At 39.6% G+C, this 72,089-nt stretch overlaps 2 protein-coding genes across 4 annotated transcripts; both read left to right on the top strand.

The window, feature by feature from the left end:
• Positions 1-40,656: 40,656 nt before the first annotated feature.
• LOC107798723 (uncharacterized) lies at positions 40,657-43,579 on the top strand. 2 transcript variants are annotated; one of them, XM_075242238.1, is made up of 7 exons: positions 40,657-41,195; positions 41,269-41,371; positions 41,469-41,534; positions 41,686-41,841; positions 41,932-42,028; positions 42,408-42,533; positions 43,205-43,579. In XM_075242238.1, exons 1-6 carry the CDS (start codon positions 40,697-40,699, stop codon positions 42,525-42,527), a joined length of 1,041 nt encoding a protein of 346 aa, XP_075098339.1. In that variant the 5' UTR covers positions 40,657-40,696; the 3' UTR covers positions 42,528-42,533; positions 43,205-43,579. The 2 variants fall into 2 exon arrangements, with proteins under 2 accessions (XP_075098339.1, XP_075098338.1); XM_075242237.1 differs by having other exon boundaries at positions 43,190-43,579.
• A 12,245-nt stretch (positions 43,580-55,824) lies between these two features.
• LOC107813226 (importin subunit beta-1) lies at positions 55,825-62,728 on the top strand. 2 transcript variants are annotated; one of them, XM_016638460.2, is made up of 4 exons: positions 55,825-56,145; positions 56,566-56,678; positions 59,326-61,746; positions 61,852-62,728. In XM_016638460.2, the coding sequence occupies exons 3-4, from the start codon at positions 59,333-59,335 to the stop codon at positions 62,048-62,050; spliced, it is 2,613 nt and encodes an 870-aa protein (XP_016493946.2). In that variant the 5' UTR covers positions 55,825-56,145; positions 56,566-56,678; positions 59,326-59,332; the 3' UTR covers positions 62,051-62,728. The 2 variants fall into 2 exon arrangements, with proteins under 2 accessions (XP_016493946.2, XP_016493947.2); XM_016638461.2 differs by lacking the exon at positions 56,566-56,678 and having other exon boundaries at positions 55,845-56,145.
• The last annotated feature ends 9,361 nt before the right edge of the window (positions 62,729-72,089 follow it).

Below are 72,089 nucleotides of genomic sequence, written 5' to 3'. Positions count from 1 at the left end.
TTCGGGATCAGTGCCACTGTATTCTATGCACTACAGTTGAGGTGAGCGGGGTTGATCTTACTACTTTCCAACTGACAGGGTTAGCATATAGATGGTGGCAGGTTTATGAGAAAAGTAGGACAGTTGGCGCAACACCACTTACTTGGGCTCAGTTTCTGATCTGTTTTTAGGGAGTTTGTTCCACAGACCCTAAGGGATGTGTGGTGCATAGAGTTTGAGCAATTGTACCAGGGGACTATGATTGTGTCTGAGTACGCTATGAGGTTCAGTGAGTTGTCTCGTCATGCACCTGCTTTGGTTTCCACTACTAGAGAGAGAGTACGCATATTAATCAAGGGGCTCAGTTACAATCTTAGATTTGGGATGGCACGGGAGCTGGAGACTGATACTCTATTCCAGCAGGTTGTGGAGATTGCTAGGAGGTTAGAGCGTATTCGTGGTCAGGAGAGAGAGGATAGGGAGGCCAAGAGTCCTCGTGGTTCTGGAGGATTTGGGGGCTCCTACTCTGGGGGCAAGATCCGTCATGGTAGAGGTTTTATTAGTTGACCAGATCAGTCTGCACTTCATGCCACTCGCGGTGCCCCAGCTATTCAGAGACCTCAGAGTACTCATTTTGCACAGCCATCTTCCAGTGTACCTCCCATACGGGGTGCTTACAACGGTTATTCTAACTGAAGGGGTCAGACTTAGTAGCAATAGCCACTCTTGCAGTGAGGTTGTTTTGAGTGTGGCGATACTAGGAACATTATGAGGGATTGTCTCAGACTTAGGAGGGGTAGACCTCCGCTGGGTACATAGGCTATGGTTGATGCTCCAGTTACTACTCCACCTGCACAACCAGGTAGCGGTTGAGGTCAGGCGGTTAGAGGTCATCCTAGAAAGGGAGGCTAGTGATGACGTCCAAATCCACTACTAAAAAGTAAATGGACACGGTCGCATGAAATATAATTTACCCAACTATGATTCGGGGTCGAATCTCACAGAGAACAATATATAGGTGATTAGGCGTGTAAGAGAATTATCACTTATTATGCTAAGCCAAACACTTAAAAGGGTTTTGAGAAAATTTTTATGTCTAAATGCAAAAATGTAAACTAACCAAGAAAGCGAGTAAAATGATCAATGGCTACAAGTATAGATACAATGGGAATTACACTCAAGTAACGATCCAATGTATTTCACGATTTTACAAATATGAGCGAGTTTATGTTAATTAGCCTCGGGTAATAATTCTATATTAGCTTCTTCCGAAGATTAACAAGACTTCCTAATTGAATTATCCCTAAAACAATTAAGAGATTAAGCATACCCGAATATGGCTACAAGTAGTTCAATCCTATCCTTAGGTAGAATCTATAAAGTGAGGGTTAACTCCTCAAGTTCTTGTTAATTAATCTTTCCCAACCCCAAATTATCTTTTCCAAAATCAATTCGAAGTTAATAGGCGAGCTCGCAGAAGCGAGCTATGTTTCAAGAAGTGACTCAAAAGCACTAGTCTACTACATATGCTCATTTACTCAATTCAGAATATATCAATGTCACCAATCCATCATAATCCATGTTCCCTCACAAGAAAGAAAGTCCCAAAATCACCATATTTACAATAACAACACAAGGGACAAATACACTAAGACACTCACTCTCAACAAAGAATTTCAAGTGTTATAAAATATCATATCATAAGTGTAATGACCTGACCGGTTGTTTTGAGCCCTAGCACGTCACTCAATAGTTTGGGCTATGAGTACCTTCACTTCAGGTATTAGGACTTGTACGCATGGTCGGAATTTAATTTTGGGAAGTTCGGAGTTGATTTGGAAAAAAAATTCTAATTTTGGAAGCTTTAAGTTGGAAAAATTGACTAAAGTGTGATTTTTGAGTAGGCGACCTCAGAATCGGGATTTGAAGGTTTTCATCAGGTTCATATGATGATTTTGGACTTAGGCATATGTCCGGATCGGGTTTTGGATGATACGGGAACGTTTCAGTGCCTATTGTGGAAGGTTGGCATTTTAGAAGAATTTCATAAATTTGAGTTGAAGTGCATTTCAATGATATCGACGTCCGTTTGGGATTCTGAGTCTAGTAATAGCTCCATGTGGTGATTCTGGTATTAGGAGCGCGTCTGGATGTGGATTTGGAGGTCCGTAGGTCATTTTGGGGTCATTTGGTGAAAGTTAGAAATTTGAAGGCTTTTGAGAAGTTTGACCGGGAGTGGACTTTTTAATATCGGGGTCAGATTCTGATTCCAAAAGTTGGAATAGGTCTTTAATTTCGAATGTGACTTGTGTGCAAGATTTGAGGTCAATCGGACGTGATTTGATGGGTTTTGGCATCGAATGTAGAAGTTTGAAGTTCTAAGGTTCATTAAGCTTGGATTGGGTTGCGATTCATGATTTTGATATTGTTTGATGTGATTTGAGGTCTCGAGAAGGTCCATGTTATGTTGTGGGACTAGTTTGTGTGATTGGACGGGGTCCCGGGGGCTTCGGGTGTGTTTCAGGATGGTTTCAGATCATTTCGGGCTATTTAGGACTGTTGTTGCTGGTATCTGGTTTCCTTTATCGCTAACGTGAAGGGTGTCCCGCGTTCGCGAAGAGGAATTTGAGGCAGCTGGGTTTTGGCCTTCGTGAATGCGAGGTAGAGGTCACGAACACGGAGGGTTACCTAAGGAAGCTTACGCGAACGCGACACAGGGGTCGCGAACGCGAAGAAGAAAAGCGGAGTGGGGGCGGAGTAGTTTGGCATTCGCGAACGCGGAGCTCCAGCCGCGAACGCGAAGCAGTGGTATCTGCAGCCTTCGTGAACGCGAGGCTTTGATCGTGAACGCGAAGAAGGCCCTGGCCTGGGCAGATTGTTTTAAAGACGGGATTTAGCCATTTTCCCTCCATTTTTCATTTGGTTGGGAGATTTATGGAGCTCTTGGGAGGGATAATTTCGTCATCTATGTCAAGGTAAGTGATTCCCACCTATTGCAAGTTAAATACTTGTATTATATACGGATTTAGACATAAAAATTTGTAGAAATTTGAGAGTTTGAAGAAAAATCTAGGAATTGGTATTCTTGGACTTTAATCACGAATTTGGGCATGAAATTGAGAATAAATTATATATTTGAGTTCGAGGCTATGGGTAATGGTTATCTTCGAATTTTTTTGGAATTCGGGCATGTGGGCCCTAGGGTGCTTTTATCGACTTTTCGAGCGGAGTTGAAAATTGTTGTAAATTGATTAATTATGAGTATTAGAGCATATTTTGATTGGGTTGCATCTTATTTGACTAGTTTTGGAGCGACGGGCATCGGTTGGAGTTGTTGGAGCGGCTTTGGAGCCGGTTATGGAATTGCGAAGCGAGGTAAGTCTCATTTCTAACCTTGTAAGAGGGAATTAACCCCATAGGTGAATTGATTAAATATGTGCTTCTACTTGCGGGGGATAAATACGCACGAAGTGACGAGAGTCCATACGTAGTTACTAGCTATGCCTATGTCCGGGTAGTTTTAGGTTTACATCATGCCTTGTTGATATTGTTATTTGATTTGTGGTTACTGTTTGCCTTGAAAGGAAGCAAGATTGAGTTTTGCGTATTAATTGTCTTGAGAAGAATTTAAATTGAGGAAATTAAGTTTTCAAAAAGTTTTTCATTTGGACTTCGGATTTTCAAAAAGCAATTTAGGAATATTATAATAACTTAATAAATTTATATTTGACCGCGTCTAATATATGATCCGCGAGCGGGGTAATAGATGCATCTATGGTTCGTGCCATTCGACCCTCGGTAGTGCACATTTTATATTTATATGTTGGATCGGGCTGTACGACCTCGGCATGACTTGCGCATGATTGTATTAATTGCTTTGGAAATTATAATAATTGATACTGCTTCATTGGCCTGAGATATAAATCGTTAAATGATGAAAATAAATTTGGAGAAATTTCTTATTAACAAAAGAATTGTTTACTTATTTCATGATATTGGGCTTATAGTCGTTTTGTGTGATCCATGCTCAATTATATCATTGGTATATTAATTATAGCCCATAGTAAGTGTCCGAGTCGACCCTTGTTTAGCAATAACATAATAAACTATTCTAAAAAAGAAAATTTCAAAAACGACTAAAATTTTGAAAATGATGGGTGTGTGCTTGGCCAATGTGCAATCATATTTTCGTTCACATAACCATTATGCGGTCTATAGAATTGGCATTCCACCGCATTTTTAAGCGACCTTAGCTTACGAACTTCTGACTCATTCCACGATCAATATGCAGTCCGCATAACCAATATGCGATCGCATTATTTTTGACGCAGAAAATCAAGTTTAGCCACTTTTTATCACTTTCCCTACACTGTAACACACATACATCAAAATGTTCAACAAAAATAACTAACCTAAAAAAATAAAAATCTAACTAAAATATTTGAAAATGATGGGTTGCCTTCTACCAAGCGCAGCATTTATCGTTGTGGCACGACGCGAACCAACTTTACCACTTTTTCCTCCACTTGAAAGATATGAATTGGGCATCTAACTTGGAATCAAGCTTGTGACCACGAGCAATGGGGGTGGTAATGTAATGACCCGACCGGTTGTTTTGGGCATTTACACTCCTTTCTACTATTTGAAGTCTTGAATAGCTTCATACGATGTATTATGACTTGTGTGAAATGTCGGTTTTGGTTTTCAAGTATTTCGGAGTTAGTTTGGAAGAATAAAATTCAAGGTTTAAAGCTTAAGTTGAAAAGGTTGACCGGATGTTGACTTACGTGTAAATGATGCCGGAATAGAGTTTTGATAATTTCAATAGCTCCGTATGGTGATTTTGGACATAAGAGTGTGTCCGTAAAACTATTTGGAAGTCTGTAGTTAAATTGGGCTCGAAATGGCTAAAATAGAAATTTAAGTTTGGAAGTTTGACCGGAGAGTTGATTTTTTGATATCAGGATCAAAATCCAATTCTGGAAATTGGAACAGCTTTGTTATGTCATTTATGACTTGTGTGCAAAATTTGAGGTCAATCGGACATGATTTGATATGTTTCGGCATTGAATGTAGAAGTTGGAAATTTTTAGTTTTCATTAGGCTTGAATTGGAGTGCGATTTGTGTTTTTGATGGTATTTGATGTGATTTGAGGGCTCGACTAAGTTTGTGTTGTGTTTTAGGACTTGTTGGTACATTCGGACGGGGTCCCGAGTGGCTCGGGTGTTTTTCGGGGTGAGTTTTGAGCGAGTCTGGGCATTTCGGCACTCTAATGTTGTTCTAGAACTTTTGAAGTGCGGGGGGGCACATTTTGGAGTACTGAGGCAAAGTAAAAGTGCAGACCGCCAAGGAAAAGTGCGGACCGCAGAATTCCTCTCGCTGCCGCAGAAAGGAGATTCAGCAGGTTCGATGGTCTAACTTCGAAAGCTTATAACTTTTAATCTATAAGGAATTTGGAGATGATTCAAAAATAATAGCTGTAGCCCTTTGAGTCTAGTTTCCATAAAGATATATCTTTAATCATTTGGACATTTTTAGAGAAAGTTATGGTCAATTTACCAAAACCTGGTAGTGCAAAGCTGCTGAAGTGCGGCCGCACAATTTGGATTGCGGCCGCAGAACCTGAGATGTGCGGCCGCACAAAAAAATGTGCGGTCAGTACAATGGGAGGTCAAATTATTGTACTTTATAAATGAGGGTTAGAGTATTATTTCATATTTGGACTCTGGGAGCTCGGTTTGTGGCGATTTTTCGTAGAATTTTCAAGAAATTCATTTGGGTAAGTGATTCTAACTCGGATTTGGTTAATATACATGAATATATATATCATTGTTTTCATCATTTAATCAGTAATTTGAGATGGAAATTTGGGGAAATTGTAGAAATTTTATAAAAATGAATTTTTGGGATTTGAATACCGATTCGGAGTCAGATTTGAGTGAAATTAGTATGGTTGAACTCGTAAATGAATGGGTTGTCGGATTTTGTGAGTTTCGTTAGATTCCGATACATGGGCCCCACTGTCGATTTTTCGAGCGGAGTTGGGAATTTTCATAAATTGTTAATTTGTAAGCATTGGAGTAAATTATGATTTATTTGCACGTTATTTGAATAGATACGGATCGTTTGGCTTGAATTGGGGAGACAGGAAGGCGTATGGAGGTTGATACACGCGGAATAGAATTTCTGGAGTATTGTTTATCTTGCTCGGCATTGGATTCGGCTTGTTCGAGGTAAGTAACTCTTCTAAACTTGAATCTGAGGGTATGAACGCTGATTATACATGTTATGTGAATCGTTTAGAGGTGACGCACATGCTAGGTGATGGGCATGTGGGGGTGCACCGTAGAAATTGAGACTCAGTTGATTTAGTATAGCTCTATAGTCAATTAACTTGTATTTTTCCATGTATTTTTAAGTGTTAGAGAAGCTGAGCTGCGACTCATATTAGAAATCATGCTTATGCAAATGTTGATATTATTGGGACCCACTGAGGTCAGTTCTGCTGTCGAAGTATATGTTTAAATTGTAATTTCATACTCAGTCATATACATTCATTGCATATCATATCTTAGTATTTGTTGTTATTTATTGATACATCATATCATCATTTTGGGCTAGTTTCATGACATTCTGAGCCCGAGAGACTAGAGAGATTGATGACTGAGTGAGGCCGAGGGCATGATTGTGAGGATAACTGTGGGATCGGGCTGCACGCCGCAGCATGCCATATTGGCTTTATATACTTTATTATTATGTGGATCGGGGATGTCCGCCCGGATCCAGATATTGATCCTATAGCACGTGAGTTGTCCGTGCGGATCAAGATATTGATACTATAGCACGTGAGTTGTCTATGCAACACGTGAGTTGTCCGTGCGGATCCAGATGTTTATACTATAGCACGTTAGTTGTCCATGCAGCACGTGAGTTATCAGTGCGATTTATAGCGCTTGGGCTGAAGGAGCCCCTCCGGAGTCTGTACACACCCCCAGTGAGAGCATATACCTACTGTGTGCGAGTGCTGATTGCGAGTGCCGAGTGACTGGGAGGACTGAGTGACTGAGAGGACTGAGTGAATTGATACTCTGAGAGTATGCACATGGTTTTATCACTGAGTTGTATCGCATTGACATGCACACTTGACATGCAGGCATAGAGATGCATTTTCCTCATGATGTACAATATGGCGTCATTCATGACTCCACATACTCATTGACATGTAGGCATAGAGATTTGAAAATGAAACATCCTATCTGTTGTTGAAAAGCTTTTGCGAAAATCACAATTTTTACAAAAAGTACTCATATTTTGGTAATTTCGGTAAAAGATTTGGGTTTTTCACTGATATACTTGAAAAGCAGGCCTATTTTTCTATAACTGTGAACGAGCTGAGCATTTTATCTCTGAGCTACTTCTTTTATTAATTCCATTATGTTGTTATTAACTGTTGTTGGTTATTGGTGTTGGACCCCGACCTGTGTTCCAGCTCGTCACTACTTTCAACCTAAGTTTAGGTTTGTTACTTATTGAGTACATGGGGTCGGTTGAACTCATACTACACTTTTGTACCTTGCGTACAGATTTTGGATGTTGATGTTGTTGTACATGGTAGGAGCTGGACCTGAAGATGTACCTGCGTTCCAGTCATTGCTGCCTTCTGTTCATGGTAGCTTTAGAATTTTAATCTATTCATGTATATTTTAAACAGATGTTGTATTTCATTTTATACCAGCTTTGTAAACACTAAATCTTAGAAGCTCATAATTTGTACTACCAGTCCTTGGGAAATATATTAGATTCAGTTAAATATTATTTTAATCGAATATTTGTAAATTGTCTTACCTAACGGGTTGGGTTAGGTGCCATCATGGCTAGTTGGATTTTGGATCGTGACAAGTTGGCATCAAAGCTCTAGCTTCATAGGTTCTACAAGTCATGAGCAAGTGTCTAGTAGAGTCTTGCAGATCGGTATGATGACGTCCATACTTATCTTCGAGAGGCTACAGGGCATTTAGGACAATTTCCCATCTTTCTTTCTTTATCGTGCGGAATTGATTCAGTTTGAAACATAACTCTTTAAATTCCTTCCACGCATTCGTGTGCGCATGTGAGCCTCGGTATCAGATGTGCATCGCCAGCTTGTGATTCCATGAATGAGGTTCAAGATGTGTATTCTGTGTTTTGGTGATTGGCCAGTCTGGAAGACTTGAGGCCAGGTTTAGACTGCAGCTTAGGCTCGGTAGCTTCAGTTGTGTGAACTTGTACGTTTGGATTCATATGTCCGATAGTGTCCCTATCTGTGGAATTTGTGGCTCGATGAGCGGTTGAATAGCTATATGATGAGCATGACGTGACTGCAGAATGTGTTCAGATGGTTTGAGTGTGACGAGAATAGTTTGCTTGAGATGTAAAAAAAAAGAGGGCCATTGGGTGCTTGGTGTCTGTCTTGATTTGACATATAGTCTCGAGTATGAATGTGTTGAAGAATCTTTTATGTTGTTTAATTGTGTAGCGAAGTAGATTTTCATGTCTTGATGATGAGTTCAGACTTAGGGAGATTAAGTGATCACGTAGTGATTGTGGTTGCGAAAGGGTATATCTAGATGCCAATTTTAGGCAAAACATGTGGGTTATCTCATGCTGATAATCTACGGAGGTGTACCCCTTGTAATGTTGAGCGGAGAGATTCTTTTCTACCAACGGGGTGTATGTGTTGAGATTTGAATTTGAATTTGGTTGAGAAAGTTGACTTGATTGTCAAGAGAAATAAATGTGAGCTTAGCGGGTGATTTAGGTATTTTATGGTTGGTGTTGCATGCGCTTGTGAAGAATTTAGTTGAATCTCACTATAGTATCATGGCAGTAATACAGTATGAGTATTGTCAGTAATTGAATTTCATGATCTATGGCTTTGAGCCAAGTGGGAGAGCATGTTGTTGACGGTTTAATTTCATGGTTGTATGTTAAATTTTAGTTTTGATTTGAGACATACTTGTGGATCAGATATGACTGCAGAGGTTGGGATCGGGGAAGACTAGAGTAATGAAATTCCTGAATACGGGTTATATTGCGCTTATGAAAACCATGGGATGAGTGAGTTGTAATTTGTGAAGGAAGTAGTGCGCACGGAGTATGAATTGATTGGTGGTGTTAAGGTAGGGCTACTTCTTTGGGTGTTATTGTGCTAATTGAGCATAGGCAGTTCGGCCCGTTTGGGCGGTGCAATTGATATTTGAGCAGAGTAGATTACTCTCGAGAAAGTTCTAACGGATTCAAGATTAATATGTAGCAATTGAGAATTTTTGGCGGATTTGTATATGGCTAGAATCTGAGATTTAAGTTGGATGGTGTCGAGACTTGTGGCATTTTTTTTTTATCATTATGGATTTTATATTTCAGTATCAGGAAGGTGAATGAAACGGCCTTAGACTCAAATAAGGTAATTTCAGAGTGGGTGTTTCGGTTGTTGTATTTATAGGAGCAATTATGATGTGGTGAGTCTTTACAGATACTTTGGTGGCAATATTCTTGGATTTGGTGACCTGCATGGCTCGGTAGAGTTAGGGAGATTCAACTCTAATAGCTTGGTTATGTGCAAATAGATTTTAAAGTGTTCTTGATGGTTTTGACCATGGTTATAATCGGATATTTTCTACCGGTGTAGAAAACGTATTATGTATTGTGATTTCCTCCTAGAAAAAAGCAAGAGAAAGGTTTCTAACAAATTGGGTATGTAATTTGCTAGTGACTCAGAGTTCATAATGAGATTCTTGTACTTGTCACATGATGGCATGATAGATGTGGTGTGTTGTGTGGGATTAAGATCTACATGTACAAGGTGGTAGTTCAGTCTTGAAGGGAAGATCACGAATTTTGGACAACATGGTCAATTTTAGATATTTAGATGAATGTTATAGCTGCTCGGTAATTCCTAAGAAGGGTGCGCATTTTAGAAGGCGTATTGTGTTTTGACTTACAAATATTTCATTGGTATTGTGGTACTCACCTGGTTGATAGACTGCTGATATTCAAATTATTTCTATGTGGCACGGAAGAATTATGGAAGTATTCCAAGTGGGATGATCGTGCATGAAGGATATGTTAGTCATTCAAATGCTAGAGTTGGGATCAGTTATGATGATTCATGTGTCCTATGAATTTGGAGACTGGGAGTTCTCAAAAGCATATTGTTTTAGGGTTGCAACCTGTTTGAGATGAGTATTTTATTTAAACTCAGTGGATGCACTAGTTGCATTAATTATTTGTGATAGCTACGCGCTATGAGTGTGCATATATGTGAGGTTTGAGCCCATGTGCGGGCATCGGGGCAAGTATTCATACTCGGAAGAATGCTTAGGCTATGATATGCCTAGAGTTGATTGTTAAGCGTAAAGTTATAATGTTCTCATATTTATACCTTTGTTGAGAACTATCTTAGTCATACTCAAGGTTACAAAGAGGCTAATTCCCTGAATGAACTGGAAAGTTACTATTTCTGCGTTAATTTGCCGATTTGAATTATGATAGCAGACTTTGCACATGCCTACACTATGACGTGTTATTTATACCAGTCCAGGAGCATGAGAATCTTATTTCATTATCATACACATGTGTACTTGTTTAATTGCTCATGTATGATATGCTGGGACTGGAGGCCTGTGACCATGCCGGGCGATTTATATTATTGGCACGTGAGTTATCCATGCGGATCTACATATTGGTATTATTGACACGTGAGTTGTCCGTGTTGCACGTGAGTTGTCCGTGCAGTGTGTGGGAATTTTATTTCTTTGATAATTTATCTGATTTGATTGCTTTCCTTCCTCTACGATAAAAATAAAAAAAAATAAAGAAACAAATTACTGGAGCAGCATATTTGAGGAATTGTGCATATCCGCCTATGATTATCCTCTTCACGAAATTTGAGGAGTTGGTTGTAAATATTAGGTTGTGGTGGTGCTAGCTGAACTTGCGAAACGGTTCTTTTCTTTGAGATATTTTTCTATTTTTGGGTGCACGGATTGCACAATTTTTGGCTTGAGATATATTGGTGTGGCATGTATGTGAAATAGTTGTGTTTGATAATATAAGACCATCGGACCTAGAATGTTTACTATCCAATTTTATTACGGTATATTTGAGAGAATAATAGCGAAAGTCGGCTCAAAAAGTGATTATGGTTCTAGTTGGGAGAGAGAGGTCCATGTCTAGTTGATCTGATGAGCAGTTATGAGTTTTTGAATGTTTCTTTCATTATCAACGGTGTACGAAGGTTTCGGAATAAGGTTCTATTGAATGTGGGGTTTTATACTAGTACTTGGCTAGTTTTGAGTAGTTACTGTGATCGAAAATGGCGTTGCGAGTATGCTAGTTGTGTAGTATGTTATGTGATTAGATTTGGGGTTATGGTTATTGCTTGATACAAATTGTTTAGACTTATACAGTATGTAGATGTGAGATTCGGGTCTTGTAAGAAATTTTGAATGTTGGGAATTTAAATTCCAAGGTTTTTGAGCTAAGGTGAAATTAATGATCTTCATTTATGTTGTGTCGTCAGGCCTATATGAAATAGGGTGGCATGGGATCACCCCCGGGTATGTGCGTGGTAAGGTGGAATAGTGATTTGATGGCTTGGAAACAACTCTTGGCACATTCGAGGATGAATGTATGTTTAAGTGGGGGAGAATGTAATGACCCGACCGGTCGTTTTGGGCATTTACGCTCCTTTCTACTATTTGAAGTCTTGAATAGCTTCATAAGATGTATTATGACTTGTGTGAATTGTCGGTTTTGGTTTTCAGATATTTCGGAGTTAGTTTGGAAGAATGAAATTCAAGGTTCAAAGCTTAAGTTAAAAAGGTTGACCGGATGTTGACTTACGTGTAAACGATGCCGGAATAGAGTTTTGATGATTTCAATAGCTCTGTATGGTGATTTTGGACTTAAGAGTGTGTCCGTAAAATTATTTGGAAGTCCGTAGTTAAATTGGGCTCGAAATGGCTAAAATAGAAATTTAAGTTTGGAAGTATGACCTGGGAGTTGACTTTTTGATATCGGGATCAGAATCCAATTCTGGAAATTGAAAAAGCTTCGTTATGTCATTTATGACTTGTGTGCAAAATCTGAGGTCAATCGGACGTGATTTGATAGGCTTCGGCATTGAATGTAGAAGTTTGAAATTTTTAGTTTTCATTAGGCTTGAATTGTAGTGTGATTTGTGTTTTTGATGTTATTTGATGTGATTTAAGGGCTCGACTAAGTTCGTATCATGTTTTAGGACTTGTTGGTACATACAGACGGGGTCCCGAGTGGCTCGAGTGTTTTTCGGGGTGAGTTTTGAGCCAGTCTAGGCATTCGGCACTCTGATGTTGTTCTGGAACTTTTGAAGTGCGGGGGGCACATTTTGGAGTACTGAGGCAAAGTAAAAGTGCGGACCGTAGAGGAAAAGTGCGGACCGCAAAAGAAATGTGCGGAACGCAGAATTCCTCTCACGGCCGCAGAAAGGAGATTCTGCATGTTCGATGGTCCAACTTCGGAAGCTTATATCTTTTAATATACAAGGAATTTGGAGATGATTCAAAACTGAAAATTGTAGCTCTTTGAGTCTAGTTTCCAGAATGGCATACCATTGATCATTTGGACATTTTTAGATAAAGTTATGGTCAATTTACCGAGCCTTGGTAGTGCAGAGCAGCTGAAGTGCGGCCGCACAATTTGGATTGCGGCCGCAGAACCTGAGATGTGCGGCCGCACAAAAAAATGTGCGGTCAGCACAATGGGAGGTCAGATTGTTGTACTTTATAAATGAGGGTTAGATTATTATTTCATATTTGGACTTTGGGAGCTCAGTTTGTGGCGATTATTCATGGGATTTTCAAGAAATGCATTGGGGTAAGTGATTCTAACTCGAATTTGGTTAATATACATAAATATATATCATTTTTTTTTATCATTTAATCAGTATTTGGATATGGAAATTTGGTGGAAATTGTAAAAATTTCATAAAAATGAATTTTTTGGATTTGAATACCGATTCGGAGTTGGATTTGAGTGAAATTAGTATGGTTGAACTCGTAATTCAATGGGTTGTCGGATTTTGTAAGTTTTGTCGGATTCCGAGATGTGGGCCCCACTGTCAATTTTTCGAGCGGAGTTGGAAATTTTCATAAATTGTTAATTTGTAAGCATTGGAGTAAATTGTGATTTATTTGCACGTTAATTGAATAGATACGAATCGTTTGGCTTGAATTAAGGAGACAGGAAGACGTATGGAGGTTGATACGCATGGAATGGATTTTTCGGAGTATTGTTTATCTTGCTCGGCATTGGATTCGGCTTGTTCGAGGTAAGTAACTCTTCTAAACTTGGAGCTGAGGGTATGAACCCTGATTATACGTGTTATGTGAATCATTTGGAGGTGACATACATGCTAGGTGATGGGCGTGTGAGCGTGCACCGTAGAAATTGAGACTCAGTTGATTCAGTATAGCTGTATAGTCAATTAACTTGTATTTTTCCATGTATTTTTATGTGTTAGAGAAACTAAGCTGTAACTCATATTAGAAATCATGCTTATGCAAATGTTGATATTATTGGGACCCACTGAGGTCAGTTCTGCTGTCGAAGTATATGTTTAAATTGTAATTTCATACTCAGTCATATACATTCATTGCATATCATATCTCAGTCTCTATTGTTATTTATTTATACATCATATCATCATTTTGGGCTAGTTTCATGACATTTTGAGCCCGAGAGACTGGAGAGATTGATGACCGAGTTAGAACGTGAGTTATCTGTGCAGCACGTGAGTTATCCTGCAGCACGTGAGTTATCCATGCAGCACGTGAGTTGTCCGTGCGGATACAGATATTGATACTATAGAACGTGAGTTATCCGTGCAGATTATAGCGCTTGGGCTCCAAATATTGATACTATAGCACGTAAGTTGTCCGTGCGGATCCAGATATTAATACTATAGCACGTGAGTTATCCGTGCGGATCCAGATATTGATACTATAGCACGTGAGTTATTTGTGCGGATCCAGATATTGATACTATATCACGTGATTTGTCCGTGCAGCACGTGAGTTATCCGTGTAGATCCAGATATTTATACTATAGCACATGAGTTGTCCGTGCAGCACGTGAGTTATCCGTGCGATTTATAGCGCTTGGGCTGAAGGAGCCCCTCCGGAGTCTGTACACACCCCCAATGAGCGCAGATACCTACTGAGTGTGAGTGATGAGTGTGAGTGCCGAGTGACTGGGAGGACTGAGTGACTGAGAGGACTGAGTGAATTGATACTCTGAGAGTATGCACATGGTTTTATCACTGAGTTACATCGCATTGACATGCACACTTGACATACAGGCATAGAGATACATTTTTCTCATGCTGTACGATATGGCATCATTCATGACTCCACATACTCATTGACATGTAGGCATAGAGATGTATTTTCCTCATGCCATTTGAAAATGAAACATCCTATCTGTTGTTGAAACGTTTTTTGGAAAATCACAGTTTTTACAAAACGTACTCATATTTTGGTGATTTCGGTAAAAGATATGGGTTTTTCACTGTTATACTTTAAAAGCAAGCCTATTTTTCTGTAACTGTGAACGAGCTGAGCATTTTATCTATAAGCTACTTCTTTTATTACTTCCATTATGTAGTTATGAACTGTTGTTGGTTATTGGTGTTGGGCCCCGACCTGTGTTCCAGCTCGTCACTACTTTCAACCTAAGTTTAGGTTTGTTACTTATTGAGTACATGGGGTTAGTTGTACTCATACTATACTTCTGCACCTTGCGTACAGATTTTGGATGTTGATGTTGTTGTACATGGCGGGAGCTGGATCTGAATATGTACATGCGTTCCAATCATTGCTGCCTTTTGTTCATGGTAGCTTTAGAATTTTAATCTGTTCATGTATATTTTAAACAGATGTTGTATTTTATTTTATACCAGCTTTGTAAACACTAAATCTTAGACGCTCACGATTTGTACTACCGGTCCTTGGAAAATGTATTAGATTCAGTTAAATATTATTTTAATCGGATATTTGTAAATTAGCTTACCTAACGGGTTGGGTTAGGTGCCATCACAGCTAGTTGGATTTTGGGTCGTGACAGGTAAGTAGATGATCAAGCCAAACTTTAATTTCTTCATTTTGCATTTCTTAGCTTTCATGTGAGGAATGTCATTTTGCCCTCTTGAACTTTCAAATTGTAAAATGTATGGCCTTTGCCTTTCCTCTTCGCAATCCCTCATTGATTCGTGTAGTTCAATTTCCATATCACCACATAACTCCAATGTTGAGAAATTCTTAGAATGTGACATCAAGCCTCCAAATTTCAATTCTTTCCGGATTTTGACATCCTCTTGGTCCCCCGAACTAGAGTCAAATTCAACCATCTTTTCAACTACATCGGTTGACTCTAATTCCATATTTTTCTTGGCACCACTAATAAGCATGGAGGCGGTTGGCGGATGTTCAATTCTTGATTCCTCAAAATAAAGCTCACTTTCTTCCTCGAAGTTGGACTTTTCTTGAGCTCTTTCCACACTCTCAAGTTGGTGGGCACAGTGAGCCTCAACCAATATTTTCATTTGAGCTTCCAAAGTGCAGATATTCTCATCATTTTGAGTCAAAACTTGTTTCAAATCCTCGAGTGCCAAGTTGTGATTCTCCTCATTTTCAAGAATGGCCTCTAACATGAGCATCATCCTCCCATTTAAAGCATTTGAGAGTTCTTCTTGGTTTTGATCAAGTGCCAAAGAAGGATTTGTCGGCTTCAACCTCTAAGGAAGGTTCTTGGCTATCATTCACTTCCGAGGCTTTTTGAACCTCTAAAACTTCAAGCATTTCTCCCATTTGTAAGTTCAACCTTTCAAGCGCCAAATCATTTTGGAGACTATTTTCCAAAAGCTCCCCCAAGGCATTTTGCTCTTTGTTTCCTCTTTCAAGTAGGCATTCCATCATGAGCTTGAACTCCCCATTTTGACCATGCTCACTTTCTTCCACTTCCTTATCCCTATAATTATCATCACAAAAAGTAGAATCATCATAGCGGGGGTTCGGGGAAGGGAAGGACAAATCAGCACAATTATCCCAATGACCATTTTGACCACCACACTTATCACAAATACTTCACTCATGGGTTTGAGATTGTGCGCACAATCTGCCCCCGGGTGAATTTAAACAATTTTTCCACGAGTGTGGTCCTCCACAATAAGGTCAAGGGTCATAAAAGTATGAACAACTGCCATCCGACCAATTTTTATTATGCGATATCATTTTTAAAAACTAAGAAAATAAACAAGAAAATCAACAAGAAAACAAACAAAGCACGTACGCTTACTTCTCAAACAACCTAAATACACCAAATTGTTCTCCAGCAACGGCGCTAATTTTGATGACGTCCAAATCCACTACTAAAAAGTAAATGGACACGGTCGCATGCAATATAATTTACCCAACTATGATTCGGGGTCGAATCCCACAGAGAACAATATGTAGGCGATTAGGCATATAAGAGAATTATCACTTATTATACTAAGCCAAACACTTAAAAGGGTTTTGAGAAAATATTTATGTCTAAATGCGAAAATATAAACTAACCTGGAAAGCGAGTAAAATGATCAATGGCTACAAGTATGGATACAATGGGAATTACACGTAACGATCCAATGTATTTCACGATTTTACAAATATGAGCGAGTTTATGTTAATTACCCTCGGGTAATAATTCTATATTAGCTTCTTCCGAAGATTAACAAGACTTCCTAATTGAATTATCCCTAAAACAATTAAGAGATTAAACACACTTGAATATGGCTACAAGTAGTTCAATCTTATCCCTAGGTAGAATCTATAAAGTGAGGGTTAGCACCTCAAGTTCTTGTTAATTAATCTTTCCCAACCCCAAATTATCTTTTCCAAAATCAATTCAAAGTTAATGGACGAGTCCTAGGGTTAGCTAATCTCTTTGGAAACATTAAAGAACAAGAATAATTAAAGAAACAATAACTCACTTCATAATAAATAAAAATCGTTCAATACATAAGTACAACAAGATATTTAATCCACACTTTAAATATGAATATTCCCATAAACAAGATTCAAGTGTTGGAAAAAATACTACACACTTAGATATACAATACAAAGTAAGGAAATGAAGAAATGAATATAAATGGGTAAGAAATTCTCAACCAAAATCTCCAAATCTTCAAGACCAAAGTGTGTGTGCAAGACCCCTAGCTCCAAAATTTGTGTTCTCTAGTCAAGAGACTGAAAAATAAGCCAAAGATGTGTTTCCAATAAGTTAGGTCGTGTATTTTGGGTTTGGAATGGAGAAAATGTGAAATGCCAAGATTGTCCATAGCTGAAGCCCGTTGACCGAACCTGCCGACAATCATCGACGGCGCGGCTCCGCAAAAGCGGACTCCCTTTCGCAGATGCACAACATGTGGAGAACTACCTACTCTGCAGGTGCGAACATGTCACCGCAGCAGCGGCTCTGTAGATGCGGATTGTCAACCGTAGACACGATCATAGAGGAAAATTGGTAATTTGTGCAGATGCGGGTCTCCACTCGCAGACGCGAGCTTGCAGAAGCGAGCTGTGTTTCGCAGATGCGAAATCACTGAAGGATTTTTCACTATTTCAACTCTCTTTTGCTTAATTCCACTTCATTTGATTTCAATTCTCTTCAAGACTCATATTACCTAAAAATCTAACAACGCACACCATAAATCACCTTATTTTATAATTAAAGGACACAAATACTAAAGAAAAGAGATTAGAATAAATGGTAAATTCACCACTCATCAGCCAGGCCCGCTGTTATGCCTTTTCGGGTATGAATGAGGCTATTGCATCAGATGTTGTCATCACATATATTGTTCTGGTCTGTCATAGAGATGCATCAGTTTATTTGATCCGGGTACCAGTTATTCGTACGTGTCATCCTATTTTGCTTCATATTTGGATGTATCTCGTGATTCCTTGGGTACTCCTGTTTATGTGTCTACACTTGTGGGGGATTCTATTATGGTAGGCTATGTCTATCGGTCATGTTTGGTCACTATCGGGAATTATGAGACTAGGGTTAACTTTCTGCTACTCAATATGGTGGACTTTGATGTGATTTTGGGCATGGATTGGTTGTCGCCCTATCTCGCTATTTTGGATTGCCACGCCAAGACCATGACATTGACTATGTCGGGTTTGCCATGGTTGGAGGGGAGAGGTACATTGAATTATGTTTCTAGTAGGGTGGTGTCCTTTATGAAGGCACAGCGGGTGGTTGAGAAAGGGTGCTTAGCATATCTACCATTTGTGAGAGATGTTAATGCTGGTACTCCTACAGTTGAGTCAGTTTTGGTAGTGAGATATTTCCCAGATATGTTTCCCGCAGACCTACCGAGCATGCTGCCCAATAGGGATATCGATTTTGGTATTGACTTGGTGTCGGGAATTCAGCCCATCTTTATTCCACCATATCGCATGACACTAGTAGAGTTGAAGGAATTAAAGAAACAACTTCAAGAGTTTCTTGACAAGGGTTTCATTAGGCTGAGTATTTTACTTTGGGGTGCTCCTGTTCTATTTGTGAAGAAGAAAGACAGCTCAATGAGGATGTGTATTGATTACTGGAAGCTGAACAAAGTTACAGTCAAGAATAAGTACTCATTACCGCATATTGATGATTTGCTTGATCAGCTTGAGGTTGCTCGGGTATTCTCGAAGATTGATTTGAGGTCGGGGTACCATCAGTTGAAGATCCAGGATTCAGATATTTTGAAGATGACTTTCAAGACTCGCTATGGTCATTATGAGTTTTGGTGATGTCATTAGGGCCGACCAATGCCCCAGCCGCCTTTATGCACTTGATGAACAGTGTATTCTAGCTATATCTTGATTCTTTTATAATCGTGTTCATTGATGATATATTGGTGTATTCTCGCAGTCGGGATGATCATGAGCAGCACATGAGGATCGTTCTCCAGACCTTGAGGGAGAAGAAACTATATGCTAAATTCTCCAAATGTGATTTTTGGCTTGATTCGGCGGCATTTTTGGGCCAAGTACTATCTAGTGAGGCGATTAAGGTGGATCCGAAGAATGTGGAGGCAGTTCAGAGTTGGTCCGTACCGTCTTCTACTATCGAGATCCAGAGTTTTCTAGGCTTGGCAAAATATTATCACTGTTTCATGGAGGGTTTTTCATCCATCACAGCTTGACTTGGTTGACTCAGAAGGGTGCTCCATTCAGGTGGTCTGACGAGTGTGAAGAGAGCTTGTAGAAGCTCAAGACTGCCTTGACCACGGCTCCAGTTCTCATTTTACCTTCAGCATCGGGTTCTTATACAGTTTATTGTGATGCTTCGCTTATTGGCATTGGATGTGTATTGATGCAGGAGGGTAGAGGGATTGCTTATGCTTCATGTCAGTTGAAGTCCCATGAGAAGAATTACCCAGTACATGATTTAAAGTTGGTACCTATTGTTCACGCGCTGAAGATTTGGAGGCACTATCTCTACGGCATGTCTTGTGAGGTATTCATAGATTCTAGGAGTCAACATCACTTGTTTAAGAAAAAGGATCTGAACTTGAGGCAACGGAAGTGGTTAGAGCTACTAAAGGACTATGATATGATAATTCTTTATCATCCCGTGAAGGCCAATATGGTGGCCAATGCTTTGAGTAGGAAGGCTGAGAGCATGGGTAGTCTTGCTTTTATCCTAGTTGAGGAGAGACCTTCAGCATTGGATGTTTAAGCTTTGGCCAATAGGTTCGTGAGGTTACGTATTTTGAAGCCTAGCCGGGTTATTTCTTGCATGGTTTCATGGTCTTCCTTGTTTGAGCGCATCAAGGTGCGTCAGTATAATGATCCCCACTTATTTGTCCTGAAGAATAGGGTGCAGCACGGTGATGCCAAAGAGGTAACTATTGGAGATAATGGGGTGTTGCGAATACAGGGCCAGATTTGTGTGCCCAACGTAGATGGGTTGCGTGAGCTGATTCTTGAGTAGGCCTATAGCGTACGATATTCCATTCATCAGGGTGTCGCGAAGATGTATCAGGATTTGAAACATCACTACTGGTAGAGGAGAATGAAGAAAGATATTGTGGAGTATGTGGATCACTATTTGAACTGTAATCAGGTGAAGTACGAGCATCAAAGACTGGGTGATCTGCTTCAGAGACTTGATATTCCGAAGTGGAAGTAGGACCGAATCACCATGGATTTTGTAGTGGACTTCAACGGACCTTGAGGAAATTCGATGCAGTGTGGGTCATTGTGGATAGGTTGACCAAGTCTGCACACTCCATTCCAGTCATGACTACCTACTCTTCAAAGAAGCTAGCTCGGATTTATATTTCGTGACGTTGTTTGTCTTCATGGTATGCCAGGGTCTATTATCTCCGATCGAGGCACGCAGTTCACATTGCATTTTTGGAGAGTTCTGGAGCGTGAGTTAGGCACACAGGTAGAGCTAAGCATGATATTTCAACCCCAGATGGACAAGCAGTCTGAGCTCACTATTCAGATCTTGGAAGACATGTTACATGCTTGTGTTATTGATTTCGGGGGTTCATGGGATCAGTTTCTACCGCTCACAGAGTTTGCCGACAATAAAAACTACCAGTCAAGTATCTGGATGGCTCCTTATGAGGCCTTATATGGGAGACAATGTCCTTCTCTGGATGGATGGTTTGAGCCTGGGGAGGCTAGTTGTTGGGCACTGATTTGATTTGAGATGCTTTGGAGAAGGTAAAGTTGATTCAGGATCGGCTTCACATAAAATAGTCCACGTAGAAGTGTTATGCTGATCGGAGGGCTCGTGATGTGGCATTCATGGTGGGAGAGAGGGTTCTACTCAGAATTTCACCCATGAAGGGTGTGATGAGGTTCGGGAAGAAGGGCAAGTTGAGCCCTCGGTATAGTAGTCCTTTTGAGATTCTTGAGAGAGTGGTTGAGGTGGCCTAGAGACTTGCTTTTCCACCTAGCTTAACGGGAGTTCACCCGATGTTTCATGTTTCCATGCTCTAAAAGTATTATGGTGATCCGTCTCATGTGTTAGATTTCAGCTCAGTCCAATTGGATAAGGATTTGACTTATGTTGAGGAGTCGGTGGCTATATTAGACAAGCAGGTCCGGAAGTTGAGGTCAAAGAATATTGCATCAGTGAAGGTTCAATAGAGAGGTCAACCGGATGAGGAGCCAACTTGGGAGACCGATCATGATATGCGTAGCAGTTATCCTCATCTTTTTGGCACTTAAGTTATGTCTTTATACTTGTTCGAGGACTAACGTTTGTTTAAGAGGGGTGGGAATGTAACGACCCGGTTGTTTTGAGTATTTTAGCCTTGTCTCCCCTATTTGATGCTTTACATATATATATATATATATATATTTGTAGTTACTTGACTTACTGGGGTGATTGGTTTAGTTTCGGGAGAGTTTTGAGTTGATTTGGGACACTTAGTCCCTTGGTTGTAAACTTAAGTTATAAGAGTTGACCGGGGTTTGAATTTTATGTAGATGAGTCCAGAATGGTGTTTTGATGGTTCTAATAGCTTCGTATGATCATTTTGGACTTAGGCGTATGTACGGATTTTGATTTGGAGGTTTGTAGATTATTTTCGCTTAAAGTGGTGAAAGTTGAAAAGGTGAAGGTTTGGAAGGTTGATAAGTTTGACTAAGGATTGACTTTGTTGATATCGGGTTTGGATTGTAGTTTCGGGAGTTGGTATAGGTTGGTTGTGTCATTTGGGACATGCATGAAAAATTCTAGGTCATTCCGAGGTGTATAGACTGACGAGCGTAAGTTTAGAATTTGGAAAGTTCATTAGGCTTCAATTGAGATGTGATTCGTAGTTTTGATGTTGTTTGGTGTGATTGAGGCATCGAGTAAGTTCTTGTTATGTTTTGGGATTGGTTGGTATGTTTGGACAGGGTCCCAGGGGCCTCGGGTGTGCTTTGGATGGGCTACGGGCCATTTCCCCTTGTTTTGGATTGTTGTCAGCTGATATCTGGTTTTCTTCATCGCGATCGCGACTAAGGAGTCACGTTAGCGTAGAGTAATTTTGATGGCAGGCATTTTGTTGTTCGTGGTCGTGAAGTAAGTACCGCGTTCGGGAAACTTGGGAGGCTGTTACTTTCATGTTCATGGGCTAGGTGCCGCGATAACGTAGAAGGAAAGGGGGGAAGGGGCATCAGGCATTTGTCCTTCGCGTTCACGAGTGAGGCATCACGTTCGCGTAGGGACTGTGTAGTTGGTCACCGTATTCGCGTCTAGTATGTTGCGTTCGCATAGAATGATTTGACAGCTGGGTATGTTTGGTCTTCGCAGTCGCAACGGCTTTTCCGCAATCGTGATGAGTATACATGGGCAGACTATTTAATACTCTATTTCGAGGGTTTTGGTTATTTCATAACATTTTGAGTTAGAGAGCTCGGTTTTGGGCGATTTTGGAAGGGATTTTCATGATTTGGATTGGGGTAAGTATTTTTGACTCATATTTGTTTATATTTCGTGATTCTAACCTCGATTTTAGTGTTTGATTGATGATTCGAATTGGAGAAATTGGGGATTTTAGGAAAAACCTTTCTAAAACATAAATTGATGATTTGAAGGCCGATTTGAGGTCAGGATTGGATGATTTTGGTATGGTTGGACTCGTATAGAAATGGATGTTTGGAATTTGTGAGTTTTGTCGGGTTCCGAGCCTTTATGCACTTTTATGTAGACGATTCAGAATTGTTTCCTATGGTTTTTATTTATGTTATTAAGTTGTTTTGGCTAGATTCGAGCCGTCCGGAGGTTGATTTGCATGGGAAGGGCTTATTAGTGAACTGATTTAGCTTGTTTGAGATTAGTATTTTGCCTATACTTGTGTGGGGAAATACCCCTTAGGTTCTAGACCTACCTTTTTTACCTCTATGATGTGGAAAGTAACGTGCACATGAGGTGACGAGCGTGTATACGGGTACTATGTGTGGTTTTTATCGGATTAGACCGTAGGCTATTAATATGCATTTATGTGATAGTGAACTTTATATGAAACATGTTTAAATCACTTTATGACTACTTGATCATACTCGTTACATTGATTTATCCATAATCATGTTTTATTTTAATTGAACACCCCTCCGTTGGTATGACTATTTGTTATGTCCTTGTGCATTATTGTCGGAAGTTGTGAGATTATATCGCGATGTGACTTGGTATCATTGTTGTGATATTGTGGCACTTGATATTGTTTTTTTATGGTATCGTGGCACTTGTGAACATGTTGCACGGATTTATTTGGGGTGTCAGCACGAGGTTATATCGTGTGATTGTGTCTATTGTTGTGCGCGTGGGGCGAAATAAGGGTGGCGTTATCTCGGGCTGCCCACGTGGCGAAATAAGGGTGGCTATATGTGCATGTGGCGAAATAAGGGTGATATATCATATTTATGTGCACATGAGGTGTAATAAGGGTGGCATTTTTATGATGTTATGTGATATTTCAGTGTGTCCTTATTGTTGTTGTGATTGTGTTGAGACAGGGTTGTTATTCTTATTTCATAATTGTTTCTGAAAAACTTGCATTTGGAACTTACCTGAGTTAATGGCTATATTTGACATTTCATCACATGCATTACCTCTATTTGACGTTTTATGATTAAAAAATGAGCTTTACTACATTGAGTTGTTATTACATGTTCTAAAGGGGTTGTGATTATTGTTTTTCAGTTATGTTTCAATTATCAGTTTTTCTTCGATATATTCATTGCACATGCTATTTGTCTATTGAGTATCAAACTATTTGAACCTCGTCACTACTCTACCGAGGATAGTATTGAACTATTGATACTTACCGGTGCCGATTGTGGTGTACTCATACTACGCTTCTGCATATTTTGTGCAGATCTAGGTACTTGGACCGTACTGGTCGCCAGTGAGGCATTTCACACACCGGAGACTTCATGGTATCCCTGCATGATCCGGCCGCAGGCCTCGAAGTCACCCCCTTGTTTCATTTCTATTGCTTATACATACCAGACAGTAATGTATTTTGATATTGATCTCGTGTATTCAGTTAGAGCTTGTGACTATGTACCACCTAGTTCTGGGATATTATTTTGAGTATTTGCCGCTTTGTCCTGTATTACTCTTATTTCCAGCATTTATGTTAAACTCTGTTTTTTGCTATTTCATGCTTTAATTGTTCTAAATAATGTTTGAGTGACCAGCTTACCTAGTTTGGAGACTAGGTGTCATCATGACTCCTAAGGATGAATTTTGGGTCGTGACAAAAAGATAACATTAAGGGTATTTTTGGATAGATAGGTGGACGGAGGGTATATTTAACCGTTGACCAATAGTTCAGGTGCAGTTTTGGCCCTTTTTCGTTATTTATTTTATCTTTAATTGATTTTCACTTGACCACATTACTTAATAAATTTGTAAGTTAATTCACTTAATAACCTATTATCCCCCATATTGTTTAAAATTTAGCTGGGAACCACATTTGTGAACCTCGAAGAGTGCGTAACACCTTCTCTTCAAGGTAACTTGAACCTTTACCTGATCTTTGGTGAAGTAGACTAGTATCAACCAGAGTTATTTGTAAATAGGTGCCCTAACGCACCTTAAAAATCTTTAGGTTTTGAATCCTCTCTTTTAATCACAATTAAAAGAGTTGTCACATGTCGAAATACGTTTTTGCAAGAAAATGGGGACGCTATAGCATGGAGACTCTACTGGGATACTTAGATTCTTACCATAACAGGTTTTATTCTTATGTGGGATTTTTTGTTATTGCTCTCCTAGGTATCTTTCCATATACCTCTCTTTCCTTCTTTCCCTTTATTAGTTTCAATGTTCAAATAAGCTTCCATATTGCATGTTTTATTTATTTTCAAGACTCATGCTAACTACTTTACTTTGTCTTTTTTTATTTCTTTTCTTAAATTCTCTCCTTTGTGCTTATGCAATAAAATACTTGGCTATGTGTTACCACTTTTTCTAAGCATGCTTTCAACATCATACTCCACTCGTGCCTATTATCAACATAAGCGGAATATCTTGATGGGTGATCGAGCTTTACGGAAAGATATCCTTAAATCAGAAAAGGCTTTTTTTGCGGAAGACTAATCGATCAGTGGTGCAATTGACGGTCCCGTGCCTTCTCCTCTCAAGTTGTCTGCTTGAGAGTATCTTTTAAACCCTTAAAAACCTACTCTGGGATAAACTATTTGTGCATCATGATGAACATAGGAAGGACAAATTCCCTGGTGTATTAGGTCCATATATACAATCTTGCCAAAGTCCAAGTGGATTTCTAAAATGATTTGATTAATTTAAGATAATTGTCAGCATATTAGCATATTTTTCTTCTAATAATATACATAATGTATGAAAGTTCTTTTTGCTTCTGTAATGACATTCGTTCGATAGGTGATGGTTGACCTAGACCACCTTCAAGAAGATATTGCCCGTAGGCCCGTGCGGAGACCGGCTGATGTCCCGCAAGCCCCCAAAGTACCAGTGGAGGCTCTTATGTATTTTTGATTTTTTTTAGTTAGTTTTAGATTCTGTATTTTACTTTCCTCGAGATTTGTTCGTCCTTGTTAAGGCTGCTTATTGCTTTATTTCAAGTCTGTAGATTTTTCTTTTGTAGTCATCACTACTTTTAAGTCCTTGTAATAGAAAATCCAAAAAGATATCTTTTATTAATGAAATATTGAAAAAAAATTCATTTTGCATTTATTTTCCTAAACTACGTAATGATCTGATTCATGCGGCGTCATGATACGTAGGCAATCCCCATAAGATTCGATCATAGTCTTAAAAGAAATTAGAGGAAAAAAAAGAAGAGGAAAATAAAAGGAGGGAAGAAAGAAAAGAGGGGCCAAACAAAAGGAAAAAAAAAAGAATGAGAATTAAAAGAGCGAAACACAGCAAGAGGAGAGAGGAAAAAATCAGGATTCGAAATTTGGGAAAAGAGCCGGGATGAAGCACATAAGCCGTCGCAAAGCATTTAGAAACGTTTAACTACTCAGGTGCATTGCATCCCCAATATGCGATTCCCTATCTGTTAAATGCTTCAAAACTGATCAAGTTATTGTGTGTGCATAATAAGACAGGTTCTGTTCAGGTGGTTAGTTTGTTGGCATCCTGGCAAGTCACCCCTATAATACCAAATCAAAGCACAAGACAATCATGACTAGCAAAGAGTCGGACACGGGTGTTGTTGAACCGCCGAGGGAGATTGTAGAATCAAAGTCTGAATTGAAAGAGGAGGTCCACAGGTTGAAGCATCAAATGGCTGAAATGTATCAAGCCTGGATCATGGGGCATCCTCCACCTTCATTTCCCGCTAACTACACAGAAAATCCCGCTTTCATCCCACCACCGGCACAACCCAGAATCCCACTACTGTTGACCTTTCCCCTCAGCATGCACCGGGTTTTACCCCTTTCCACCACTACCCTGCACCTCGTCCCAAACTTTCCATGCTCCACCAGCCAAAACAACCGCATACCCGGCTCCGACATCTGCTCCTATTTTCGTAGCCCCTCCGCGAGCTACCCTCCACCGATCTTCTAGTGAACCCGCGTTCCAAGCTCCAGATACCCAATATTATGCTCAGGAACCAACTTTCAAAGTTACCGATCCTTATTCCTACACCCCTCACTTTGAACCTCCCGTTGAAACTGAGAAACCATCCCGGAACGTGAAGCAGGATGAGATATTCAGGAAAGTGAAGAGTCTAGAGCAATCTTTGAAGAACATGCAAGGGATAGGAAGCCAAGTTAGTGTGGCTTATAAGGATTTATGCTTATTCCCTGATGTCCAACTGCCCGCTGGGTTCAAGATGCCCAAGTTTGACCTGTACGATAGACATGGAGATCTCGTGGCCCATTTGAGAGGCTTTTGCAGCAAGATGAGAGGCGCCGATGGGAAAGATGAATTATTAATGGCATATTTCAGTCAGAGTTTGAGTGGGGCGGCTTTAGAATGGTACACCCGCCAAGACGCTAGCAGGTGGTACACATGGGACGACTTGGCTCAGGCCTTTGCTCGGCACTTTCAGTACAATATAGACATTATCCCGGATCGCCTATCTTTGACCAAGGTAGAGAAGAAGCCCAGTGAGAGCTTTAGGGAATATGGTTTCAGATGGAGAGAACAAGCTGCACGGGTCAATCCTCCAATGGAAGAAGATGAGATGGTCGAGTACTTTCTTCAAGCCTTAGAACCTACTTACTTTGGCCATTTGATCTCAGCCATAGGTAAGTCCTTCAACGATGCGGTAAAGATGGGAATAATGGTGGAAGAGGGACTCAAGTCAAGCAAGATAATGAGCTACTCCGCCATAAAAGCAACCATACAAGCAATTCAAAGTGGCACCGGAAGCCTGTTAGGCAAAAAGAAGAAAGATGATGTCGCTATGTTTGTCTCTGGATCAGGGCGTGGCCCAAGGGGTTCGCCTCACCAGTACACCCAACCTCGACCCCAACCTCAAGCCTACACCCAAGCTCCATATAATCCATCCCAACATTATTTCCCACCACAAGACCCTCAATATTCAGTCAGACCACCCCAATACCATGTTCACCATGCACGGTCATATGCGCAACCCTCTCCTTACCCGCAATGGCGTGCTCCAACTCCACAAAATCCTTATCCACCCCCACAACCATATCGAAACCCTACTGGTCCAAGCTTTCGATCAAGGCCGGATTATAGAAAAGAGAGGCAGCAGCGGAAAGAAACCTTCACCCCTCTTGGAGAGTCATATACCAGTTTGTTTCAAAGGTTGAGGCAGTTGGACGTTTTAAGGCCGATTGAGCCAAAGACACCAAATTCACATCCAAGGAACCTTGATTATTCCCTCAGATGCGCATATTGTTCTGATTCCCCAGGGCACGACACGGAGAAGTATTGGCATTTGAAGAGGGCGATCCAAGATCTTATTGATACAAATCAAATTGTGGTCCAGAACCCGGAAGCACCAAACATCAACCAAAATCCTTTTCCGGCCCATGCAGAGGCACATATGATTGAGATAGTTCATAAGGATGGGGAGGCCAAGAATTCTTCCAAGTCTGTCATGAATTTAATTAATAAATTAAAAATTTATTGGAATTAAAGGAATTTAATTATTTCTACTGGTTAAAGAAAATCATTGTAAATTATATAAATCATGTTGATCTAGATATTGCTATTTTTATTTATTTATTATTATTGACTCTTAGTGAGTGTCAAAGTCGGTCATCTCGTCTCTACCACTTCGAGATTAGGCTTGATACTTACTGGGTACACGTTGTTTACGTACTCATACTACACTTGCTGCACTTTTTGTGCAGGACCTGAGGCAAGTACTAGTGGAGGACCTATTATCTTATACCCACGTTATCCAGAGGCGTAGTGGTGAGCTGCCTTTCTAAGTCTGCAGCTATCTGTGTCTCTTCTTATATTTATATTCTGTCTATTTTATTTCAGACAGTATTTGGAGTTTTGTATAATCTACTAGATGCTCATACACTTGTGACACCATGTCTTGGCACACACATTGGTAGAATTTAGAATTTGTATTATTTTCTTGAATTTTAACTAATCGGTATCTTTTATATTCTCTTTAATATTGCTAGTAAAAGAATAAAATTACTTAGAAAATTATTCTGAAAATAATTGATATATGTTTAATTTAATTGTTGGCTTGCTTAGTTATAGTGTTGGGCGTCATCACGACCTATAGCTGAAATTGGGTGGTGACAATTTTATACTTATGTTAGGTCACAAGTTTATATTTGCAGTTTTCCATTCAATACTTATTTATCAAAATGGTTAGAAATAAATGTAAATAATAATTTATACAAGTAGTACTACCGATCTCATACAAACAGATTAAAGATGCATGCTTGCGAAACTGACTTAATTCTTTTAGATTGGTTCTCTACTAATACTGGTAGATAATAAATTTGCGTCCAGAAAATAAAATCAAGACCGAAAAATATTGCCACAATCGTAATATTTTATTTCAAATATTTAAGTGTTACAATCTCTATGGTTCCTCTGATTCTACTTTTCCAATATAAATTCAAGGGCCTTCGAGCTTGATCTTGAATCTATATTTGTTGTCACGGACGATGATCTTGGATTCAACTAGCACGAATTTTGATTTGAACTCGTACCCCTTGAATCTTGATTTGTTCTTCGTTCTTGAGCTTGAACTTGATTTGTACTTCGTTCTTGAGCTTGAACTTGGTTTGTTCTTCGTTCTTGAGCTTGAACTTGATTGCTTGAAGCTTGAAATTTATGGAGGAATTCGCAGCGTTTGATCCACGAGCTCTTTCTTACTTCTTGTTATAACTTCTGGTTCTTTTTTGGGTTATGAAGACCCTTATTTATAGTTGTGGAAGGGAAGAGTTATGATAAAAATAAACTCTTTCCGACTAATCAAATTGAAGTGTGACAAGGCCGAATTTGATTGGCCATAATATGTCACTTGCACACGTGGCGCGATTTCATTGGTCTTTTAATTTGACTTGGAATGCCTTGTCATTTTGACACGTGGCACGATCCTATTGGCTCGTCTATTGGACTTGGCGTGCCACTTCATTTGACGCGTGGCACCAAACTGGGCCATCTAGGAAGATGATATCGGGCTTAATAAAGTGGGCTCATTACTTTAGTCCAATTAAATGGGCTAGCCTAATGGATTAAGACTTATTTATTTAATCCATATATATTGGACTTATATAATTAATTCAATTATATTAGTCCATAATATTTATTTGAACTAATATATCTTGAATTTAAAATATAGTCCAAATTATTTTATGAATTTAATTTAAATAAAATTTATATACCTACAAATACCTCATGCTTCAAGACTTGTCGGGACATAAATATATCGAGCTTCGAAGACTAGACTTGAAGTATCACGAACTAATATATAATTTAAAGTGCAATGTAGATGTATTCATGCATTACTTCAAAAGAATTGAAATAATAAGATTCTGCTTAAATGAGCTTCCAATACATATAGACCAATATCCAAACACTTGGTTTATTTCTAGAAGATTCACGTGGCCTTTGGCAGAATGCCAATAAAAGTCATGCTCTAACTTTTAGGCCAAGAAATCACAATCCATCTAGCCAAATATATTGCATTCCTTGTTTTAAGGAAGTATATACGTATAAAGCTATACTAACTTTACCCACGTGAATTTTGCGTGTATTAATAAAATAATGTATAAATATAAAATAATATGAATTATTGTATAATACTGATGTCAGTATATAAATATAAAATAATATGACTACATTAGTATTTAGATATTTTCTCAAACGTAAATCATCTTTTAGCCCAAAGTATTAACCAATATAATCTTTTATCCTAAAAAAATGACTTGGATGGTGAAAAGAATAAGACTTAAGCGGAAAATAATTCTTCCAAAATCCTATAAAAGCATAAAAAATAAAAGTAACAATAAACTAAACCAAGAAAAAACTGTCAAATGTTACAATACTATTCTATAAAATAAATAAAAACAAAAAAGATTAAGGGATTCACATGCTAAGGCATAACTCATATCTCGTTCGGTGAGGAACAAAATAAATAATAAGTTACCTCGATATACTACTTGTTGTGTTAGTTTTAAAAGATTCAAAAGCTTCTAAGATATAGAATCGGCAACCTAAAACTTGGAGAAAGAAAACACAAAGGTTAGACAATACCAAGTTAAGAACATAAAAGAAGATGGTAAATAAAAGCAAAAGCACTAATAAGCAATTAAAGAGTTTGAATCACAATCAACGATTAAGACTTAATGAAAACATCAAACTTGTCATATGGCAAACTAAAAAGAACATAAAAGAGAATTCAAAGCAAGACTCTTTTTAAGTTAAAGCAGCAATCAACAATGAAAGAAAAAAAGGTAAAAGACACAAAAAATTACTCTTAAAACAATAAATGAAATCCTTAACCGAGAGAGACTAAACCCCGGTGTCATTGAAAATTGGCAATATTTATAACGCCCTTTAATAGGGATATTCCTGCTTATTCTTTTAATTTTTTTCCCTTTTGAACCCAATAATTCGATATTACTTTTAACTTTGTCAAATACAATGAGTATTCTTCGTTTGTTTCATAGATAACTTATGTTTACCTATTTTTAGTAGCTTTAAAGTAGTGCTAATCTACGGAAAAAATATAGTACAAATATGAGTACTTAATTTCTAAGTTTTGAATGATAAAAACAATTATAGTTTACTACAACTTTAATATTAATGTGCTTGAAATAAGAAAACCTATATAAAATAAAATTTAATTGCTTTTAGAATCCTAAATATAAAGATTCTCTACATAATTCAACTATGGAAAATTTTAATAATTATAATTATAGTTTATTTGAATGTCCCAGATATTAGAAAAATAATTAAATGATCATTCTTACATATTAGGAAAATATTTAAATTACTATTTTATCCAATGTGAACTCTATTTTTAAAGGGTAAAAAAGATGAACGACATTTCGCCAAGGGCCTTCGTGCTTTTAATAAGTATATATTCACGCACATGCCTCGTGCAAACATGGAAGGCCGAATCTTTTGCTAGCAGCAACAAATTAGATTGGAGATACACAGCCAAATTATATTCCAAATGAAATCATAACAAGAAAAGGATTCTACTCTGCCTAGGAAAACGAGCACCTGCCACCGCCTCTCTTAGCATCTAATCCCACATCGGAATTTTTTTTTAGAGTGCTCTCTTTCATAACCTTTATAAACCCATAACTCTCACGTTAACTGAGCATCAACCGCGGACACCTCAAGTCAGTTCGACTTCTGGCTTTGACGATTAGGAACCACTAGATTGAATGTGACTTTACCCTTCTATTTTGAGATTACTCTCAAGGTGACCCGACTATTAGAGAGATTACTCTCAATGTGGCCCGACTATCGGAGATATTACTCTCAAGACGACCTGACTATCAGAAAGATTACTCTCAAGGTGGCCCAACTATCAGAGAGATTACTCTCAATGTGGCCCGACTATCAGAGAGATTACTCTCAAGATGATTCGACTATCGGAGAGACTACTCTCAATGTGGCTCGACTATCGGAGAGATTACTCTCAATGTGGCCCGAATATCAGAGAGATAACTCTCAAGATGACCCGACTATCGGAGAAATTACTCTCAAGGTGACCCGACTATCGGAGAAATTACTCTCAAGGTGGTCCAACTATCAGAGAGATTACTCTCAATGTGGTCCGACTATCGGAGAGATTACTCTCAAGGTGGACCGACTATTGGAGAGATTACTCTCAAGGTGGCCCGACTATCGGAGAGATTACTCTCAAGGTGGCCTGACTATCGGAGAGATTACTCTCAAAATGACCCGACTATAAGAGAGATTACCCTCAAGATTATCCGACTATCGGAGAGATTACTCTCAAGGTAGCCCGACTATCAGAGAGATTACTCTCAAGGTGGCCCAACTATCGGAGAGATTACTCTCAAGGTGGCTCGACTATCGAAGAGATTACTCTCAAGGTGGCCCGACTATCGAAGAGATTACTCTCAGGGTGTGAAGAGATGGATATTCATCCCCGCCCGAAAACCGGAGGCCATTTCATCCATTTAGACCTTTGTGCCCATTCTAATATTCTCGATTTGGACTTTGATGATTTTTTTTGTCCTTTACAGCCCGAAGAGATGGCAAATATCAGAGACTATACGTCACCTTCCTCCAAACTTAGATATCTCGTAATCGAGACTCAAGATGGCATAGAATAAACTAAGCTTTTGGTTCACACCCCACAAGTTGGCCGGTATACAACCTCATGGATTTCTTTGAGGAACTCGTTTCATGTAGAAAACTGGACCTTGGAGCACAATTCTACTTCTAATCCATTGTCCAAGATTTGGTCTCTCCAAGCGCCAATCCATCGCCAAGCATGGCTAGCATCCTTCCAAACTTAGGGCGTCGCATAATTCAAGGAGAAATACGTTGGGGAAACACATCAACAATCGAGGGCGAGTATCGTCATATTCCAGGATATTGGGAATGCCTGAAGATATACTTGGTGGAAGCCAATAAATCCTGAGTACAGCAAAGATTTATGATGTTGTATATGCCTCACTTTTCGCTTATGATCGAAACTCAGACATTTTGCAAGAATTTTGTGAAGCTTGGTTCTCCAATATGAACACGCTTCTTACATCAGCTGGGGAACTGTCTATCTCTCTTTGGGACTTACATATCCTTTGAGGTCTACCCATTGTGGGTTTTCCGTACGAAGAAGTGGTACCTGAGACAAGAGAACTCATCGGTTTAGATGAAAAACATATGAGATTTATTCCTCGATCTTGAGAGTGTTTATTTGCTGCCTTCCATCACCTTAAGGAAGGTACATGTATTAACCAAAAGGTCTCCTTGAGCAAGTGAATAAATTTTTGGTATAAGAAAGCTTTAATATATAAACCTACCCCACTACGAAAGAAAAAGAAATCTGCGCACCTAAAGTTGACACATAATCCTAACGGAGTTATTCCCAAGACAACTAGGTGGTCGAGTGATCAAGAAGCTATATTCTCCAAGCTTAGGGTGAGGTCTGACAAGAAAAATGAAACATATTTAGTAGCCTTGTTATCATGTTGGCTATGTGCTTTTGTGTTTCCCTATAAGGCAGAGAACTTCATTCATCCTGAGACTTTTAAGATGGCAAGCATGATGGCAAGCGGGTGAAAGACTAGCCTTGTGGTCCTAGTTTTGGCGAGTATTTATCATGGTTTGAATAAGATTTCGTGTTCTTCCAACTTGATCAGGTCAAAGTTTGTTTTCCCATCCATTATGTTTATAGATGGGATGAATCTCCTAAGGTATTCTAGGTTTGAGATGAATCTCCTAAGGTATGCTAGCTTTCCTTGAAGACTTTTCAATTCATGAATATCGCGAGGCTCAAGCATCTTCAAAATGGCATCCACTTTGGCTTGATCAATTTCGATCCCACGATGTCGGACAATGAAACCAAGGAACTTTTCAGAAGTAACTCCAAAGTCACATTTCAATGGATTCATCCTAAGTTGGTACCTCCGGAGCAACTCAAACACCATTCTCAAGTCTTTCAAGTGATCCCTCTTCTCTCTTGATTTTACCACCAAGTCGTCAACATAGCATTCGACATTCTTGTAGAGAAGATCATCAAAAATATTCTGCATAGCCCTTTGGTAAGTAGCACCAGCGTTCTTCAAGCCAAAAGGAATTACCTTGTAGCAATAAATACCCTTGGAGGTACGGAATGCAGTAAGCTTCAGCTTTTGGCGCCATGCAAATTTAGTTATAGCCCGATGAACCGTCCATAAATGACATTACCTCGTACCCAGTAGTAGCATCGATCATCAGCTCTGGAATAGGAAGCAGGAATTCATCTTTGGGACACGCACTGTTGAGATCTCTAAAGTCAACGTACACCCGAATCTGGCCATTCTTCTTCCTTACAGGGACAATACTTGAGACCCATGTTGGGTATTTAACTTCGCGAATAAAGCTAGATTCAATGAGTTTGTTAACTTCACTTTCGATCAAGGGAACCAAGTCCGGCCTAAAGCGCCTTTGGGCTTGCTTAACAGGACGAGCGCCATTCTTGACTGCAAGGTGATGAACTGCTACTTTAGGGTCCAAGCCAGACATCTCTTTGTAACTCCAAGCGAAGACATCTTTGAACTCCTTGAGTAACTCGATATAAGTGATTTCTTCATGCTAGTAAAGCACTTAGGTATGTGGGCCTTGGTTTTTCATCTGTGCCAAGGTTAACTTCTTTTAAGGCATCAATCGTTGCCTTCACCCCTTCTTCAAGTTCTGGGGGAGCATCTTTCACATCTTCATCTTCTTGAGGGTCCCCATCATTCAAGGACACGTGATAACACAGTGAAACATCCTCCAATTTCTCGTCATCCTCCATTAGAGATGAAACACCGTGCTCGCCTTGTGTAGTGACATGATACGAAGAACTCGCACTTTCTTCATCTTCATCACGTTCTTTATTGTAGAACACATTGTGTGGCTTCACCTTTAGTACCTCATCACACGAAACCATGACTTTTGTTTGTCGCCTCATTCTAAAAGGAACCAGACTTTGGAAATCCTTAGAGATCTTCTGAATTTTGGGAAAAATGGGTGTTCTTGTATTTCGATAATTTCTCTGGAACCTATTCCCTTTCTTTAATGGACCCAATCTCTCGAACACGGAAGTCCTCACAGTTGATTTTCTAAGTCGATCAAAGATAGAAGGCTTGTTAGAAGCGGCAGATTCATTTTCTACGGTGATATAATTGTTGCTCGCCCTTCTTATGGAGATGCGCACTGGTGACGATTGCTTGTATCCCAAATAGGGGTGTACAAACCGAACCGAAAAATTGTACCAAACCGAAAAGTCAAACCAAACCGATTTAAAAACCCGACTTGGTTTGGTTTGATTTGGTTTGGTATTGAGTAAAAAAAACCCGAACCAACCCGACATATAAATATATAATTTTTATATATACTTTTAAGATTTTATATTGAATTTTCTTTAAAAAATGTCTAGAAATATTTGGGATTCTCTTGCGGGATATAAATTTTAATAGAATATGAAGTGCTCCATATTTATTGACCTTAAATAATGGGTTGTATGATCACTTTCTTATCAAGTGTTACTTAAATGTGTCTATCTCTTTGTTCTTCAATATTCATATCATATGTTAAGATCTATTAAATTCTTATATATTTTTCGAATGTGAAGTGATTATTAATATTTAGGTATCATATAGATTTTTATATTTAATTACTAAATTCGGTTAACCTAGAAGTGTACATCAACGAAAAATTATTGTCAGACGACTAAAAAAATAACTATTATGTGTTACTAATAGAATTCTCTCATAAGAATATTTTAATCGATAATATGTTTGTCAATATTTTATATTTTTACTAAATATATATTTACTTATCAAATATTTATCAAAACAAGATTGAAATAATATTTAAGTAACAAAAAACCCGAAAAACCCGAAAAACCCGACAAAACCGAACCAATCCAAATTGATACAGTTGGTTTGGTTTAGTTTTTATAAAAATCGAACCAACCCGGTCCATGTACACCCCTAATCCCAAACCTTCACATGGTTACCTCGTCGCAGTTTCTGATGGGAGATTCCCTAACTTTGACGGCTCATTGGGATTGTATCCAGCTTTTGCAAATAGCCTGTAAGCGTTAGGATCAAAACCTTTATCTGTTTGCTTTGTAGGGAGTGCCACATTCTGCAAATAATTTTGGGCCACAAACCCTGCAAGTGGATTTGAGGATAAATTTACTGCCTTAATTTGTTTTATCGGAAGAGTTAACTCATTTAGCATGTTAGTTTGGAGATTAGATGATTCACCTTCATCTTTCTTCCTTTTAGGGACATATTGGAGCACAGGAGTTACTTTCTTGCCATAAGACGCAATATCCCCTCTATAAGATTTATTCAAGTTAGGTTTTACCTCTTCAGTAATAGCTTTGGCTCTACCAGCAGTCACTTCAGCTCTTTTAGTTGTGGGCTCATCATTCGTGCTTTTCATGACATCATAAGCTTTTAGCTCCTTCACAATGTGGTTCTTCAAGTAGAACTTTGCATCGGCGTAGTGTGACTCAGCCTCGGTGAATGGCTCATCATCAGCAACTATCTTCTTCTTCTCTACTTCACCCTCGTAGTATTTTAAACATTGAAGGTAGGTAGATGGAACTACTTTATTCTAATGTATCCAAGGCCTTCCAAGCAAGACGTTGTATGAAGTCTTTACATCGATCACATGCATCCATGCACTTGATTGCACATCTTCAATGGTGATTCCCAACCTGATAGCACCTATGGCTCTTTGTCCCCTTGGTTGAATCCTTGAATCATCACATGACTTTCCGAGAGTTCGTTCATGGGAATACCAAGTTCTTTCACAGTACGAATTGGAAAGATGTTCACTTAGGATCCTCCATCAACCAAAATTCGATTTACCCTTTCATCACACATATAGCTAACCAGGTACAACGGGTGGTTATGAGAAGTGTCACCTAGTAGAAGATCGTCATTTGTGAATATAATTTTTTTCTCACAAGCATTAACTTCTTGAGGAATGGACTCGATGAGCTTTTCCGAAGATGGTGTCGATGGTAGGTCATCACACTTTTCTTCCCCTTTGTCAGTATGGCAACAAGAGGCACCAATACCTTCATGGGAAATCTTCGTGCGGAACCAACTTGGTAAGAACTCCTCCAAGGTCACTGGATGTCGTGGCTTTTGAGGATGGTGCACCTTCACTTTTGCTTTATTCAAATTCTTAACTGGATTCTGTCTCTTTGGTCTTTTCGCCATCATTTTCCTTGTTGGTTGTTTTATTGATTCATTTCGTGGGATCCTTTTGTGGCGCCTATGGCGAGTCACCAACGTCCAAACTTTATCATCATCATGGTCGTCTACTTCGACTTCGTTATTCTCCAGTAATTCTTCATCTTTGATTTCTTTTAAACTGCATAGCTCATCTAGACTGAATGAGCCAAAGGTGATAGAGACTTGGTTCGCACTTGCCTTCTCATCTTCAAGCACGATCTTTTTTTCACGGGCCAAGTCCATAACTTTGTCCTTGAAGATAAAGCACTTATCGAGAGGGTGGATCACGAGTCGATGGTATTTGCAGTAATTTGGGTCATTTATTTCACCAGCTTCATCTGGCCGTTTCATCTCCGGAAGCTCAATGAGATTTAACTCGAGGAGTTCTTCAAAAATTGCGGGCACATCAGAATCCAGAAATGGGTACTCTTTCACTTGCATTTCTTTTAGAGTCAACTTTCCACTTGGTTTATCTTGAAAAGAAGTGGATTTCGTACTCTGCTTCTTGCTCACCTTTATTGTGAACTTCACAGGTGATGTGTTGACATTCATAGCTTCTTTATTTTCAGACTTGTGTGCAAACTTTCTCCGTTTCCTGTCTTCTTGCTTGTCGTTCCCTTTGCGAGGCTCATAGATAAGCAGCCTTTTGTTTCTAGCGAAGGCCATGCTTAACTCCATGTCATAGGCACGAGTCGTAAGTTCTTCAATTGTGATAGGCTTGATACCTTGCAAGATGTAGCGAAGTCCCCAATGCATGCCTTGGATGCACATCTCTATGCCCGAAGCTTCACTAAGCCTGTCTTTACAGCTGAGGCTTGCATTCCTCCAACAATTGATAAAGTCGATAACTGGTTCACCCTTTCGTTGACGAGTATTTATAAGTTCTATCATACTCACAGTACGTCTCGTGCTATAAAATCGATTGAGGAATTCTTGCTCTAGTTTATTCCAGCTATCAACAGATCCAGCCTCGAGGTCTGTGTACCCATCAAAAGCATTTTCTTTTAATGAGCGGACAAACTGTTTGATGAGGTAATCTCCATAAGTCCTAGCATTGTTGCATGTCTCAACGAAGTGCGCCACATGTTGCTTTGGATTGCCTTTGCCATCAGATTGTTAAAATTTTGGAGGTTGATAGCCAGCAGACATCTTTAACATATCGATCCTTGAAGTGTACGGCTTTGCGTAGGTAAAGGAGGACTTGGAAGCAACTTCATATTTGTTTTTATAGTCCCTTCAATGAACTCCTTTAGTTGATTGATTGGAATCATCCCTTCCGAAGAGACTGGAATTTTCTTAGTGGATGCAACTTGTTGTGGGGGAGGATCAATCTCTTGAACTTCTGGGAGTTTGCCAGGTGCATGGGTGGATTCTTCTTCCATCAAGATTCCTACCATGTCTGTTAGCTTGTCAATTATAACATCTTGATTTTGCATGCACTTGGTCAAGCCAGCGATTACTTCCGTCAAGTTTGTCAACTGCTCTTCCACAGATGAAGTGTTTGTCACCATGGCTTGCATGAGTGTTGTGGATGATGGGGAGTAGCACGGATTGTCACACAGAATGGCTCACGATATGCGGTGTGAGTGGGGAAGATCCATCACTTGAAATATCACCATCTTCCTTCACAATAGAGTTCTTGGATCCGGAGAGGTCAAGCAGAGCTAGAGTTTTCTTGATCTTTGCAGCAATATCGCTTCCTCCTTCGGATACGTTCGTAGAAGATCTTGCTCCTTTTGAGGATGAAGATTCAAAAACAGGGGTTGATGCGGACGACACTTGGAGTGCTTTTTGTCCCAAAGAGCTTGCTTTGCTCCTCGTAACTGGTCCAAAGCTTCCAAAGGTAACATCGAGGATGCTTTTCACATCAGCATAAACCTGGAATTAGCAGCCTTGATGGAAGTTGATCTGGGGTTGATTTTCTTTGAAGATATTTTGATGTTCTTGAATTTTGCTGATCGGAAAGTAGATATGAGAGGTAGAGATTGTCCCACTGGGCGTGCCAGAATTTGTAGACAATAAATTTTCGTCGAGAAAATAAAATCAAGACCGAAAAATATTACAACAATCGTGGTATTTTATTTCAAATATTTGAGTGTTACAATTTCTATGGTTCCTCTGATTCTACTTTTCCAATATAAATTCAAGGGCCTTCAAGCTTGATCTTGAATCTATATTTGTTGCCACGGACGATGATCTTGAATTCAACTAGCACGATCTTTGATTTGAACTTGTACTCCTTGAATCTTGATTTGTTCTTCGTTCTTGAGCTTGAACTTGATTTTACTTCGTTCTTGAGCTTGAACTTGATTTGTACTTCGTTCTTAAGCTTGAACTTGGTTTGTTCTTTGTTCTTGAGCTTGAACTTGATTGTTGAACTTGAACTTGATTGCTTGAAGCTTGAAACTTATGGAGAAAATTGCAGCGTTTGATCCACGAGCTCTTTCTTGCTTCTTGTTATAACTTCTGGTGTCTTTTCTGGGTTATGAAGACCCTTATTTATAGTTGTGGAAGGGAAGAGTTATGATAAGAACAAACTCTTTCCGACCAATTAAATTAAAGTGTGACAAGGCAGTATTTGATTGGCCAGAACATATCACTTGCACACGTGGCGCGGTTTCATTGGCCTTTTAATTTGACTTGGCATGCCTTGTCATTTTGACACGTGGCACGATCCTATTGGCTCTTTCGTTTGACTTGGCGTGCCACGTCATTTGACATGTGGCACCAAACTGGGCCTCTAGGAAGATGATATCTTGGGCTTAATGAAGTGGGCTTATCACTTTAGCCCAATTAATTGGGCTAACCCAATGGATTACGACTTATTTATTTAATCCATGTATTAGACTTATATAATTGATTCAATTATGTTAGCCCGTAATATTTATTTGGACCAATATATATTGAATGTAAAATATAGTCCAAATTATTTTATGAATTTAATTTAAATTAAATTTATATGCCTACATTACTTTCTTGGTAGAATGGATCATCTGATAATCAAGGTAGAAAATTGTCAACTTTGACAATTGTTGAAATAAAAGAGGATAAAAAATAATTCCTGTAGCTATTAAATTTAGTTGTATAGGAATTAATTTTGGAAATAATCTTGAAAAACTATTGTAAATGTATGTGATCCTTAATTTGGAAAAATACTATTGTAACCGGTAAAGAGTAGTAACCACAAATGAAAGATGTTTACATGTTGGCCCTTATCTTCTAACTGCCACAACAGTTTTAAGATTAAAGGAAGAAAAAGTTGTTGGCAGAGACATAGGAAAACATGTCGAAGGTGGTGGTTATTTCCACCATAATCACCGCCTTCGTCTTTCTCGTAATACCATTAATCGTCCAATTAAAATTAAATGAGAATGCATATTACACCCCTCGTGGGTTAAGCAGACGATTAGGCCTCAAGACTCGTGACCCAATATTTGATCCCCTTGTTGCCGAATTGGAGCAACGTCAGCCCAAAGGAAATAAAGAAGACCAGTCTAGTCGTAGATCGCATAATAATTATAAGGAGGAGGACGATCAATATTTTGACTATGATGGGAGGTTAAAAACTAGCTTAAGATTAATGGTTTTGTTCCCTATTTTGGATGTTGCACCAAAAGATGGTTTCATTGAGTATAAGGAGTTGGAAGCTTGGAATACGCAACAAGCCATTGATCGTCTGCATTATAGAACTCGGAGAGAATTGGAGTACTTTCGAGACAATAATGGAGATGGAGCTATTTCTTTCTCTGAATATTTGCCTCACTTTACCAATGAAGACATAGGTGATCCTTAAATAAAGATCATGAATTGCATGTGTATATAATTGCATTTGGTCATCTTTAATTTAATTTACAGAGAGAAATGAAACCAGCCATGGAGAAGCAGGATGGTGGATGGAACAATTCAGAAATGCTGATGCTGATCGAAACGGGACTCTAAACTTATATGAATTTAGAGAGTAATACCATTAACCCTTTTTTTCTTTTTCTTCTTCTTGTGTTTGTGCAAATCACATACTTTTAACCTTTGTTGTATCATAATGGAATCCTGTGCAGTTTTTTGCACCCTGAAGATAGCAGGAACGAAAATATACAAAGGTGGCTGTTGCGAGAAAAAATCAGGTTAGAACCCCGCAATCATCATTAAATATATTTTAGGCCGTGCTTAAAATGCTTCATTATATTGTTAATGCATAACACTTAATTAATTTTATATTTTTCTTTACACTTAACAATATAATATAATAGTGGTTTAATTACTTTATGTTAACAGGCAGATGGACGTAAACAGGGATCATAAGCTAAATCGGTTGGAATTTAGTAACGGTGCTTACAACATCTATAAGACTTACCTGGAATATGAATCTCGGGGAACCAATATTCCAACACCACTTGAAGCATTCGCCAAGCTTGACGTCGATAGTGACAAGTACTTAATTATTCTTACTTCGTCTCACCTGTTTCAATTTGATATGTGTTGAGCAAATATTAATTAATCTTTTAACACTGATTTTGCTAGATTCCTGAGAGAGGAGGAATTGAAACCAATTCTGCACTACTTGTGCCCTGGAGAACTCTCCTACGCTAAAGTCTACACCACATATTTGATTCGAGAGGCAAGTCTACAATTGTTCTAATATTAAGTATCTTTTTATTTATTTTTTTAAAAATTTCACCTCTTCTTCTTCCTATTATTATGTTAAAATTTTTCTCTATGATTCCTTTTGTCTTTTAAAAAGGGAGTTGCAATATATGTAAAGAGTTGCAATTTTTTTTAAAAAAAATCTTAAAACATTACATCCAGAAACAACTGTTCCTCAAAAACTATTTCCAAAAGTTATCATCCAAATTCAAATTATTTTCTAGTATAATTTTTTTTTTAAAGCTATCCAGATTAAATGCTTAGTATATATATATATATATATATATATATATATATATATATTATGCATTATATTTGATTCAATAATTTAACACATTTCTTTTGCTATGTAGGCTGATGATAACCAAGATGGTAAATTATCATTGGATGAAATACTCAATCATGAAAGTATTTTCTACAGTACCATCTATGACAATGGTAGGAATGAAGATCTTTACCACGACGAACTTTAAATTGTGGTACGTCACTCAATATGCCATGGGATCAATGAAGTTTTGTACGTAGCACATGCATAGGTCGATCCAACACTCAGATAACAAAACCCAATATTGGGCTCTTCTTTTCCTTTCTTATCTTAGGCTTTCTATTCCTTGTCATATCATCCGCAACAACCTCTTTACATTTTGATTTTGAGTAACAGTACTCCATTCTCTTGCACCTAAATGAAATACTACTTCCATCTTTTCTTTTCTTACTTAATTAATGTGTTACATTTTAGTACTTTTCCATCTCTTTCTTTTCTTACTTATTGTGTTGCATTATATATATAAATTCTACATAATAGACCTAGAAATTTAATTTGATAATTTTCTTATTTGAGTTACTTTGTGCATCTAAAACTCATATATGCAATTGTTATAAAATTATCTAATCAGCCAACGAGAATTTAGAAATATTTAACTTAACTGTTCAATTAACCTGATCATCATCATCAGAAAAATCCTTATTCTATAGATAACATGCATCAATATTAATATCTATATCACTCTCGTTTATACTTCTCGCCAATCACCAATATTGATGACAACATTTTGTGGAATATTCAAGCGTGAAAAGCTTCATTCCAATCTTTAATTCATCTAATAATTTAGAGTTCTAACGTTTGTATTTTTAGCGAGTGCAACTTCAGTGTTGTGGCTGAGGTGAGGAGATCAATTTAATTCACAGAGGCAATTTATTTCAACTCGATCAAATCAATGAGTGAGTAAGCTGATCATAGTTCAAAAAGCACTCAAAGGAAGTTAGTAGCGCTGCCGTTCGTTGATTATAATTTTTTTTTGTTACTACTACTTTACCCATTAGCAGTAGCTAATAGTGATATATTGAGGCTTGTACATGCTATTTTTTTGTGTGTGTGTGTATGTAATACATTTTACATGTACCTCGATGAATTATAAGAATACATGAGTTAGAATCTTCTCTACCTCATTTTCTTGGGTTAATTTTACACATAGTGAGTAAACTTTAATTTATTTATTGTATTAATAAAGTTACAATTTTATCTTATAGTTATTCAACCATGTGTGTGTTAATATCTCAATTCACGAAAAAGTCAAACTTCGGGCGCCGAAAAATTAAATCTTTATATACGGTCGAAATCGAGCTCGCCTACGACATGGCAGGATAGGATCGGAACGTGACAACCAAAGACTAAATATCGACCCCGAGTCCCATCGATCTAGAACCCGGGGTCAGAATGCCTGCCTTCGAGAACATTGAGTCCGTAATCCCGGAGTCGACCTTAGCTCCGATCGAGCTCGAAGAAACATTATTAGCATAACCAGCACGGAAATCGAAATATCCGTAACCGGTCGGATATTACGACGGGAATCTCCGCGCGTAACAGTAAGGAATTGGCAATCAACTAATCTATGGATTTTTACCTTTTATAGAATTTTACCTAAAGTAGGACTCCTCTACTATATAAGGGGAGTCTGTAATTCATTGGACACATTGTAACACACATTCTAAAGCAATACATTATTATTCTCTTTAAGTTCTTATTCCCCTGTCTTGATATCTATCGAAATACGTTCGGCTCGAGGGTGGCTAACCTTTCAAGGCTGAAACTGTTCAATTCGAGTGGTTTGCATTTACTTTATCATTATTTATTTCAATTGCGATCTAATTTATCATTTTGTATCAAGTTAGTCCACGTATTCTTAAAACCACTTATAAATTTAATTGTTATCCGATTTTGAGGGTAAACAGTTTGGCGCCCGCCGTGGGGCTAAGGATAATAGTGGTTATTTGATACAAATCTCCTTAACACACACTACTTTACACTTGTTCTTTGAAGTGTCTCTAATTTCATGTTAAAACTCAAAATGTCGAACTCTCAATCAGCACCCCTATATGTTGACAACGAGTCTGGTTATCACAGTGAAAATAACAACATAGTGTCCGGTGACGAGATACCTCCCGTTGATCCCATCGGAATTCCGGTTGTAGACCCAATTGACGCTAATTCGCATGTAGATATCGACACAGACCTACCTACCGACCCCGAGAATGGCGTTCGCGGTGGAGCCCGATCGGCGGCTCAAAATACACAAAATATTGGCGAAGACGGGATCAGTCTAAGGGTGATCTTCGAATTGTTGCAGGCACAACAAGCGGCGATAGCTCAGTTACAGAATCAACGTCGCGCACCGAGCAGAGTTGAACCTGATCCACCCCGGGAAGCTACCCGCAGGGATGAACCGGTCGTAGAGAGGTCAAATGAAAATGAATCTGGGGCTAACTCCGAGATCATAAAGATGCTTGAGGAACTGACAAAACGAGTAGAATCAGGGGAGAAGAAAATCAAAGCTAATGACAAAAAGATGGAAACCTACAATTCCAGGATAGACCAAATCCCAAGTGCGCCACCGATATTGAAAGGCCTGAATTCCAAGAAGTTCGTGCAAAAACCTTTTCCTCCGAGTGCGGCTCTGAAGCCAATCCCTAAGAAATTTCGCATGCCCGAGATTCCTAAGTATAATGGAACGACCGACCCAAATGAGCATGTAACCTCATACACATGTGCCATCAAAGGGAATGACTTGGAGGATGATGAGATCGAGTCTGTCTTATTGAAGAAGTTCGGAGAGACCTTACCAAATGGGGCTATGATATGGTATCACAACTTACCTCCTAATTCTATTGACTCATTTTCTATGCTTGCAGATTCTTTCATGAAAGCACACGCCTAGACTATCAAGGTCGATACCAAGAAGTCTAACCTTTTTAAAGTAAAACAGAAGAATAACGAGATGCTCAGAGAGTTCGTGTCCCGGTTTCAAATGGAACGAATGGACCTGCCAGCGGTCGCTGATGATTGGGACGTTTAGGCTTTCACACAAGGACTCAATATTCAGAGCTCATTGGCTTCACAACAGTTGAAACAGAACCTGGTGGAATATCCAGCTGTCACTTGGGTCGATGTACATAACCGATATCAATTGAAAACCAGGGTCAATTGGGGCCCCTTCAGGGTCAATATATCCCGTCAGGACCATCGACAGAGTCAAGAGAGACATCGATCGTAAACCGAGATCAAAAAGAGATCGGTATATGTTGTATAATGGAGACCGAAGAAATAGCGGGTCCGGGAGGAACTCTATGATAATTGAAAGGAGAAGTGACCGAGGTCAGAGCAACCGGGGACTCATGAGCAAAAATAACTTCGGTAGGCCCATCGGGCCTAAAGAAGCAACGAGGTTATTGGAATACAACTTTAACGTCGACTCTGCCACCATTGTATCAGCTATCGGACGCATCAAAGATACCAAATGGCCTCGACCTCTATAATCCGATCCAACCCAAAGGGATCCTAACCAGATATGTAAATATCATGCCACTCACGATCACAGAACGGAGGATTGCCGATAGTTGAGAGGGAAAGTAGCCCGACTATTCAACAACGGTCATCTTCGAGAATTCCTAAGCGATCGAGCCAAGAGTCATTTCAGGAATAGGGATTCTAACAAGCAGATAAAACAAGAAGAACCTTAACACGTCATTAACATGATCATTGGCGGGGTCGATGTCCCTCAGGGGACGATGTTGAAGCGTACCAAAGTATCCATCACGAGGGAAAAATGGACTCGAGATTACATACCAGAAGGAACCTTGTCTTTCAACGACGAGGACGCGGAAGGGATCATGCAGCCCCACAATGATGCACTGGTAATATCTATACTCGTAAATAAATTTCGAGTTAAGCATCTGTTAATTGATCCAGGTATCTCGGCCAACATCATCCGATCGAAGGTCGTGGAGTAGCTCGGTCTACAAGATCAAATTGTGTCTGCAGTCCGAGTTCTAAAGGGACTCAACATGGCATGTGAAACTACTAAGGGTGAGATAACATTATCGGTGAATACCGCTGGGACCATCCAGGAAGCTAAGTTTTATGTAATCGAAGGAGACATGAGGTACAACACTTTATTCGGGAGGCCATGGATCCACAACATGAGGGCAATACCCTCGACTCTTCACCAAGTGTTAAAATTCCCAACACAGGTGGGATTAAAATAATCTACGGAGAGTAGCCAGTCGCAAAGGAGATATTTGCGGTCGAAGAGGCAATTTCGATATCCCCACTTGCAACGACATAGGGGCCGAGTTCAGTCACAAAGCCAGAAACTAAATAGTAATTACTGACACCAACTCCGACCCAATCGGAGAAACAAGGGACTGATGAAGACGATGATTACGGGGTACCCAGGTCTTTTATAGCCCCCGATGATTCTGACGCCACTAAATCGACGATCGAGGAGCTGGAACAGGTCATATTGGTCGAGCATCTACCCAATAGAAAGGTATACCTGGGCACGGGGTTAAGTCCCGAGCTCAGAAAAAAACTCATTCAATTTCTTATAGCTAATGACGATTGTTTCGCTTGGTCCCACCTTGATATGACAGGGATCCCGCCGGAGATAACCACTCACAAACTAAGCCTGGATCCAAAGTTCCATCCGGTCAAACAGAAGAGGAGACCCTAGTTCGAGGTCAAACATGCTTTTATCAAAGACGAGATATCTGAACTCCTTAAAATAGGATCCATTCGGGAGGTTAAATACCTGGATTGATTAGCAAATGTAGTAGTAGTCCCTAAAAAGGGAACAAATTAAGAATGTGTGTAGACTATAAGGATTTGAATAAGGCATTTCCCAAGGACTCTTTCCCTTTGCCCAACATCGATCGCATGATCGACGCCACGGTCGACCACGAGATCCTTAGTTTTCTCGGCCTACTCTGGGTATAACCAAATATGGATGAACTCGAGTGATCAGGAAAAAACCTCCTTCATCACTAAATATGAAACCTACTGTTATAACGTGATGCCATTCGGGTTAAAAAATGCCGGTGCCACTTACCAACGCCTAGTAAATCGGATATTAGAGGAACAAATAGGAAAATCAATGGAGGTTTATATTGACGATATGTTGGTTAAGTCCCTACTAGTAGAGGACCATTTAAAACATTTGCAGGAAACCTTCAGCATATTGAAGAAATACAATATGAAGCTAAACTCGGAGAAATGTGCGTTTGGAGTTGGGTCAGGTAAATTCCTCGGATTCATGGTATCCAACTGGGGAATTGAGATCAACCACGACAATATCAAAGCCATTGAAGATATCACGATTGTGGACAATGTGAAGGTCGTGCAAAGATTAACCAGGCGCATTGCTACCCTGGGGTGATTCATATCGAGGTCCTCCGACAAGAGCCATCGGTTCTTCACACTATTGAAGAAGAATAATAACTTCTCATGGACCCCGGAGTGCCAACGGGACTTGGAGGAACTCAAGCGGTATCTATCGAGCCCACCGTTGCTTCACACACCGAAGACAGATGAACAACTATACTTGTACTTGGCAATATCGGATATAGCAGTAAGTGGAGTCCTGGTCCGGGAAGAGCAAGGTACGTAATTTCCAATTTACTATGTTAGCAGGATCCTAGGTGATGCCAAACTAGGCACCCTCACCTAGAAAAGCTGGCGCTCGCTTTACTAAGCGCCTCTAGAAAGCTAAAACCATACTTCCAGTGTTACCCCATATGTGTCGTAACTATTTACCCATTGAGGAATGTCATGCATAAGCCCGAACTCTCGGGCCGGTTGGCCAAATGGGCCGTGGAAATCAATGGGTATGATATTGAATATCAACCCCAGACCGCCATTAAATCCCAATTTTTGGTAGACTTTGTGACCGACTTTACGCCGGCCCTAATACACGAGGTTGAAAGAGGGTTATTAATCAACTCAGGAACCTCCTCGGGGATCTGGACCCTCTCTACGGACGGCGCCTCAAACGCAAAAGGATCCGGACGTGGCATCGTATTGAAGCCACCAATAGGAAATGTAGTTAGACAATCTATTAGGATTGTGAAATTGACTAACAACGAGGCCGAATATGAGGCCATGATTGCAGGTCTCGAACTAGCCAAAAGCTTGGGGGGCAGAGGTGATCGAAGCCAAGTATGACTCCCTCCTTATGATAAACCAAGTTAATGGGACGTTCGAGGTCAGAGAAAAACGAATGCAAAGGTACTTGGATAAGTTGCAGGTAACATTACATCGGTTCAAAGAATGGACTTTGCAACACGTACCTCGGGATCAAAACAGTGAGGCCGATGCCCTTGCTAACTTAGGGTCATTGGTCGAGGACGACGAGTTCAACTTGGGGACAGTCGTACAACTTATGATATCGGTAGTGGAAGAAGGCCATGCCGAGATTAAATCAACGAGCCTAACTTGGGACTGGAGGAATAAATATATAGAATATCTGAAGACCGGAAAATTGCCCTCGGATACAAAAGAATCGAGGGCCCTACGTACAAAGGCATCCCGATTTAGCTTGTCTGAAGACGGAACCCTGTTCAGAAGAACATTCGATGGCCCACTCGCGATATGTCTAGGACTAGGAGATACCGAGTACGTTTTGAGGGAAATCCACAAAGGCACCTGTGGAAATCATTCAGGCGCCGAATCATTGGTTCGAAAAGTGATAAGAGCCGGTTACTACTGGATCGATATGGATAGGACCCGAAGGAGTTCTACGAAAATGTGATGAATGTCAAAGACACGGTCCGATGATTCATCAGCCCGGGGAGATGTTGCATTCGGTTTTGTCGCCATGGCCGTTCATGAAGTGGGGAATGGATATCGTTGGCCACCTTCCGTGGGCACCCGGTAAGGCTCAGTTTATATTGTTTATGACTGACTACGTTTCTAAGTGGGTGGAAGCCTAGGCATACAAAAAGGTCAGGGAGAAGGAAGTCATCGATTTTATTTGGGACCACATCATATGTTGGTTCGGAATGTCGGCCGAGATCGTGTGCGACAACGGGAAACAATGTTGCAAATAATTCATCGGTAGCAAAGTTAGCAAGTTTCTCGAAGATCGAAAGGATCTTATCAACACCCTACCACCCTAGTGGGAACGGACAAGCAGAATCGACCAATAAAACCATACTCCAAAACCTCAAGAAGAGGTTGACCAACGCCAAAGGAAAATGGAAGGAAGTCCTGCCCGAAATCTTATGGGCATACCGTACGACCTCGAAGTCCAGTACCGGGTCCACCCCGTTCTTACTGGTTTATGGCGCCAAAGCTCTAATATCAGTCGAAGTCGGAGAACCAAGTCTCAGGTTCCGATATACAACCAAGGAATCGAACGATGAGGCTATGAACACGAGCCTAGATCTATTAGATGAAAGGCGCGAAGCAGCCCTTGTCAGTTGGCCGCCCAAAAACAGCGGATCGAGAGATATTACAATCAAAGGACCAACCTTCGACACTTCAATATCGGGGACTTAGTTTAAGGAAGGTCACACTAAAGACCCAGAACCCAAATGAAGAAAAGCTGGGGACGAACTGGGAAGGAGCTTATCAAATTATCGAGATCACCGATAAAGGATCGTACAAGCCCGGAACAATAAACGATGAGCGACTACCGAACAACTAGAACATAACTCACTTGAAGCGATACTACTGTTAAGGTATGACCCCATTCATTTCCTTTTATTTATTTACATTGCGAACTAACACTTGCAGGCAATCATCAAAGAACGATACAATCTTTTGGCCTGAAAGCACGCGTTGCACTCTTTTTCCCTTGAATTGGTTTTGTCCCAAATGGGTTTTCCAGCAAGGTTTTTAACGAGGCAACAGTAAATTGTACTAAATTAGAATTGAAGGCCGGTTACAAACCGATATTGAAGATCATGACAACAGCATTCGAGGCCTCTCTACGCTCGGCCCCGAACACTGGGGGGCATCACCCTCGGATAACGACTTTAGCAAGGAAGGAAACTTTATGATTGAATGGTCTCGGCCCGATCGATAGGATTTACTGTAAGGGACGAATGGTCAAATGAACCGTGCCCACATAGACTACTCGAGCCGTGGCACAAAACTTGTACACATGTGTAACTATTGCGCACAAGAATAAAAAAAAGTTTCTACCTTGCGGATAAATATCTTGTCCCTTAAGAATTTCACTTTTTGCTTTTCCTCATTAGGAATTTCTTACATTCGATCCCCTAAAGATATCGAGCCCAAGGGCCGCCTTTATACGGGTTCAAACGATCACTCCCAATGGGGCGCTACCGTCCAAAAACAAACTCGAACAGCTTGGGCTATCGGAGCCTGTGGCACGAGACCTATTAGGTAACGCCCGAACCTTAAAGGTTACGGCCATCCCCACTCTGGAACTGTTAACTTAGGCAAGCCCGGATAACTCGGGTAATAATCCCACTAGGCAACACTCGAACTAAAGGCTACGACCATATTAAAACGGCTCGTAGACGTCTGAGACCCGTAACAAAAAATAAGGCGTTCAAAATTTCATAACCAGCTCTAAAGGATACCTTCGGCAAACTATAATCTAAAAAGTCATAAGTACTTTTGGAAGAAAAGTTTCTGGTCATACCGAACCCCCATGATGCCTTAAACAAAATAATGTCTAAGGCAAGGCCTGTTCGAACCTCCGAACATGACCTAACTATTTTATGCTAAGGCATTTTAATCTTTGCAAACATAAAGAATAAAGCAAAGGAAAGCAAAATTCTTAAACTATCGAAGGGAAAAACAAGCCTTGTATATTATATAAAGTCTTTACAAAGGCCAAATGGCCTTAACAAAAAAATACAAAAGTACACAAGTACAAAAAATAAAAAAGCAAAAAATTCTACAAAGGCGTCTAAATAGACTGGTCTTCTCCACCCCCGGGTCCATCGGAGCCCTCAGAATCTTCTTCTTCTTCTTCTTCGGGGTAGCCTCGAGCCCCTTAGCGGTTTCGATCTCGGCCGATAAATCGAAACCCCGAGCATGAATCTCTTCGGGCCTCTCTTCGCAACTGCCGCTTCTCATAATCAACAATGTCCTTCAAGTGGTCCTGGGCCACCTTGGCATCGGCCTTATATTGGGCCACCATCTCGTCGGCGTCGGCTTTAACCACTGCGATCGTTGACTTGGATGTTTCAAGTTCTTTGGCCATAATTTTTCGATCAGAGGCAGCTGAACTTAGCCGAGACTGGGGCTCTTTAACCATTTTGGCCTGCACCTCGGCCTTTTCCTTTGCTGCTCGAAGATGGACCTCAGCCGAAGTCAGTTACACCCGAGCAGCCTCTTTTTTCGAGGCTAGACGATCCATCCCGCCCCTCCATTCGTCGGTCTCGGCCTTGACAACATCCATCTCAGGTCGTAGTTGACCGATCTGATCAATTTTTTGTTGGACCCGCAGATTCTGATCGTTAGTCATCGAGCCTAAATCTTTGTCACTAACCTCAAATATTTTTACCTGCTCGACCAAGTCGGCATGCTCCTTTCGAGCCACCTCCAGCTCAACTCGAAGGCTCCAACCCCCCCTCGCATTGCTCACTGAGAAGTTTGTACATATCTCTCTTCTCAATAAGCTCTTTGGCTTTGGACTCGAGAAGACTCAGCTCTTCTCGATATCAGAGGAAGGTCTCGTGGTGAAGCACCGAGGTCTGCGAATACAAGGAAAAATATTAAGATCATTAAGTAACCAAAGCTAGAAAATGAAAAGGTTTGGTAACACCTTACCCGATTCAATGCATGTTGTGCTTCATTGAACAAGCATGGAGATTCCACCTCATTCATATTTGATTGGTCTTCTTCAGTCACCAGGCACCAGAGGTAACTAGCTACCCCCAACAGGCATGGAAAGGACCCGGGCATCCTCTGAAACGGAGATAATGATCGACCGCTTTCGACCGGGATCGGCACTCGGGGCAGGGAATCAGTTGACCAATCTCGGGCTCGAGCTAGACCCACCTGTCCCCGAGGGTGGACTTCTTCTTGGTACTACTAAATCACCCAATCTGGTGACATCCTCCGTGGAAATAGAGTCCATGCCATCAAAAAAGCTTTGGAGGGGATCGTTCGCTCCTTGGACCCCCTCATTTGAACGCTCTTTCACCGCTTGAGATTCACCGAACAATGAGTCTGTGAACAAAGGTGATCCCATTATATCGATGACACTGGGTGGAGCAGAATCGGCGTCTTGAGTTTCTTGATTCTCACTGATGTATCGACCTCTTGAGTTTGGGAGGGATTGTCCTATATCGTCCCCCCTTCGGTTGATGCCCGTTCTTCAGGGACCGATGGCTCCCGGGACACTAAATTTTCATCCTCTTCAGACTCATCCCTAAGCCGGTTTCTTTTGGCTTGCGGATCAGCCTCTTCCTTGGTTTCTTTTTCTCCGAGCTCGTAGAACTCAGAGCCCCTTTTCTATTCTTCTTTTTACCCTGTTTCGGAGCAGGGGACTCAATGGGGAAATCATCACTACCGGACGGGGGCCTCATTTGGACATCCTTGGGTAAACCTGCAAAAAGAAATAAAACAAGGAAGGACTTAATCATGCAAAGGGGAAACCAAATATCACTTATGAAAGAGATCTCACCGTGCGAACGAGCCTCCCATTGGCCCTTTGAAAGTTCGTGCCATGAGCGCTCGGAATAAGGCCTTTGCGATACGATGCCCTCGACCCATTCCTTGAGTCGAGGAACTGCATTCGGGATCCGAGCAACAGCTACACCATCACAGAACACTAATAAGAAGGATGGAAAAGGGCGATAAATAAAACCTTGGAAGCAAAATTATATACTTACGTTTCATGTTCCACTTTTCAGGGAACGACATGTGCTCGGCCGGGATCAAGTCCGAGGTCCTCACTCGGACGAAACGCCTAGCCAACCCACTCGAGAACGCAACTTTACTGGCCCGACGGGCGAGCTTGATCAATCCGACCCGGTAGAGTCGGGGACTGTATAAACGCATAAGGTGGTCGATCGTGAAAGGGCACCCTTCGATCTTGCTTACGAAGAAATGGAGGAAGATTATGATCCTCCAGAAAGAAGGGTGAATTTGACCGAGGGTTACCTCGTATCTTCTGCAGAAGTCGACGATAACGGGGTCCAAGGGGCCAACGTGAAAGGATAAGTATAAACACTTAGAAATCTGTCGACATGGGTGGTGATGTCTTCATCAGGTTTTGGAACCACCACATGTTTGTCAACCCAGTTACATTTCTTTTTGACTTCGGAGAGGATATCCTCGGTGATCGATCAGATGTACCTCGAGACCTCCGCACACCGGCCTGGTACGGAGGATGGTTTTTCGACTTTAAAATCAGTATTGACCGGGCACCCCTCCCCCCCCCCGAGATGAACATTTTTAGAGGAGGTTCCGGCGCTAGTTCCTCAATAGCAGTACGTGAAGAGGTCTCTTCGGTAGCCGGCCACGAGGTAGAAGGAGTTTCTTTTTGGGGAACGGTTTTGGAAGTTTTCGCCATTTCTTTATAGAGAGGAAATAAGGAAAAAGAGGTAGTTGAAAGGGTACACTCGGTGGTTTGAGAAAAAGACAAATGAGAGTTCTTATAAAAGATCTCAAAGTAACCAGAATATAAGTACTTGGAAGTATTGAAATTTCTTAGGAACGAGGGCAGAAGGTTTGAATGTGAAGTTTGAATGAACAAATGAGGCGGTATTTATAGTTTTCCAGCGACGATTCACATCTAGGAATGGCCGACCAACAACTGACAAGCATTTAATGCCATTAAGACTTGACTGACGAGACGTTTTGACTATTTTGTCATTTCTATCGCGGGGTATCGAAATCAGGATCGGAAGCTCATGTCGTTTCTCGTCGTCTGCTCTCCAAAAAATGAGGGGACTATATGTATACGGTCGAAATTGAGCTCGCCTACGACATGGCAGGATAGGATCGGAATGTGACAACCAAAGGCTGAAGATCGACCCCAAGTTCCACCGATCTAGAACCCGGGGTCAAAATGCCTGCCTTCGAAAATATTGAGTCCGTAATCCCGGAGTCGACCTTAGCCCCGATCGGAATCGAAGAAATATTATTAGCATAACCAACAGAAAACCGAAATATCCATAACCGGTCGGATATTACGGCGGGAATCTCGGCGTGTATCAGTAAGGAACTGACAATCAACTAATCTAGGAATTTTTACCTTTTATAGAATTTTACCTAAAGTAGGACTCCTCTACTATATAAAGGGGAGTCTGATAATTCATTGGATATATTCCAAAGCAATATATTATTATTCTCTTTAAGTTCTTATTCCTCTGTCTTGATATCTATCGAAATACGTTCGGCTCGAGGGTGGCTAACCTTCCAAAGTTGAAACTATTCAATTCGTGTGGTTTGCCTTTACTTTATCATTATTTATTTCAATTGCGATCTAATTTATCATTTTGTATCAAGTTAGTCCACGTATCCTTAAAACTACTTATAAATTCAATTGTTATTTGATTTTGAGGATAAACAATCTTCTAAGATTATAAATTTCCTACCAAGGTCCTTTATACTTTGTAGTAGGGGTGTATATGGACTGGGTTTGTTCGATTTTTATCAAAACTAAACTAAACTAACTATATCGGTTTGGATTGGTTCAGTTTTGTTTTGGGTTTTCAGGGTTTTTATTACTTAAATATTATTTCAATCTTACTTTGTTAAATTTTTGATAAATAAATATATGTTTATTAAAAATTTTAAAAACACATTATATATTAAAATATTATTATGGGAGAATTTTCTTAGTAACACATGATAGTTATTTTTTAATCTTCAGATAATAATTTTTCGTCAATTTACATTTTCATGGTTAACTGAATTTAGTAATTAAATATAAAAATTAATATGATACCTAAATAATAATAACCACTTCAAATTCGAAAAAGATATAAATAATTTAATAGATCTTGACATATGAATATGGAAGAACAAAGAGATTGACGCATTTTAGTAACACTTGATAAGAAAGTGATCATACAACCCACTTTTTAAAGTTAATAAATATGGAGCACTTTATATTTTATAAAATATTATTTTCCGTAAGAGAATCCCAAATATTTCTAGATATTTTTTAAAGAAAATTCTATATAAAATCTTAAAAGTATATATAAAAATTATATATTTATATGTTGGTTTGGTTCGGGTTTTTTTTACTCAACACCAAACAAAATCAAACCAAACCTAGCAGGATTTTTTAATCAGTTTAATTTGACTTTTCGATTTGATGTAATTTTTCGGTTCGGTTTGTATACCCTATTTTGTAGTAATAGTTGTGTTTACTTCAAGTTGAACAATTGTTTAAATATGACTAGTTTCATTAACCCGGCCAAAGTAAACTAGTACCACCAGTTAACCGTACAACAACAAGCAGTAACCTGACAAAACTAAAATAGGTATTACTCCTCCAATCGCATCGTTCACCCCTGCGCGTGTATATAAACAAGGAACCAATTGGATTTTCAAACTTCCCTGGTCCCGGCACGTAGCAGATTACTACCCAATTAAAATAGAAGCAGAAAAACAATAGCACAGATATAGATTATGCTTAATTCAATTCAAGTTCGACTTTAACATCCATCCGCTTGATCTCTCGCTGTTTCTCTCTCTTTCCCCCTTCTGGCCTTCCCCACTCTCACTCACTTTCTCTCTCTAGGGTTTCAATTCGGCGCCGTTTTTGATTTATTCAATCCGAGAGTGTAATCTGCTATTACTATCTCATTCGCAATTTTCAGGTAATTCGCTCATTTTATAAACGAGAATTTTTAACGTACTAGAATTTTTTTTATTAGTATTCTATAAACTGATTTTATTACTAATGTATGCTTAAGCTTTATTGATTATTCAGTTTTGTATGTTAAGCTTCAACTAAAGTTCAGTACTTGAACTTTGATCGCTTTATGTGCTTGAACACACTTATTTGCATTTATCCTTATTATTGACTGTGTTTTGAGGACTGAGTTTTTGTTAGGAACTAGTAATAAATATTTTACTTTTTTTTGAGTTTGGACTGAGATCTAGTATGGCTAATTATATGCTTAGTTATTCTATTGGAATTTGAAGTTCACGAGGTTAGAGGTGTTGATAATAATGCACTTACATGAACTAGGATATGTAGTGAATCCGTTTAATCCTATTTTCGTTCGTGATTTCAGTATCTGTTACTTTTTAAGCTGCCTTTTGTGCATCTTAATCTGTGAGGGATTTGCTTGAAGTCATTACTTGTGCTGTTTGATTGAGCTCTGGGGTTCTTTTGAAGACGCAAAAGGTTTGTTTCTCCTGAACAGTTTTTCATGAATTCTATTACTCACAGCTGAGAATTTTGATGTTTTAATTTTCTTTTCTGGGTGGTGCTTTGCATGACGGATAATCTTGCTGTTAACGTTTTTACTGTTTTGTCTGTGTTTATATTCTGCTGTTATCCTTTTTTTTAGAAGGTAACAGATTTCAATATATTAAAAAGGAAAGCCCTTGCACAAAGATTGTGCTAGGGGTAACATGGTTATAAAACCCCCAAAAAGACAAAAACCAAATTTGTAACAGTTACAAGGAGTCAATGAGATCTACTAGGGACTCTGTATCTTGTACAAGTGCTTCTTTACACCAAAAATAAAACAAAAATATGCAATTCATCTTGTTCATCTGATCATGATTAGCCAAATCTTCAAAACATCTTGAGTTACTCTCCCTCCATATTGTGTACCAAATACATGCTGGGATAATGTTCCACCACCCCCTCTGACCTGTGCCTATACCTGAGCCATTCCGACATGCCAACATCTCATAACTTCTCCAAGGCATTGCCCAAATTAGGCCTTTCATGCTCATGAACAACTGCCATAATCTACTGTTAACCTGACAGTGTGAAGAGATGGCTTATTGTTTCATTTCAATTCCACACCAAAAAACATTTTGAGCACAAAGGCAATCCTCTCTATCAGATTGTCATGAGTCAGAACAACCTGTTTCACCACTGGCCAGCAAAATTCACTTTAAGGGGTATTTTCGTCTTCCATATGTGTTTCCAGTGCCAGGGCCCAAAATGCTGGTGACTTCTGTTTAAAATCCTGTAAGCTGATTTTACTGAGAATATTCCATTGTTATTCCTGTTGCATACCAGCCCGTCTTCTTCTTCAGTCTTCTTGTTCTGTGGTTCCCCTGAAGTTGTGTAGCATACTATAGAAGTCAGTCACTCTGCTTAGCACCCAATCATTTAAAAATCTTCTAAATGTAAGGTTCCAGTTCTGTGGACTCCAAGTTTGTGCTGTTATCCTTATCTTGTCACCAACAATTGGCTATTGTTATTTGTGTGCATAAATAGAACTTTGCTTTAGTTACAATTACTTTGCAGAAGGTGCTGCTAAGCCATATGATTTAAGGTCCTTCAAACCTTTAAAAAGAAAGAAAAAAGATTCTTTAAATTTTACCACTTCCAACCTATCTTTATTTATGGGAGTTTGAAGGAGTGATTTGTAACAGCTGGGGTGCACCTATTATATTGCTATTTAACTGTGTCTGCAATTTCTTGATTGGCATCGTTCTCCAATTGATGCAATTTTTCTTATTTGAGCTGATTGGCTTCTGTAGATGCTGCTTTATTCTTTTAACGTGCCCCATTTACATTCAATGGTACTTCTACTTTGATTGAAAGCAAGTTAGGGTTGTCTATATGAATCTCCAACTTCTGTGTCGCTCTATTTAAGATCATCTCAGTCCAATATTATGATAAATAAAAAATAAAAAACACTAGAGGTTCTCTATATTGTTTACTGGCATATAAATCTCTGACAAGACTAAAAGTCCCTTAGGAAATATTGGATCTAATTAAACGTACGACCGTAACTAAAAATTAATTCCTCTAATTGGTATCCTCTATATAGATTGTTTTCTTTCATTATACCTTATTAATTGTTAGGCTTGCATGGTTTCCTAGAGATTGTACGCCTTTTGAGACAACTTTCTTTCATGTAATTTTTGGTCTACCACCTCTTATAAGCCTTGCTTGCCATGATTTTACACCTACGGACCAATGTAATTGGTGGTTGACATAAGGCATATATGACCAAACCATCTCAAGCAGCTGTCTCTCATTTTATCCTCTATGTGTGCTACTTGCACCTTCTAATGAATGTGGGATTTTCTAGCTACTCCCCCCGTTCCAGTTTATGCGACACTATTTCCTTATTAGTCTGTTTCAAAAAGAATGATACATTTCATATTTGAAAATACTTAAACTTTAAGCTTTCTATGTTACTCTTAATGAGAAGCTTTTATAGCCACACAAATGTTATGGCATTTTTAAGACCACAAACTTCAAAAGTTTTAGAGCCACACAAATGTTCTGGCATGTTTGAGACCACAAGTTTCAAAAAATTTCTTTTCTTTCTATGTGCCGAGTCAAACTATGTCACATAAATTGGAGAAGTGGGGGTATTAACACTATGATATTTTTCTTATCACGATTAATTTTATTTTCATTTACTAAAGTAAGGGACTTTCTTTTGGTAGTAATACTTTTTGAAAAAAAGCAACATTGTGAATTATCGATTACAAAAAAATAAAGAAAAGAGAAAGCTCTCTTCTCTTCATCATGATGCAAGGATTTATTTAAGCATCTTATGAAACGGCGTAATAGTAATTTAAGATGGACAAACACATATGCTTATGTTATCATTTGAACTAGTTTAACAACAAACTACGGGAGGGTACAGTGATTACTGACTTACTGTTAAGTTACACGGTCTTATCTATGTAGGACATGCAAATGACAACCAAATGTGGAATAAATAAGATTTTTATACCAATACCAATATTATTTGTTTAGTACCTTAAACCAAGCAATCCCTTAATGATAGCACTACTTCAAGTTCATTCTTATATATCTTATACATACGGGATATCTCATGTGTTGGCAGGAACAATATGGCAATGGAAGTTACTCAGCTCCTTCTAAATGCACAATCAGTTGATTCAACAGCGCGAAAACATGCAGAAGAAACATTGAAGCAGTTTCAGGAGCAAAATCTTCCTGGTTTTCTGTTGTCTCTGTCTGGAGAGCTGGCTAGTGAGGATAAGCCAGTTGATAGTCGCAAGTTGGCAGGTTTAATATTGAAGAATGCTTTGGATGCCAAGGAACAACACAGGAAATATGAACTTGTCAAAAGATGGCTATCACTTGATGTGACTGTGAAGACCCAAATTAAAACATGCTTGTTACAGACCCTCTCTTCTCCTGCACCTGATGCTCGTTCAACTGCTTCACAAGTCATTGCCAAGGTTGCTGGCATTGAGCTGCCTCAGAAGCAGTGGCCTGAGCTGATCGGGTCACTCTTGTCAAATCAACAGCTCCCTGCTCATGTCAGGCAAGCTACTTTGGAGACACTAGGGTATTTATGTGAAGAAGTTTCTCTTGATGTTCTGGAGCAGGATCAAGTGAATAAAATCCTTACAGCTGTAGTTCAGGGTATGAATGCTGAAGAAGGGAACAACGATGTGAGGCTTGCTGCTACCCGAGCACTATATAATGCACTTGGTTTTGCTCAGGCAAATTTCAACAATGATATGGAGCGCGACTTTATTATGAGAGTTGTCTGTCAGGCCACTCTGTCTCCTGAAGTCAAAATTCGGCAGGCTGCTTTTGAATGTTTAGTCTCGATTTCATCAACTTACTATGAGAAATTAGCTCCTTATATTCAAGACATCTTTAGCATTACAGCAAAAGCTGTTAGAGAGGATGAGGAGCCTGTTGCTCTTCAAGCCATTGAATTCTGGAGCTCGATCTGTGATGAGGAGATTGATATTTTAGAAGATTATGGGGGTGAGTTTACTGCAGATTCTGATGTTCCTTGCTATAATTTCATCAAGCAGGCTCTCCCTGCACTTGTCCCTATGCTATTGGAGACACTTCTTAAGCAAGAAGAAGATCAGGATCAGGATGAAGGTGCTTGGAATCTTGCAATGGCCGGAGGCACTTGCCTTGGTCTGGTCTCAAGGACTGTAGGAGATGACATTGTCCCTCTTGTTATGCCATTCATTGAAGAGAATATTACAAAGCCTGACTGGAGGCAAAGAGAGGCTGCCACTTATGCCTTTGGTTCCATTTTGGAAGGTCCTTCACCTGATAAGCTAACACCTATTGTTAATGTTGCTCTAAGTTTCATGCTTACTGCATTGACGAAGGATCCCAATAGCCATGTGAAGGACACTACAGCATGGACCCTTGGAAGAATATTTGAATTTCTTCATGGTTCAACAGTGGAGATACCCATTATTACTCCAGCAAACTGTCAACAGATCATTACAGTTCTACTTCAGAGCATGAAGGATGCTCCAAATGTTGCTGAAAAAGCCTGTGGTGCTCTCTATTTTCTTTCCCAAGGGTATGGGGATGTGGGTGCATCATCTCCCTTGACACCTTTTTTCCCGGAAATCGTGCAATCACTTCTCACAGTGACGCACAGAGAAGATGCTGGTGAGTCACGACTTAGGACTGCTGCATATGAGGCACTGAATGAAGTCGTGAGGTGTTCAACAGATGAAACAGCTCCCATGGTTTTGCAACTAGTTCCTGTCATTATGATGGAGCTCCACCAGAGTCTTGAGGCTCAGAAGCTTTCATCTGATGAAAGAGAAAAGCAGAGTGAGTTGCAAGGTCTTTTGTGTGGATGCTTACAGGTTCTTATTCAGAAGTTGGGGGCATCAGAGCCGACAAAGTATGTTTTCTTGCAGTATGCTGATCAGATCATGAGCCTTTTCCTCAAGGTCTTTGCATGTAGAAGTGCTACTGTGCATGAGGAAGCCATGCTTGCCATTGGAGCACTTGCCTATACAACTGGTGCTGACTTTGCCAAGTACATGCCTGAATTTTACAAGTACCTGGAAATGGGTCTTCAGAATTTCGAGGAGTACCAAGTCTGTGCGGTCACAATTGGTGTTGTGGGTGATGTATGCAGAGCATTGGAGGATAGGATATTACCTTATTGTGATGGTATAATGACACAGCTTCTCAAGGACCTATCAAGTAACCAGCTACACCGCTCTGTAAAGCCACCAATATTTTCGTGCTTTGGTGACATAGCCTTGGCGATAGGAGAGAATTTTGAGAAGTACTTGATGTATTCAATGCCTATGCTCCAGAGTGCTGCAGAGCTGTCAGCCCACACATCTGGTGCTGATGATGATATGATAGAATACACGAATCTTCTAAGAAATGGAATCTTGGAGGCTTATTCCGCTATATTTCAGGGCTTCAAGAATTCACCTAAAACTCAACTGTTGATTCCCTATGCACCTCATATCCTTCAATTCCTGGATAGTATTTACATGGAGAAAGACATGTAAGTATTGCTTGATCGCTTCTACTTTTCTCTTTTCCTCTATCTATGAAGGTCATTGATGTTCTGATTTCCTAGATTTACCCCCTTTCTTCTCCTGAATTTCAGGGATGATGTGGTAATGAAGACTGCTATTGGAGTTCTGGGAGATTTAGCGGATACTCTGGGCAGTAATGCTGGTTCTTTAATTCAACAATCAGTATCAAGCAAAGATTTTTTGAATGAATGCTTGTCGTCGGATGACCATTTGATTAAGGAATCTGCTGAGTGGGCCCAGATGGCGATTAGTCGTGCCATTTCAGTTTAAAGCTGTGGGTACTTGATACATACTTTTTCTTCTTTTTTGTCATGTCCCTGCATGCATGTAGTTGTGTCGAGTTGAGATCCGAGATTGCATTCATGTGTCAAGTCATTGCCATTTTCTGACAACGGAAGAAATTTGCATTCAAGTTGTCAGACACATGTGCCAGCACCGTCGGCGGGGTTATTTTGTTTTGGGATGGAGGGGGTGGGTCATGGTGATTGCTCGGGAGTTGAGGGCCTTCCACTTAGGACTGAATTTGATGTTACTGATGCTGTACATTGGTTGGGAGGGAATGTTCCTGTAATTTACTGAAGAAAACAAGGTTCCTGGTTCATCTCTTTCCTTGTGGGTCTGACCTGGTGCTCTAAACAAGAAATGCCGAGGTCCTGGTGTTCCTATCTTCCTCAAGGGTCAGCATATACAAGTCCCACGTTTTGGTATTCTTGATACTTAGCCATAGCTTCTTTTTTATTTTCTCACAATTGGGTTGGTCGGTTTCGTGTCTTTGTCGGAATCAGCTGCATCTGTTTTATAGTCGAATTACATACCATCTCATTCATTTCTTTTGCATATACATATGGTGGGGTTAGCTCATTATTCAGAGGCATTCCATCAAACTTCCTTCATATTTTACTTCTCTTGTTACAGAATTTTTCTTTTATTAAAAGTCAGTATTAGAAATACCGTGCAACCATGATAGCATGTATTCTTTCCATTTTCCAATGTTAAAGTACAGGTTTTTTCTAACCTTTTAAAAGGACTGCTCTTTTGAATGTGAAATAGTGTATTCATTGTCACTAACTTCAATGACATTACAAGGAATTGGGAGTCACTTGTTTTTTCAAGTGCCCTTTTTTGGTATCAGGATCATTTTCCAGGTTTTAGGTGCTACATTTCTAGACAAATGCATGTATGTTCTTTTGTTATTGATGCTGCGTTGGGGTTTAGCCTATGTTGTAAACCGTGCGCTAACATTGTAGAAGGTCAAAGACCAATTTTTCTTGGCAAATCTTATATAATTTTATTTGTCGTAAAACATAAGAAGCAATTTATAAGCTCATCTTCTATTTATTTTTATAAAGGGGGAAAAAGGCGCAAAAAAGAAGAAGAGTTCTGTTACCAAATCCAAGTTAAGACAATAAGCTAAGCTGATTGAAAAAGCAGAAGCTAGAATAGTGGAGCGAAGCCTGCTCATCCATAAGATTAGAGAGTAGAACCGTTGCCAACCCGAAAATTGGCAAACGACGGAGTAGAATGTTTTTATTATACGCAAACACATGCATATTGAATCGAACCTACCAGGATTAGCAAATGGTTGAATCCATGACATGAGCTATTGGCACTGATCGTGAAAGCAGAAGTCCGGAACCAAAGTGTTAGCTTTTTTGGACAAAGCACAAAAATAGGCGAAAAAAATAACCGAGGACCAATTTATATATAACGCATTTTCTTCAATGCACTACAACTTAACGACACGTTTGTCCGTTAAGATATAGCGCATGGGTTGCATGCGCTATATGTAAACTTTACTGTCCCACCAATAATTGATCTGAACTTTACTACCCACCAATAATTGAGGGTATAGCGCATGCATGATACGCGCTACATATATAGTGCGTATTATGCATGCGCTATACCCTCAATTATTGTACCCTTGAACTGATTTTTTGCTTATTTAAGGAGTTTCAGAATTTCGCTAAAAATCCATTCAGGATCCTTCAGGTCTTCCGAAATATTTGTTTGCTTAACTTATTTTGCATTTTGTCATAATGTCCGAAGAGCGAAAAATTAGGGTTGCATTATATTGGAGTGAGGTGTGAGGTTGTGGTGGAGAATAACTCAGTACGCTATAGTTGTTCTCCACAATGTCATGTTAAGTTGCCACTTACAATGAAGTATGATAGATTGATATCGTTGTTATGTAAAAAAAAATGAGTGTGAGGAAACGTTCAGTTAATATTAAAGTAACCGGAAGATATCCATATTCTGTTACTCCGCAAGGGGTTGCTTGTTATGCTGAATTTAACATCGAAGATGATGAAACTCTGACAGATTTTTTGAGGACTCCGGATGAACACCGAGAACTTATTATGATAAAAATGTTGGAAATGTACGTCAAGGCTGAAGATGTTCGCAATATTGAGGTTCCGCGAAATAGGGATAACCCTCAATCATCGGGTGATTTTTTTGGAGCAGTTTTATCCGAACAGGTCCTGTTTGAAAGAGTTTGGCCAGATCTAAACTTATCTCCACGGGCGAATGATGAACGATGACATAATTTCTTCCCAACTTTACATAATTCACAAGCCGAGTGGTAAATTTTAATTTTCCTTTATATTACGATGTTTTTTTTATGTATTATATTTGTATTAACACTCATATATTCCAAAGGGGGTACCAACCAGATATAAATTTTACAAGTTATGAACCAACGGACAGTTGAAATATGCCTAGTTTTGGTGTGTTGGATCATGGTGGTCCATCCGGGAGTCATCAACAACAGGATAATGTGCATAATGGGATATCAACAGATTGTGATTTGTAAGTTAAGTGATAAAGTTTATATGTAATGTTTGGATGAATTTGAGAAACTCATTATTTTATTAGTTGTGCAGTGAAAACGAGCAACTTGAAGGTCCTATCCTTACTCAATTTCCCAAAGACGATATATTTAATCGGGATCTGGTAAGTGCGAAGAGTCAGGAAGATGATAGTGATTATGACAACAATGCTGATGAGTTTGGAGATGACACACCCTTCCTCGATGAGGGTGATGATGATGATGATGATGATGATGATGAGAATGATGAACCTGATTTGATGAGAGGGCATGATGCCACCAATGAGCATGCTCCATATATGCAGACTCCACCTCCCGTTAGACCCAGAGTGTACAAGTCTCATGTGCCATTTCATTCAAGGGAGATTTTCTACCTTGATTAGTTGCCCAGTATGCCGGATTTGGATGCCCTCACAAAGTATCTTGACAACATTCGGACAATAATGTGGGATGAATCTAGACCAACATTGCTGTCAAAGAATATGCTTTTTGTTGATAAATCGCGCCTAAGCAGGGTGATGCGAATGTACAGCATAAAAGAGTGTCGTGAGATCGTGGTTCATGAGTCATCTCCAGAAGTATACAAGGTTATTTGTCGTAGATGGTTTCAAGGTTGTACATGGATGCTGTGTGCGGGAAAGTTGAAAACAAATATGTGAATTGTGGGGAAATACATTGGCACCCACACTTGTGAAATGAACACATTCTGTGGGAATCATTCTAACTTGAATGTTGACTTGATTTCTCTTGTCTTGATACCACACATTGAATCGTCCATAAGGTACAAGATTAAAGAGTGTATAACATCTGTCTACCAGGTATATGAATGTATCATTACCAAAAGAAAGGCATTTCTCGGGCGTAAACGTGCGTTTGAGATTGTTTATGGTAACTGCGATAAGTCCTTTGCCGCTCTACCCAGGTACATGGCTGCATTGTAACACTTTAACCCCGGGACTGTTGTTGAATGAAAGCTTGAGCGGAGTCCCGAAATACAAGAATTCATATTCAGATATGTGTTTTGGGCATTTAAACTAGCCATTGATGATTTTGTGCATTGTCAGTCGGTAATATCCATAGACGACACTCATGTCTATGGAAAGTATGATATTAAGTTGTTGATCGCCGTTGCAGTAGATGCTAATGGAAGCATATTTCCCCTCGCATTTGCTATTTGTGCCAATGAAAGACAAGAGACATGGACATTATTTTTGAACAACTTGAAGGAGCACGTTGTCAGACAACATTCAAGTATTTGTCTAATATCTGATCGGCATGGTAGTATTTTAAGTTCTGTACAGAATTTGCGTGCATGGAATGAACCGTATGCCTACCACCATTACCATGTTAGGCACTTGAAGTCCAACTTCCAAAGGGCTCATCTGAACAAGAACTTATATGATTTAATGTGGATGACTGCAACAAATCACCAAGAGTATAAATTTAGGAGGCGAATGAAATTGATTAGGCAGGAAGACCTAGAAGCCTATCGTTGGTTGATGCGACATGAGCTTGACAAGTGGACTTTGCATAAGGATGGTAGTAGAAGATGGGAAATTTTGACTATAAATGTGTCAGAGTCTTTCAATGGGTTGTTGAAGTTTGCACGTGGATTGCCTGTCACTGCCATGGTGCGGATGTCATTCAACCAGATGCTGGAGAGGTTTGTTGAAAGATCTAGAGGTACATCGTCATTGATGGAAAGTGGTGTTGAATTTATGCCACAACCAATGAAACGATTTGAGAAATATAGGAAGCGAGCACAGTGGCATACATTTTTGCAGTATTGCAGCGAGCGAAATATTTTTGAAGTTTGCACTGGTCTGCATCAAAACCGCGGGAATAATACACACACCGTCAATGAATCAAGAAGATTATGCTCATGTGGAATATGGTCAATCTATCACTTTCCATTCTCACATACCATGAAGTGCTTTCAATATACAGGTTTCGCGATAATGAGGTACGTTGATAAAGAATATAGTGTTGCTGCATACATAAACACCTATAGTGGACAGTTGCAACTAGTGGGTGCTGAGCATTATTGGCTGCCAGAACCATTTAAAATGGTGTGTAACAAGGATTATGCGCGTCATCGGCAAGTACAAAAAAGAACGCGGATACGGAACCAAATGGATGTTGGTAATACTGTTTATGCGTGTAAATGTGGCATATATTCCCAAACAGGACACGATCGCCATAAATGTCCTTCAGCTGGTTTGGGAAGCGGTGGTAATTCAGCTCCAGGTGGCAGTTCATCCAATGTGCCCAATTATCAAGGATAAACATAGTATTTTATTACAATATTTTTGTTGTACTAAATATCTGTAAAGGTTCAGTTTGCAAAATTTCTGAAATAAAATTATGTTTGCAATAGGGTTAAATCTAATTGATATTTAGCATTAAAGATTCAATACAACAATTTAAAATATTCCCCAAGAAATAAATAACAATTTTCATTCGCCATTATCGTCACTGTCTGGCACTATTTCATTATCAATGTCTTCATCTTCTTCGTCGACATCTTGTACGCACCCTTCCGGACCGAAGGCATCGTAATCTAGGCCCAGTTGACACACATTTATGGTATTTCATCCCTATCATCAATAAGATCACTTGCTTGATTTCTACAACAATATTGGACTCCTACGTCCAACGTCTATGGTAGAAACTTAGGTAGTCCCTCCCACTCGACAACTGTTGGGAAAACAGGATAATCAATGTCTCTATGCAATTTTTCATTTTCTAATAAATCCCAATACTGATCCTCCGTTCCTTCCAGGTAGTTAAGATCATCCAGTGCATGATGAACGGCTAGTGCCTTTTCCATCTTTAAAATCTCCTTCATCAAATGCCGAATCACTTCTGGTTCATCTTTATGTGTGTTTATTTGGAAGGTTGCAGACAATTCTTGTGGTACAACTGGCCTATGCCAGTGGCATAATACTTCATAATCACACCGTTTTGAGTAAAGGGGACACCATTGTAGTTTTTCGCCCCAAATTCGCATACCTTCAGGCTTTGTAGAATGCGCTTTGCCCTCAATAATGTGCCCTGTAACTTTGAGATCAGTGTGTATATTGATAGGTTTATTTTCCAAGGGACGTAGAACACCATACCACTTGTCATCAACCAAATCAGTATAGCAACCTAGCATATTTTTTTCAAGGTAGGGATCGATTGTGTTATGACGTGTTCCATGTGGATCTGTTAAAGTACCTTCACCTTTTTGCCTCTTCTTAAACAACTTATTAAATTTTAGTGGCATTTCTAAAATGGTTGTTGTAATAGTTCTTGAAATGTTCTTTGAATACTGATCTCTTGGTTTAACTTAAGAAGAACTAAACTGCACGAACTTATATATTAAACGTAGCACATCACTAATATGCGTTATTTGTAATTGTGTATTGTCATGTCGACCTGAAAAAGCCGTCGACCTGAAAAAACTATCGATCTGAAAAGCTGCATCCACTTGTACCCTACAGAATCATTAGCACGTGAAATGTAGCACATCACCAATATGCATTATGTGTATTGTCATGTCGACCTGAAAAAGTTGTCGACCTGAAAAAGTTGTCGATCTGAAAAGCTGCACCCACTTGTACCCTAAAGAATCATTAGCATGCAAAACCACTTGTCATCACCAATATGCATTATGTGTATTGTCAAGTCGACCAAAAAGGCTATCGACTTGAAAAAGCTGTCTACCTGAAAAAGTTGCACCCATTTGTACCCTAAAGAATCATTAGCACGCGATGCATAGAGCATCACCAATATGCGTTATGTAATCTAAAATCACTCTTAGCTGCCTATAAAAACCTCGCGCATTTTAGTTATAATTTGCATTGTAACGAAATGAATAAAAAAACTTTCCATTAATTTTTCATTTTCGAGCATTACGACATGTCTGGACGCAATGACGTACTAAGGTGTTACTGTGGTAAATGTGCGATTTTGAAGTCATGATGGTCAAATTACAATCTGGGGCACAAACGTTGGATGTATAAATAAGTTGTATGTTATTATTACTGGAAAAAATATTTGTTAATAGTTTTTATATAACATGTTAATTAATAGTATTTTATTATCATCCCCATTGGTAGGACGAAAATCAATGTGGTTTTGAAGAATGGTATGATGAACCCATTAACCAGGAATACTACAAATCATGTTTGCTAAATATTTGGATTCTGACCGGTGAGTACGAACTCCAGATCTTGCACCTGCAAGAACAACTTGCGGCGGTGAATGAGAAACTAAAAGAGGCAGAAGAAGAAAATAATCGGTTGGAAGAGAAATTTAAGTTGTTGAAGCATAGAATAATGGGCGATAGTGACTAAACAAACACATAGATGCGTTTAGTGTATTTTTTTATTTTTATGTTGTACATGTCATGTATTATCTTTAATTGTTAACGAATTTGAATTTATGTCAAGCTGTCTCATTTTTTTTGTGTTCTAGTGTTAAACTAATAAATAACCCGAAAAATAAAAACACATGCGCAAATTATGTAAAACATTAATAATTTTTGCTATTATATATTTAATGTCATATATACAACTAAGAATACATATCAATGAGTCCCACATCCTGTATGCTTTAAAGCATTGGTTGGCCTGAGGCGCATCCCAACCCGCCCGGCTACGCTATCAGGATCATCCTCATCACGTCACCTCTTTTTCGGAGGATGCCCTGCAGCATGATCATCAGTAAGGCTGGCAGGCTCGGTAGAAGCGGCCGTTGGGTCAGCAGTAACTTACAGAATAATAAGATATTTTAGTATATGAAATATAGAATACTAACGTACGTGTTAGCAAAAATGTTTAATGGTCAAACCATGGTCTCAACGGGCTCTTGAATAAGATCATCCGTCTCCGGCAAGTTAGTATCGCACAATGTAGCCTTTGTGACGGGCGATGATGAAATCTTTAAAAATAAAAACATTTTAGATATTACTGACTAATCTATAAGGTAAAAACAAATTGAAATAATAGTAATACAAACAAACCTGCGCCTGAGTAGCGACACAATGCTCTGTCGGAACATCGAGGTGCACTGGAGTACATGAAGTATGCGAAAGATCCTGGACATCCCTCGGTGATGAGCCATAACCCAGTTGTCGCCCACTATGAACCTCTCGTATCGGACGATCAACAATAACCATCGATGGCTCTGAACGATCAGGGGAAAATACTAATCCCACTCCTGTTGCGTAATGGTTGTGCCCGCGATCAACAATGGAGCTGACGAGTCACCTGCGAAGTCCCTGGTAACAGCTGAGGGCCAAACCCGTGCACAACTACTGCTTCCTCGCCTGTATGCTGTAGCATCTCCAGTCTCAACTGGTAGAACTAGTGTAAGCCAATAGCATGCATAGCATATAAAATATTAATTACGGAAGGATAATTAGCCAGTGCCTCATGCCTCCCGACATATGGAATGTACCGACTACCAGAGTGATGAACGGGATTCCCGACGAGAAGTCGGGTAATGGTGCGATACCAACCCATGTACTCAAGCTCGCCCTCCATACGGTCAGGTAGAGGGTATGGCGAAATCAGGCCATACCTCTTGTAACGACCCGACCGGTCATTTTGAATACTAGCACATTGTTAGGCGGTTTGAGGCCTCGAGTATCTTCACTTCATGTATTACGACTTATACGTGTGGTCGGAATTTGGATTTTTGGAAGTTCGGAGTTGATTCGGAAGAAAAATTCTAATTTCGAAAGCTTTAAGTTGGAAGAATTGACTAAGGTTTGAATTTTGAGCAAACGACCTCGGAACCAGGATTTGAAGGTTCCAATAGGTTCGTATGATGATTTCGGACTTATGCGTATGTTTAGGTTGAGTATCGGGTGGTCCGGAAGCATTTTAGTACTTATTATGGAAGGATGGCATTTTAAAGGTTTAAGAATTTTCTAAGTTTGGTTTGCAGTGGGCTTTGGTGTTATCGATGTCCGTTTGGGGTTCCGAGCCTTGGAATAGGTTCATATTGTGATTTATGGCTTGTGCGCAAAGTTTGGCGTCATTCCGGAATGTTTTGACATGATTCGTTTGTCGAAGTTTAAAAGTTTGAAAGTTTATAGAAAGGTTTAGATTGTCGATTCATATCCTTGATGTTATTTGGCGAGATTTGAGGCTTTGACTAAGTCCGTATAGTGTTTTAGGGCTTGTTGGTATGGCTACATGGGGTCTCGAGGGTCTCGAGTGCGAATCGGATTGGAATCGGATCGAGTTTTGGACTTAAGGAATGCCTGAATCTTAAGGCTTCTGGTGTGATCGCACCTGCGATGTTATGGCCGCAGGTGCGAGACCGCAGAAGCGGTCCATGGGTCGCAGAAGCTGTTGGGATTGAAGCTGGTTGGATTCGCAATTGCAAGGAATTAACTGCATATGCGGGCTCGCATATACGGGCGGAGGAGCGCAGAAGCGGAAGTGGTGTGGGGCTGGAAGATCGCAGGTATGGGTATTGTAGCGCACCTGCGGAGCCGCAGGTGCGGTCATGTGCATGCAGGTGTGGAGTGTTGCACGAGCTGGAGAGTCCGCAGATACGGGTGGTTTCCGCAGAAGCGGATGTGCATCTGCGATTGGATGTCCGCAAAAGCGGAAAGCTGGCACCTTTGGGGAAGCCACATCTGCGAGGTAGCTTTCGCAGAAGCGCAAGGAGTTCTGCAGGTGCGGAAAATCGACTCGGCAGAATATATATGCTAGCCAATATGTGATTTGCTTATTTCATCTCATTTTTCTTTCTTGGAGCCGACTATGGGGCGATTTTGGAGAGTTATTTCATCCACCTCTTGGGGGTAAGTGTTTCTAAACTACTTTTGATTATATTTCATGAACACATATGGAAATTTAACATGGAAATTAGTAGAAATTGGGGAATTTTAAAAGAAATCTCTAATTTGGTATTTTGGATTTTTGACCACAAAATTGGACATGGAATTGGGAATAAATTATATAATTGAGTTCGTAATGTTATGGGTAATGTTTATCTTCAAACATTTTGGAATCCGCGCACGTGGGCCCGAGGGTTGACTTTATTAACTTTTCGAGCAGAGTTGGGAAGTGTTATGAAGTAATTAATTATAATGTTGGAGTATATTTTCATTGGCTTCCATGATTGTTTGCCTAGTTTCAGAACGTTTGACTTGGAATTGAGTGTTAGAGTGACGTTGGAACCGGTTATGGAACTTCGGAGCGAGGTAAGTCTCCTGTCTAACTTTGTGAGGGGGAAACTATCCCTTAAGTGATGTAATTGTTATGTGCAATTAGTTATGGGTGCTACGTACGTACTAGGTGATGGGTGTAATTAGTTATATTTATGTCCGGGTAGAATTAGGACTTTACCATGTAATATCTGAAATATTTGAACTCATTCTGCTAGCTTAATTAATTAAAATTATAATCAAACTTGATTTAGAAAATACATATATATAATAGGCCGAGCCTTATTACCTTGAGTGGTTGGCAAGTTATT

This window comes from Nicotiana tabacum, chromosome 21, assembly GCF_000715075.1.
Source record: "Nicotiana tabacum cultivar K326 chromosome 21, ASM71507v2, whole genome shotgun sequence".
NCBI lineage: Eukaryota > Viridiplantae > Streptophyta > Magnoliopsida > Solanales > Solanaceae > Nicotiana > Nicotiana tabacum.
Note: the sequence above shows the minus strand (reverse complement) of the source record. Positions and strands in the feature narration are given on the sequence as shown.

Excerpts from the sequence above, each read along its gene's own strand:
- LOC107798723 (XM_075242238.1), top strand. The coding sequence starts at position 40,697 with ATGTCGAAGGTGGTGGTTATTTCCACCATAATCACCGCCTTCGTCTTT. Across the intron at positions 41,372-41,468 it reads AACTTATATGAATTTAGAGA|TTTTTTGCACCCTGAAGATA; the intron begins GTAATACCATTA and ends AATCCTGTGCAG. Across the intron at positions 41,842-41,931 it reads CTTGACGTCGATAGTGACAA|ATTCCTGAGAGAGGAGGAAT; the intron begins GTACTTAATTAT and ends TGATTTTGCTAG.
- LOC107813226 (XM_016638460.2), top strand. The coding sequence starts at position 59,333 with ATGGCAATGGAAGTTACTCAGCTCCTTCTAAATGCACAATCAGTTGAT. Across the intron at positions 61,747-61,851 it reads ATTTACATGGAGAAAGACAT|GGATGATGTGGTAATGAAGA; the intron begins GTAAGTATTGCT and ends CCTGAATTTCAG.